Raw genomic sequence first — 72089 nt, 5'->3', positions numbered from 1 at the left:
GGGGCATTCGAGGCAAGTTTGGTGTCCAGGTGGACAGAGTTGACCAGGTGAGTGAGGCGTCATGGGAACCAGAGTGCAGGTGATGGAGCCCCTCCCTCTAGACCAGGGTATGCACTGGGCCTCTCGAGATAGCGCCTCGACTCAGGCCTGTGGGGTGGCCGTCCAGGTGCAGAGCTTCTAGAAGCCCCCCGCCCCAGTCCCTGAACCTGAGATGATTTTCCAGGTTAAGAAGTGAGAAGAGGAACACTGTTTCTTGTAGAAATCCCCCACATTGGTATCAACAGATCAGACAGACCAGGGACAGACAGCCTTCCACTGCCTAAGACTGTGCCCGTGGGGACCATTTCTAGCCAGCCTCCCTGCATGGGTATCACTGTGACCCGGTGGTGTTCAGGGCAGACATGGCAGAGTGCCGCACACGTGCCCGTTTCCAGGGCTAAGGCCCGGTGTCCTGGCGCCTCTGGGCCTCAGTCTCTCAGTCTCGGACTGAGGGTCGTGTATACCCTGTTTTACATCACAGCAGTTGGGTTTTGGAGTTAACCCTCTGTCTGCATTCAGGCTTTACTACATGTCAGCTGCGGTTCTGCGCTAACTGCCTGTAAAACGGGGCGTCGGGGATTCCTGTCTCCTAGGGCCGTGTGCGCAGATGCCCCCCCACCATGCCCGTTGTCGTTACTGATGATAGTATTGTTCTTGGAAGAGCTCTTGGAAAAGCAGGTGTGGGTGTGGCGGGAGGGGGTCGCCGAGGGTTGGCATTGTGGGGCTGAAGTCCACGAGCACAACTTGCCGTGCAGGGCCTGCGGGTGGCTACTGGTCCACCCGCACTGCCTACTGGGCGTTGCAGAATGTTTCATGGCCGAAAGTTTCCATCCCCAGAGCTTTGGGCATGACGTAGGCCTGCCCGTGGCTTAGGAAAGCAGAGGTCAAAAAATAACACGGTTTGCGGTTTCAAACCTTTCACATGCATTCTGGGATCAGATGACCTGTTTTGGAGACCTCTAAAAACGTGTTTCCCTTCTGGTGGTAATTGCACTCTGCTGTGGGCTTTGAATAGCAGGGGAAAACTGAGAAACACGTCTCTCAGAAAGGTAAGGCCTGAGGCCAGTCGAGCGGGGGGAGAGGCCAATGTCCCCGGAGGTGGTTTCCTGGCGAGTGCAGTGTCTCCTCTGGGGAAGACTGTGCTCTCCGGGTGTGTGGGTCCTGTGTCACTGCCACGGAAGCTGTCTTTCTGAGCAGTGTTCCCTGGACAGTCGGCTCTGGGGCCCGGTCAGTGAAGAGCTAACTTCCCCCCCGACAATGTAAACCCGAGCCTTTCAATTAATGATGGTTCACTTTGACTGGACACGGGTGCTCTCTAATAGGTCATTGGCTGACCTTTCAGTCGTGCCCATGTTTTAGAACCTTTTTTACCAATGAAAGAGTGTCACCTTCTCAGAGGACTTGATGTGTCTTGAGCAAGCCGGTTACTTCCGCCTCTTGCTTGTCATCAGATGAGCCAGGGCGCGGGTGCTGTGGCCAGGTGTGGGCATTTCCTGTCCCTTTGGAAAGGGATGGTAAGTGCGTAGCTTCCAAAGGGTTCCTTTCCCGAATGGGAACGCGGCTCGTTTCTGCCCCAGGAAGCAGGTGCCCATCACAGGCTTGGGGTCCTCGCTGCCCAGCGCACAAGTTGTAGGCCGAGGCCGGCTCACTGGTGTGTGACCGTGGGTGGTGTTTTCAAACGTGTGCGTCCTGTCCTGGCGACTCCTAATTCCGGAATGTTGCTGTCGTGAGTGATAGACGAGAGACCAGTCCATCGTCGGTCTCTGTCCCCGAGCCCTGTCCAGTCCCCTCAAATTACTCGAGCGACTTTGGCATCAAGTACAGCCTGAAGGCAAAGCACGTGGACAAGAGTGTCGTGGACTTCAATTTCCAGGGCATGACCGAGAAACACGAGTCACAGAAAGGTCAGCCTGTGGCAGCACGTCCTCACCGCTTGGGGCCCCCTCGTGTGGGACGCCTCCTGCGTCCCCAGAACAGGACCCGGGGAGACAGGCCCACATTACACTCACGCAGCCTTTTTACGTGAGCGTGTGAGAGCACTCCTGTCTCTTCCATGGGTTTAGGGGGATTGTCGTCCTTCGGATGGCAGCTCAGCCCCAGTCCTGTGAAGGGCCCAAGTCTCCCAAGCTACTTCCTTCTTCTCTGGACCATGGGATCCAGGCGCTATGCAGGTTTTGAAGTTAAAAATCTTGTTCTCTTGTGTCATAGACATAAGTGATTATTAAGAAGCGTAGATTTCTAGAAGAGGAATTGCCGGGTCGCAGAAGGTGGAATGTAAAATTTTGGTGGATGCTGCCAGATTGTCCCTGCAGGCCCTGCTGGTTTTCCTGTCCCTTGTTAAAATCCCTGCCAGGCATCAGTTATACACTGATGTGTGCATGCGGGGTGTGTTAGAGACGCAGTACCCTCCCGCAGAGGCTGCAGACTGTTGGCTCCTTTGCAATGTTTTATTTCGCGTGCATGTTAAAATGTTCATAAAGATTTTATCTTTTTTAAGTCATCCGTACACACGTGTGCTGCTCAAACATACAACCCCTATATCACAAGTCAATAGCTCGCACAACTGAGTCACCAGGAGTCCATGCACGTTTAAATTTTTGTGTGATTTTATTGGTTTGTTTGTTTATTTATTTATTCATTTATGTATGTATGTATGTGTGTATTCATGCATTTATTTATTTATTTATTTATTTCTAATAAGCTGGGAAACGGCAGAGAGAGGGAGAGAGAGATTTCCAAGGAGGCTCCACACTGTCAGTGCAGAGCCTGACGTGGTGCTTAAACTCGCGAGCCACGAGATCATGACTTGAGTGAAACCAGGAGTCTGATGCTTCACCAAATGAGCCACCCAGGTGCCCGTGCACATTTCAGATTTTGAAAATCATTGGCAACCGTTAACAATAGAGAGCTCACGTATTAATTAAAAACCCAGAGATCTTTAAAAGATGAATTAAACCCCACGACTGGAAACACCACCAGCTCGGCATTTCCCCAGGGAAGCTGCTGGTGCTCCCGCGGGACACTTCCTGTCACTGGCCTGCCCGTCTGTCGCGAGGCGGTGGACTTGGGCCTGGAGTGCGCATCCCCTGCCTGCTACCCGTGCCCCTCTGCCCGCCGTGCACCCTGCCGATCAGGGCCTTCTCTTGGATCTTCTTCAGTGCCGTTCAGACTCTCTCCCCGACGTGGCGTGGAGGAGTAGAAACCGCCTGTGTAAAATACACCACACTATTTCACTGCATTGTTTCTGACAATGAGTGGAAGCTGGGCTTGCTGCCTCGGTTGGCTCTACTGTTCTGTAGCAGACAGTCATCCGAAAGACACGGCAATAGCAGCATCAAAGGTCTGTAGGGCAGGAACCACACAAGCTGCCTGAACCTCTTGGGCACAGACGGCACACTGGGCTGGAGTCAAAATGAGGCTCATAAGAGAGCCCCAGTCCAGGCCACATGGAGTAAGTGGCACAAGTATGTTTTAAAGTGCCCGTGGGAAAAGGGCTGTGATGGACATGCAGCTGAACCGATTGTTGCAATTCTTCTCCTATTGGAAAGAGCAGGCCTTCGTGGACCTATTGCCCATGTTGCTTGACGACGGAAACAGCTGGAATGGACCAGCCTTATGGGGTTCCTTCATGTATTCTCTTTTGCATGGGGGCGAGGACTTTGTCAGAACTGGTCGGTGAGGTTTTTAGAGGCTCCACATCCTCCCACCCTTTGGAGGGAGGGAGAGTATCTGTTGTCTGCAAAGTCACCAAAGGCACAGGCTGACTGTCAAAAAGCTCAGGTCTTTCCTCTATTTGGGGTAATTTGACATCTGTATAGACATCCTCTGAACTCAAGGGGAGAGGGGCAGTGTCAACAGTGGACCTAGCGAGGATGACCTCAAGGGGAACGTGACCCCCTCAGAACGCTCAGCTTTAAATGTTTTCCCTGCTTGTTCCCGATTGTTAAGACCACAATTTCCTTGTGTGGGGAACCAAAGGCAGTAGTGCTGGGGAATCATTCATGATTTCAGGATTGCTTTCTGATTGGGGATAGCGTTGGCCACATTTTCCAATGTCTGTAAACTACGAATGAGTGGTTTCTGTCGTGGGGAGAGACAGTTTCCATAATGAATTTCTCAAAAGTCCGTGGCAGCGAATCCTAAGAGAGTTTCGCTTTATCCCTTACCTTTTCCCTGTGCTTCTTTGTTTCTTCAATTCCACATATGAGTGAAAGTATCGCATGGGATTTGTCTTTTTCTCACAGACTTATTTCGCTTAGCAGAATACTAACTACTTCAAACATGTCCCTGCAAATGGCAAGTATTCATTCCTTGTTTTTGCTGATATATATACACACATATATATATCACTGATATATATGTATACATATACATGGATATGGATATATGGACATATATATATGGATATATATGATTGATATATATATTCATATATATGTCTGTATATATCCATATACATGTACTTATGTATATATATCAAAATATATATCCATATGTGTATTCATTTATATCCAAACATATGTGTATACATATATTTATATATCCACATATACCCATATGTGTCTATACATATTTATATACATAAATACATACCTATACATATATATCCATGAATATATCCATGAATGTATCTACATCTCTATATGTTTATATGAATCTATAGATATATAGATATATGTAAACATATATATTTATTCATATATCAATATATATCTATTATATAGATATAAATATAGATATAGGTATAGATATAGATATAGATATAGATATAGATATAGGTATACATCCATCTATAGGACACAGATGGAGGTAGAGAATATGATGGTATGTGAAATAAGTCAATCAGAAAAAGGCAAGTACCATCCAGTAATTTTACTCATATGTTTAATTGAAGTAACAGACAAGCAAATGGAAACACTGAGAGACAGAGTGAGACAGAGAGAGAGAGAACAGACAATCAAGAAACAGACTCTTCAGATTAGAGAACAATCTGATAGTTCCATAGGGGTGGTGGGATGCACTGGGGGGTGGTGAAATCGGTGATGGTGTTTGAACGGTGTCCTTGTCATGATGAACACAGAGTGATCTATGGAATAGTAGACCCGAAAGTCATGTAACTCTTCACATTAACTACCTGGCATTAAAGGAACAAAAACAGAAAAGACACTGTGAAAAAGCAAGACAATTAAATGAGGACCTATCCACTCATTGACTCGGTGAATTACATGAGAACTCAGTTATGGCACTCTTGCCATGCCTGCCGTGGGCTAAGACTAACTTGGAGGAAGTGACAATATCTTCTAAGGCACATAGGGCTTTGACACTGCTATTGTGGTGTCTTTGGAATGACCGTCGGCTACAGGGCAGTATTCCCAACCAAGGCAGCAAGGCCAGCTTCCAGTCATTGTCAATAAATCCATGCACTGAAATTGGACGGGTGTATTTTCCACAGGCCATCCACAATATAGGCACTCTGACTCTCTCTCTCTCACTGTTTCTCCCTATACACTCTGCTTACTCTACCTGTATGTGTGGGCTTCTCTCTCATTCATTCCCTGGATTAAGAACTAGGATGATGAGAGCAAACGGTCTCTGGCTAGTCTACCTCCGGATGAAGATTTGAAGGAAACTTCCCGAGCAGCTGCCGAAACCCCTTTTGTTTCAGGGATCTTCCCTGTCTTCTCTTGCCTGACATGGACTGCCTGATTTCCCTTTTGGAAAACCAAACCAAGCCAAACAAAAAAACAAAACATGGTGTCTGCTCATCTAACTGAGCTGACACGCTTTAGAACCACGTGAAGCCTTTTCTCTGCCCTCTGTGCCTCTGTTGGCCTTCAGGCAGACACCTCACCTTTTCTGCCTTCTCTTTCCCCCTCCTCCTGTTTCTGCACCACCTGGGGTGCAGCCTGTCCTGCAAACCAGCCTGCAAACCAGCCCTGGCCACTGCCCAGTGTCCTTGGGAATGGTGACGGGGGTAGAACCGGCTCCAACACCTGGATAGGCCACAGGGTGCCCACAACTGTCCCAGGGGTTCTCCCAACATCCAGCATGTTTCAAAGCCACGGGAACAGAAACGACGATGAGAGCGATGGTGACTTCACCGGCTCGGGAGTCGGCTCCCAGGGCCTCGACATCCTCACGTGGCTTCTGTGGAAGGTGTGGGCTCAGCAAGTCACGGAGGAACCTACACTTGTGTCTAAAATACCCACACTACAGACTTCACCCTCTTTTGGGGATGATTTCCTGGCACTGCCTCAGCCGAGAACAGCTTCATTTCCCTGAAAGATATTGGGGCCGAGGAAGTCAAGCACCGCAGGTGACCCAAACAGGTCAGAGGGATAGTCCTTCACAGTAGGGACGGGAGGGTAAAAACGGGAGCTGGTGCGGCCTAAATAAAATTCTGAGCACACTTTCAGGGTTCCTTTTACCTACACTTCCTGACTAGGAAACACCACCGGGAGAGGTGGCAGCGTAAGGCCATGCCGAGTCAGGAGCAGGGCCCGCCCTCCCAGGGGACAATCCCTCGGCTCTCCTATTTGGGGCTTTTCATGAGAACACAGTACGTAGAACCCAGTTCTCCAGTATACCCCATGCTCAGTGACAAAGCAGGAAACTTAGAGTCGTGGAGGGGAGTTTAACTTTGAAGATATTCAGAGACATCGTGTGTGGCAGGAGCCCCCATTGCAGAGAGCGTAGGTGACCACGTCCCTCGGCGCAATCTCCACCATTAAAGGCAAGATGCTAGAATCATCAATACAGGAACTGTTTGTGATGGGAGATTCTAAGCCTGCACGTACCTATGCAAACACACGTATAGAAGCACGGAGTCGCGTGTTGTGGGAACATGAGCTCACAAGACAGACCAAGTCGTGCCTGTGTGGGTTCACAGGAAAGCTGTGTCCCCCCTGGTCTGTGTCTCCACCCTTCAAAAGACCAATTTCACACCAGCATTAAGATAGTCTCTTCCTTGATGTGCTCATGGTGCCCAGAAACTTTCACGGTCTTGGCCCCCATCTCTGCTCTTTTCCGCTGACATCATTCTGAAAAGTGTAGCCAATGAGGGATGAAGCCCACACAGGGGACTGTAAGAAACACAGACAACCCAAATGAAAACAAAAGGAAAATCATCTTTGGGAAAAGGGAGACAGAAGGACACTGCTGACTCATACCACAAAATCAGGTCGGTCTCCGAGAGGTCTCATCAGCATATCCATCATCCTGGGGTTTGGACACGGTTTGGCCTGCCAAAGCTTTCCACATCTAAAAGAGCAGGGCCCAGGGTCAGGGATGCCTGGGAGAACGGCTCTCAGAGGCCACCCAGCAAGCTCTCTGGCCACAGCTTGTCAGCTCTAAGCTCGGGGGGCTGGGCAGCCGGGCCAGCAAATGCCCACCCACAACCCCGTGCGGGAACGACTACATCAGACACAAAAGCAACATCATGTGGGATTTCTAATACTGCTCTCAAAGGGCATCTTAGACCATCAGAAACATTCCGGCTTCAATTCGAGTGGGAAAATGTTCTGGAAAACAAAGAGTCACCCATGCATTTAAGTCACCCATTAAGAATACGTCCCTCCGGAGGAACCTGTGAGGCTTCGTCTGTTAAGCGTCCAACTTGGGCTCAGGTCATTATCTCGCCATTCGTGAGTCCTAGGCCCCCATCGGGCTCTGTGCTATCAGTGCAGAACCCACTTCAGAGCCTCTGTCTCCCTCTCTCTCTGCCCCTCCACTGTGTGGTGCTCGCTCTCTCTCTCTCTTTCTCTGTCTCTCTTTCAAAAATAAATATTCAAAAAGAAAGGAAAGCAAGAAATCAGCAAGGAAGAAAGCAAGCAAGAAAGCAAGCAAGCAAGAAAGCAAGCTAGCAAGAAAGAATTCACGCCTTCGCTATGTCCTAACAACAGTGCTACCCAAACAGGAAGGAGCCCAACAACGTGAGGGAATGAATGTCAAATTACATGGCCTTTCTCACTTCAGAGAAACAACGGGACCCATTTTGATTTCAAGTACTTCCTGGAAGGGTAATAGTGACGTCCATAACTCGGGCTCTGACACCTCCATTGTTTCAAGTGATTTATTGGAGGGCTGCTTCAACAGCTCTCCGGGGAACTATCTGGCTCGCACAATGAATGCGGACTTTTCTCCTACTGGGTAGCTCAGAGGATGGTCTGTCCGCTCTTCCTCCAGCACATCAGAGCTGGAAGGGTCCATCTGGCACAGAGACGAGGGACAGCCGCCTCACACCCAAACAGGACAAGACTTTTCCCACGCGCAAATGCAATATCGAACTTCTAAGTGTTTCAAGAGAAGACTATGTATGAGAACCGACTCGTCTTCCACACCAGTGCTGGTAAAATTTCACCGGGGCCAGGAAGCAACTGAAAGTCTATGTGAAGTCGATCAAGCTGAAGCTCCACCCACGTGTCTGAACCGGGGACACCAGTAGGTGCTTTCTGGGGTGCCACACCTGTGCCCTTGTAGTTTGAATTCAGCCAGAACAATAGCCCGTCTGCACCCACCCCCTCCAGCTCCACTGGCTTTCAAGTCCAAATCTGGGATGGCAGCGAGGGGCAAATCAGGGCTCAGCTCTCAAGTGTCCAGGTGGGACCTCTGTCACTGTCCCCTGAACGGGCAACAGTTTGCCAGCAGGTAAGGCAGGATCCACACTGTCCCTTCTAAGCCACCACTTCAAAGCTCCACTCTGTCTAGGTGCCCCAAGACCAGCAAGAATTTCCCAGATGTAATCTGCTCTTGCCACCTTTTAGACAGCAAACAGACTCAACTCTCAGCCCTGGGAGGGGAACCCAGATAGTGTCGTCCCAGGGAGCCCGTTCACAAATGAAAGAACTTCTAACCGAAAGTTGTGTGATTTGCCCACAGTCTCTGCCTCTCCAGTCAAGTGGGTCCCACGGCCCTGAGCTGGACAGAGGCCACCCAACTGCAGGAATTCAGCCACCTGTAGTTCGGGCCAGAGGAAACGGTCACACGAATGGACAGGGGGAGCGCCTGTGCCTCCTTCCTCACATCCTGCCTGGCAGCCCTGCCCACCGTCCACAGGCTTCCTGCTCCTCAGCTCCAGAGTTCTCTTTGGAAACTACAGGCATCACTGGAAACCGGGCTGGATTTTTTCAATGTTATTTAATTAATCAATTACGTGTTTTATTTATTTATTTATTTATTTATTTATTTATTTATTTAATGTATACGTAATCTCTACACCTAACGTGGGGCGCAAACTCACGACCGTATGACCCCGAGGTCAAGAGTCAAGGCTATTCCAGCAGAGCCAGCCAGGCGCCCTCTTGATTATACCTTTCAAACAACAAAATATCCTCCCAGAGAATTTCTGTCCTGATCTGATCTTCGCACACCCAAAGGGAGAATCCCCTCCCTTTCCTTGCTCAGGGACTCACTCCTGTGTTCTCAGTGGAGGGAACACAATGGTGACAAGGGACATACCTTTCTTTTTTCTTTTTTGTTACAATTTTATTTTTTTTTATTTTTGAAAATTTACCTCCAAATTGGTTAGCATATACTGCAACAATGATTTCAGGAGTACATTCCTTAGTGCCCTTTACCCATTTAGCCCATCCCGCCCCCTCACAACCCCTCCAGTATCCCTCAGTTTGTTCTCCATATTTATGAGTCTCTTCTGTTTTGTCCCCCTCCCTGTTTTTATATGATTTTTGTTTCCCTTCCCTTATGTTCATCCCTTTTGTCTCTTGAAGTCCTCATATGAGTGAAATCATATGATTTTTGTCTTTCTCTGACTAATTTCACTTAGCATAATATCCTCCAGTTCCATGCACCTAGCTGCAAATGGCAAGATTTCATTCATTTTAATAAGGCACAGACCTTTCTTCCTGGCGGAAGGTGAGAGGCTGCTCACAGGTCTCTCTCTGAAACCCAGCGATCCGCTGAGGAAATCCCAGGCATCTGGAGGGATCCGTGGGTAACACGATGAAGAGTAAAAACGTCAGGAGGACGTCTGCCGCCAGGGCAAGTCGTCAGGCGTGCAGACCTTTTCAGGACTCCAGGACATCCTCCCACACGTCACACGGCTTTGTGAAGAAATCCGAAGGAGGGAAGGCGGAAGTGTATTTGACTAACCAAATAGCTCAGCCGGTTTTCAGACACATTGAGAAAATAACACGTTTCCAAAGATTTGTAGCTGCATAAAGTTTTCTCTTCCTGCAAACAGAAGTCATTGCTGCAACCTGCCAGCATACATCTCCTCATGGCCTCCAGTCTTTGTTCCTTGTAAATGAGGACTTTGCTACAAGTGATAAAATTATATTACTGTGAGTTAAACACATACTCACACACGCAAACACACACACACACACACACACACACACACGCACACACACACACAAAAGGGCCACCAGGGTGGCGCAGTAGGTTAAGCGTCTGACTTCGACTCAGGTCATGATCTCGAGGTGTGTGGATTCGAGCCCTTCGTCCAGCTCTGTGCTGTAAGCTAGGAGCCTGGAGCCTGCTTCTGATTCTGTGTCTCCCTGTCTCTCTGCTCCTCCCCTGCTCACCCTGTCTTCCTCTCTCAAAAAGGAACAAACATTAATCAATCAATCAATCAATCAATAATTACATAACCCAAGGAAACCTCTCTGAAGGGACCGTGTTGCAGCTGGGAGACAAACACAGCACAGGGAATGCTGTCTGCATGAAAAGCAGGGAGCTTCTGGGAGCAAAGGGAGAAGCCGGCTGCAATTCTAATGAACAGTAATGGTTACTGCCCAGAGATCAAGACACCAATCCGTCAAGCCACCGACTCCCCGCCAACTCCCAGAAATGATACAGCAGCCTCGACAGGCACCCCACGGTTAGACGTTACAGAGCAGAGAAACAAAGTGCCCTCTTTCCCTAGAAACAAGCCAGTCTCAAGCATAAGCCACTTATATCCATGAGCCACTCTGTCACACACAAGAACCACAGGGTCCCCGGCATCCCATCTACACATCCATTTCGACAAACACATCACTGACGCTGACCCAGGCTCAAGGGGAGGCCTTAGACTCCACCTCTCAAAGGGAGTAGTAGCGAAGCACCTACCTCCCATCGCGATGAGGATGTCATCCTAGGCCACCTTTCAGCAAGTCTACGATGTCACCGCTTGTAGGACGCATCCTGATGTCACAGGAATCAAAAGGTGAAAGCAGGGTCAAGATGCAATCGGCACTTGCACGCTGGTTTGTGATGGGAGAAGGGTCTCCGCTGCCGGTGCAGCTCAAAGTTTGAACCCGGGCTACTTTACGTTCCAAAGGGAGGGCCAGGGAGCAGTCGTTCCAGGCTGAGACCATCTATCGCACGGAGGGGATCCCTAAACAACCACTAACGTTTTCTATTCTAGAAACTTCTGCACAAATGCCAAAGGAAGATGTACAGTAAACCCTCATGAATGCATCACCCACCTTCCACCAGTATCAAACCCCATGGTCACTTAATCATTGATGCATGCCCTGACCTAACCCAGGGCGTCGAATTCCCAGAGGGTGGGTGAGTGCACGTGTAAATACCGGGACATACGGTAGCACCGTGAGCCCTTTGTGTTGTCCTCCTTGCAATCCACGTGGCTGAGCAATACATATCACTTTCTTACCTGGATGCCACTGGGTAAATCTGAAATGGATTTGCCAGGGCTCACACTGGCCACAAATGACTTTCTAGGGAAGCAAGGGGAGGAAATGGTTAGAATAGTATCACATGGGGTAGGGAGGGGAGTAAAAACCAAGGTGGGGGCAACCACAGTTTCTCTTGAAATAATGAGTGTGGTGGCACTTTGGGCAAAACGTTAAAAACAGGGGCCCCTGGGTGGCTCAGCTAGTTGAGTGTCCAACTTCCGTTCAGGTCATAATCTTACCATTGGTGACTTCAAGCCCTGCGTCAGGCTCTGTACTGAAAGCCAAGAGCATGGAGCCTTTTTTTGGATTCTGTATCTCCCTCTATCTCTGCCCCTCACCCAGTCACATTCTGTGTGTGTGTGTCTCTCTCTCCCTCTCAAAAATAAACAAACATTAAAACATTTGAAAAAGTAAAAAAAACAGGGTCACTCAGCTGCCACTCAGGGGAGTATAGAACTCTTGTAGGAGGGTCATGGATCTGTGCAGACGTTGCTTAAAATCTTAAAAAATAAATCGAAATTAGGGGCACCGGGGTGGCTCAGTCTGTGTAGCTTCTGACTCTTGATTTCAGCTCACATCATGACCTTTCTGTTGGTGAGAGTTGTGTCCCATGTCGGGTTTGTGCTGACAGTGAGGAACCTGCTTGGGATTCTCTCTCCCTCTGTCTCTGCCCCTCCTCCTCTCTCTCTCTCTGTCCCTGTCAAAATGAACACAACTGTTACAAAATTTAAAAGGTAACATAAAAAAGAAAATAAGGTGTTGGAGATGAGGACATCCTCAACCCTCTATTTGTGCAATGTGACAATCCCTTAGTCACTGCTTTAATTACAAGTTGAATTTTTTTATTTTTTATTTTCTTTTACGTTCATTTTGAGAGCAGGCACTTGCGTGAGCGGGGGAGGGAGAGAGAGAATGCCAAGCAGGGTCCGTGCTGTCAGCGCAGAGACCGATGCCATGCTCAAACCGCACAAACCGTGAGATTATGACCTGAGCCGAGGTCAAGAGGCAGACGCTCAACCAACTGAGCCACACCGGCACCCCTAGTTAATGATTTTTAAAGCAATTTCCATTATTTTGTTCTCATTATAAGTTTAAAAATAGCTTTCACTTAATTTTCCGAGAGCATCCTGGCCTGGAAACCAGAGCCATGGCGCTGAGGCCTGGAGGCTAGGCTGCGGGCCGCCCCTCAGCGCCAGGGGAGAAAGGTTCTGTTCGCCTCCTCTGAGGATGGCTGGCCGGACACACCAAAGACACTCCAAGCCAGTGGGACGGTGGCCACCGGTTGCACAGGAGAGGCCAACGTACCCTCTAACCGCTGGATGTGCCCCGGTGCGTGTCCCCGAAACCCTGTGTGCAGCCTCTCCGTGGCGGGGAGGGAAGGGACCGTCCCAGAGTCGCCTGAGCGACAGGGATCTTGTGCCAGAGCCTCACGAGTTGGCCTGGTGGTGGCTGCCAGCCCCCGGTGCGGGCAGACCCTCCCGCCTGCCACACTGGCTGGTGTAAGACTCAGCACTGGGTCTGAGCTTCGGGAGAAGCAGCCTAGTGGGTCCCAGGGGCTGAGACGATGGGGAAGGATGCAGCCCTGGGCACTTCTTGGGACCTTGAGAGGACAGCAGCAGGACAGGAAAGCCCACACAGAGGATGGAAGCGGAGCGGAGACTGGGTGGAAAGCACGCGCCTGCACACACATGCGCACACGCACACACTCCAGTCTCCTGGGGTCCTGGAGGAAGAGCAGCCCCAGCCGGCCCTGACCGTGGAAGAGTCGCCCTGCCCTGTTGGCCTATCGCCTGGGCCCCCGGCTGCACTGATTCCGGGGCCGCTACCCTAGGGTCTGGGCACTTGGCCCTCCTGTGGAGGACACCCCTGTCCTGAACTTCCACTTCCAGCTGTGGTATTCTATCAGCTGGTTTCCACACTACTACTTCCACGGGGCAGAAGTGCCTTCATGGCCCCGAGCACCAGAGAAAACCACGGCAGCCACTTCTCAAGTCAATGGCAGCTTATGCTCACGAGTCTTTATTGGCAGTGGGAAACGCTCCACTACTGCCTTGAAAGCCAGCAATAAATAATACCGTGATAAAAATAGTTCAAAGTAGACGGTGCCTACTCTGTCATACAATCAGGAAGTTCACAAAAGATTAATAGAAAAACACAGGGAAACTGTCAAACGTCCAATGAGAAGCAGAAACGACATGTAAAGAGACATGTCGTTTCTATCTCTGTCCCAGCTGCATAAGAAATAAGGCACCATGATCTGAGCACATTCCTTGGTGGCTTTTCTATATGCCACCTCAAAATGATAAGTTACGTTGGCTACTGGTATAACCTGAAATGGCTGTCTCCTCAAAATCTACACGTGGAGATGGGGCGCCTGGGTGGCTCAGTCACTGAAGCGTCCGACTTCAGCTCAGGTCATGATCTCACAGTTCGTGAGTTCGAGCCCCACGTCGGGCCCCGTGCTGACAGACAGCTCAGAGCCTGGAGCCTGCTTCGGATTCTGTGTCTTCTCCTGTCTCTGCAGCATCCATGCTCATGCTCTGTCTCTCTCTCTGTCTTTCAATAATAAAGAAACGTAAAAAAATTAAATAAAATCTACAAATGGAGAATGAGGTCCACTCCTTAAACTTGTTTACAAACAAATCTGAACAGCTGGTTTCCGTAAGAACAATAAGGCCTTTATTAGAGTTGCACTACATTGTTTCCAGGACCTTGCATCTTGCTCTGTGCCGAGCACCCAGCGCCCTGGCCCGAGGTGGGAGACCAGCGCACCCTGATCGGTCCTCTGAGAGTTCTGCTGCCAGGGGTCTGAGTTTCGGGTTGGGGGTGAGAAGGGGGCGGGCAGGGTTTCGGGGAAGAGGTGGCCAGGTTGCCCCACCCCGGCTCTCTGGGGCCTCAGCTCCCAGGTTGTGCGGGTCACTCCAGGCAAACTGCCCAGGCGCCCAGGGACCAGGCTCAGAAACAGCATACCGGCCCTGGGAGATTTTCACAGTGTTTCAATCAGCTTTCCACTCCAAGTTTCTTTAGCTGATGGCTAACACCAGATATTTTTAATGTGTCCACACTGCAAAGAAAGCATTTCTTGCTAGAAAAAGTGTAGTTAAGGTCAGTCATTAAAATACAACGACAATTGCTGCAAATTAAGTCTGATTATATCAAAACCATGGTTGTAGAGCTAAGGGACATTCGTAAAGGATAATGCAGGCTGTGTCGCGGTGATTTTACAAACGTGGTAAAATCCTTTTCTCTGTCAGGGTTTCTTAACAAACAATTACACAATGATAATTACAATACACGCACAGGTTATAAAAGCCCTGTATTTGTCGTAGGATTTATACCTACAACCGTGATAGTACATACACTTGAAAGACTAAACTGAGATATAAGAACATCAATTGATTCCAAAGGGTATTTATAGCCCGGATATACATGAAAGTAAGGAACTCTCTATAGGGAGTGACAAATTTACAGAAATGTACGAAACATTAAATGCTAAATGAGTTTCTCTATCTCATTCACGAATTTTGCAGTAATTAAATACTGTAATACAATATCTCAGGGTCCATATAACAAGGATTAACAGATGAAAGATCTGGTTGAATTTTCAAATGTAGTCACCGCTGGGCTCTGCGTGCTGCAAGACCATCGGTAGAAGCAGTGTGGGTAAACTGCAAGATAAAGGAAAGAATCAGTCTTAAGACATCAGCCCGAGAAGCACCTTCCAGGGCCCCAGGTGGGGCCTAGCGCGTGCCCCCCCTCCCCAAAGACCTTCCTGGCTGAAGAGATTTGAGAATCTAGAGAAAATATGAAGCATTCTGCATTACCAATGAGAATTATTCGACTGAGTTCATACTGGCTTAAGACTGAAAGTTACCAAATTAAAAAAAAAAACAAGATGAAGGAATCAATCAACTATTCTTTTTTTTTTTTCAGGATTTTAAGTAATCTCCACTCCAAAATGGGGCTCAAACTCACTACCCTAAGTTCAAGGGTCATAGGCTCCACCTGGCCTCCAGCCAGGAGCTCCCAACAATCAAACACTGTGGCTGAGACAGGAAAACAGGATGAGAGCAGAACAAAGCCCACCCCTCGAGGCCCTCAGAGCAGGGAGAAGAGGGCTGGGCTCCGGGGCCCACACCCGAAATCTCCATGTTCAAACTCAGCCCCTCAGAGGGCAATGTGCTTCCGCTTTTAAAAGCTAATCTCTCAACTGAGAGGCCACCAGCGTCACTCACGTGAGGACTAGAATCCTCTTGGGCCTGGTTCATTCAAGAAGGTGTGCGTAAAACAAGCCAGCCAGGGCCTGCTGACCTAGGAGCTCCACCAGACCAGGCAGAGGCCAGTGCCACTTGCTCCCGAACGACCGGGAAGGTCAGCTCAGACCTGGAAAATCTCCTACTGCTCCGACAGCAATCCTGCCTGCCTCCCACAAAAGACACTAGCAGACACTGAAGCCAAATTTCTTTTTTTACGAAAAGAGTGGAAATACAGTTTTCTCCGGAAAAACTGAGAACACACCAACACACAAACACCAGAATCGTCTTAGCAGGTGTAGAGAAGCTCGTGTGTGTGTGTGTGTGTGTGTGTGTGTGTATGTGTATGTGTGTGTGAGTCTGTCTATGTGCATCTGCGTGTCTGTGTATTTCTGAAAGTCCCTAAGTGAGCCTGGTGCGGCCGTCCTGGCTCACGTGGACATTGCGCAGACAGGACACAGGGTGTCCGACTGTGGCCTGCATGGACGGTGCCCTCTACTCACCAACAGGAGGCGTCGGCAGGATTAAGACATGACTGGCTGAATCCAGCCTCTGTGGTGCAGATACCATGCCTGCTCCAAGCAACACAAGGGGCAGCGTGCAAATGCAGCATGCGGTTAGTCTTCAAATAGCACATGAGGGCACAAATACAGCCACACACATTCTAAACCACAGCAGCAACCACTGAGGGCTCCCGGGGCACTTCTGAGTGGGGTTCTCTCCACCCGCAAGCAGCCGGGGGAGTCCCCGGGAGTTCACTCTCAAATAGCAACGGGGCAGTAGAGGCCATGAAAACACTTTCGCCGTGTCCATCTGCCATCTTGTGAAAGAGGGGCCAGGGCTGCCCATCACATACGTAGCTCTGCAAGTGTCTCTCTGAGGCTGGTCCAACGCTCTGAGGACACCCACGATGCCTAGTTGTAGTAGTTGAGAGAATACGCTCATATTCCATCAGATAGAAAAGTTAAAAAAAATCTCTTTCACTGTGACACTTTGATAAGCAGAAGTGAGGAGTAACCTTAGATCATTTGAGCCTGAGCATGCCACAGCACCTGAACGCCTAGTTACATATTCAGTCGGCCATTCTCCATCAGTGTTCACATTCCAACCCAAGAGCCTCCCATACCTCCGCCAAGAGGCTGGGGCAGAGCAGCACGTCACATACAGACCGGCAGCATCTTCTTTGGCTGCATAGAGGACAGAGAGGAAGTGACCCAGAAGTCTGCAGGGAGAGTCTCTGCTGACCCAGCCGGTAAGTCAAGAGCGTCTGGATCTACACTGCTATCTCCAAGAAGGTGCCCTCCTAAAGCTTCTATCATCATCCTGGGAAATTACAGGACACATTGTGAAATAAAAACCAAAAATATATACCAAGGTTACCAGCCCTTTAAAATGACCTCACTCTGCAAGTGTGTTTACAGCTGTTTACCCCCATTCCGGACAGCCATTGGGGGCCCCCTGCCCAGACGGCTGCCCCAGGCGGCAAAGGGCGGCAGGGCCATATTTGTGCCAGGACCCTGACCGGGCACAAGTCAGGACAGTCCTGGGCTGACTGGACCTGCCGCACTGTCTTTGTGCAATCACCTTCCTGCTATAGAAGATACTACCTTTGGGTTTTCCAAACAGTCTTTAAGCTGCGGACAGTGCTACACGCTAGGACAGTCCCACCGCACCCTTTCACGTGTCCTATTCTCGTCACACTCGAGTGTTCTTATGGCAATGAAGACAGTCTTAAGTAGTGGTGTGGGACTAAATCAGTCCTGGTGTTGTAGAAGGAGAAATCAACACTTTGTGTCTTTTTAAATAAACGACTGTAACCTTCCCCCAGAGCACAGGGCCCTGGACTGCAGAGAGACCTCCGGCCGCCCCCAGACACAACTTACAGGCTCTATTGCCAGGCTGCCGTCAACGTGTTATGATGTGAAAAATATTTCTCAAGACTATCAAAAGTCAAATACCAAAAGGAAAGAAACCAAACTCCTCACCTCTGTTAAAATATTGGTTTCTCAATAGCTCATTGGTTTGGTTTTTTTTTTTAAGTTTTTGCAGGTACATTTATTTATTTTTGAGAGAGACAGAAACAGTATGAGTTGTGGAAGGGCAGAGAGCTAGGGAGAGAGAGAATCCCAAGCAGAATCCCCATTGTCACCGCTGAGCCCAATGGGAGGCTCAAACTCACGAAGTGTGAGATCATGACCTGAGCTGAAAGCAAGACTCAGACACTGAAATGATTGAGCTACCAGGCGCCCCTGTTTGTTAGATTTTCAGAGAGAGAGGGAGAGAGAGAGAGAGAGAGAGAGAGAGAGAGAGAGAACGATTGTGTGTGAGTGAGAGAGGGGCAGATAGAAAGGGTGACAGAGGACCCAAAGCAGGCTCCACGCAGACAGCAGCCAGCCCAATGCTGGCCTCAGACTCACAAGCAGTGTGATCATGACCTGAGCCAAAGTCAGACACTTAACCAACTGAGCCACACAGGCGCCCCAAAGCTCATTTGTTAATAAATTAAGAGCTAAGCTTAACTTGTAAGGTAAAATTATCTCCACATTTGGGAGAGTAGTCTGGTACATGATTCCTACAAACATAATAATCTACGTTCCTTTTTCTTTTTTTTTTTTTTTAAGATTTTACTTTTAAGAAATCTCTACCCCCAACACAGGGCTCAAAGTCACAACCCAGAGATTATGAGTCACGCTGTCCTCCGACTCAGCCAGCTAGGCACCCCCAAATATAATACTTAACAGTTAACGCAAATTTAGATATCATTAGGCTGAAAACTTATTTCACCGACCCTTTGGTCAGTCCCCATGACCAAAAGGTGCTTCAACTACCATTGCAAGATAGCACGAGCGTGAAATCACGAGCCAACACCCCAAAAGTTATGTCAATCTAAAGGATGACAACATATTGCAATTGCGTCGAAACCAAGACTTCAAACTCAAAACAATACCCATTGAATCCTGTCTATTTTCTTTTTTTTTTAATTTTTTTAACATTTATTTATTTTTGAGACAGAGAGAGACCGAGCATGAATGGGGGAGGGTCAGAGAGAGAGGGAGACACAGAATCCGAAACAGGCTCCAGGCTCTGAGCTGTCAGCACAGAGCCCGATGTGGGGCTTGAACTCACGGACCACGAGATCATGACCTGAGCTGAAAGCAAGACTCAGACACTGAAATGATTGAGCTACCAGGCACCTCTGTTTGTTAGATTTTCAGAGAAAGAGGGAGAGAGAGAGAGAGAGAGAGAGAGAGAGAGAGAACGATTGTGTGTGAGTGAGAGAGGGGCAGATAGAAAGTGGAACGGAGGACCCAAAGCAGGCTCCACGCAGACAGCAGCCAGCCCAATGCTGGCCTCAGACTCACAAGCAGTGTGATCATGACATGAGCCGAAGTCAGACACTTAACCAACTGAAAAACACAGGCGCCCCAAAGCTCATTTGTTAATAAGTTAAGAGCAAAGCTTAACATGTAAGGTAAAATTATCTCCACATTTGGAAGAGTAGTCTGGTACATGATTCCTACAAACATAATAATCTACGTTCCTTTTTTTTTTTTTTTTTTTAAGATTTTACTTTTAAGAAATCTCTACCCCCAACACAGGGCTCAAAGTCACAACCCAGAGATTATGAGTCACGCTGTCCTCCGACTCAGCCAGCTAGGCACCCCCAAATATAATACTTAACAGTTAACGCAAATTTAGATATCATTAGGCTGAAAACTTATTTCACCGACCCTTTGGTCAGTCCCCATGACCAAAAGGTGCTTCAACTACCATTGCAAGATAGCACGAGCCTGAAATCACGAGCCAACACCCCAAAAGTTATGTCAATCTAAAGGATGACAACATATTGCAATTGCGTCGAAACCAAGACTTCAAACTCAAAACAATACCCATTGAATCTTAACAGTCTATTTTCTTTTTTTTTTAATTTTTTTTAACATTTATTTATTTTTGAGACAGAGAGAGACCGAGCATGAATGGGGGAGGGTCAGAGAGAGAGGGAGACACAGAATCCGAAACAGGCTCCAGGCTCTGAGCTGTCAGCACAGAGCCCGATGTGGGGCTTGAACTCACGGACCACGAGATCATGACCTGAGCTGAAGTCGGACTCTTAACCGACTGAACAACCCAGGCGCCCCCTAACAGTGTATTTTCAAGAAGAGATGTTAATGTGGAGTCCATTAATGGGCTTGATTTACTTATCTTTGAGAGGGAGAGAGACAGCATGAGCAGGGGAGGGGCAGAGAGAGATGGAGAGAGAGAATCCCAAGCAGACTCCACGTCGTCGGCACGGAGCCCGACTTGGGGCTCGACGCCACCAACTATGACATCATGACCTGAGCCCAAAGCAAGGGTCGAGCGCCGAATCATCTGAGCCCCCCAGGAAGCCCACAGGAACGGGCCTTTGGGGAGAGGGGTCCAGGCTCTCCGGGAAATTAGACAAGGGTGCCGTGGAGGGGGATTTGCAGTGGGGACACTGAGGGCATTCCCAAAGGCGTTCAGTGTTCTGTAGAAGGATCAAAAGATTCCTGATTCTCCACTGAGCCCATGAGTCAAACAGAATTCCACAGGGAAATCAGAAACAGAAGCCATGAAACTTCCACGTGGCACACGAAGGAAGAGTGTTTCTCTCTCCACATAAGAGCTAAATGCACGCCAGTCTCACGAGCCTGTGAGGGGAAGGGACAGGCAGAGCTCAGGCAGGAGGAGGCAGCACCAAGGACTCCGTGCCGCACAGCACAGACGGGGCTTGGGGACAGAGGACTAGCTGTGCGGTGAAGCTACGCGCTGCCTTGCTCCAATACGGGTTGCAGGGTCTCCAGCAGGAGAGCAGTGGGTTCTGGGTCGGGATCTGCACCAGAAGCGCCAGGGCGGTGACATCGAAGGTCCCATCTGAGGCCGTCAACGTGCCGTGAACTCCACTGTCTACGCGATTGTTGGCATCCTCTTTAAGGCCAATCGATAGGACCCAGCGAATCACTGGGTCCTTCCTCCAAACCAGCACCTCTGCCGACAGTAAACACCCATGGCCACGGTGGCTGCCGAAAGCTCTCTCCATCACATCCACACCCTGTAATGCTGGACAAGGATCTCCGCTGTGTGCCCCAAGCCTATGCTTCAGCTGCACACTCCGGGTGTTCTGGAAAACCTTCCTCCCGTCAGACAACACTGTTGGCCCCGTGCCTGCGCACCTTGTCACTTCAACACAAACGTCTCAGTTCTAATCGCAAAGCCCGCTTTGTGGACTCAGTTGAAAGTCAGAGAGACCTGAAAAGACTCCCCAGCATATTAAGAGACTGTGACGGGACACCTCACGTTCATGCAAAGTAACAAAGGATGCATTTGCTTTAGGAGACATCGAAAAATCACCAGATGATTCACTAGTTACTTCTGGTGAAAGACTGCTTCTGTCAACTGTGAAGAGATTGAAAAGGAAGTACACACTACAGGAAACACATTCACCCAGTTCATTTCCAAGGTCTTTCACTAGGTAAAATAACAGTTGTTCAAACACATGGACACGCTTCAAACACTTACAGATCGTTACCACGTTTCTCTGTTACATACCTTATAATTAAATTATGTATATACACAACGTGTATCACAAAGGTTGGCTTCTGGCTTTTCTTGTGATTCACAATAACTCAATCACAGCTAGGCTATCCTTCAACTGGGCCATCCCCGCTGCCCCTTTTTTTCAAGTTTTTTTTTATTTTTGAGAGAGACACAGACAGAGACAGAGACAGAGACAGAGACACAGCAAGAAAGTGGGGGAGTGGCAGACGAAGGGAGGGAGGGACAGAATCCCACCTAGGCTCCACACTGTCAGCGCAGAAGACGACAAAGGGCTCGAACCCACGGACCGTGACATCATGACCTGAGCTGAAGTCGGAGCCTTAACCGGACGAGCCCTCCAGACGCCCCTCGCTTCTGGATTTTCAATCGGCCCCCAGCACCGAACTCTGCGCTGAGGAACCAGAGTTACAAGCCCACATCCTGGAGGCATGGAAGACTCGTCTGCCTTTTGTGGTCAGTTACTTCCTTCCTCAGCTTTCAGACGCCCAATTCCTTGCTGTGGCTGCGCCCCTCCCGGTTCCAGAACTCTGCCTCCTCCGTGTGGAAAGATGGACGAGCACTGTGACCGCCAGGGACCAGGCCTACTGAGCAGGGTCCTGATTTCCCTCAAGGATTCAATTCTCGACACCACACAAGATTTTCCAATCACCTGCTCCAATGGAAACCTCAGGTGAGTGCTTCCCAGCCTTACAGTTAGAGCCCACTCAAAGGCATTGAGAAATCTGCTGAATTCTGCAGGGAGTAGGCACACGTATGAGGTCTCCTAACCTGTGCCTGACAACACGCATCTCACAGTTAGGACGTAAACAAAGCAGTAACAAGAATCGTGCCATCAAATACGACGTGACCACGGACGTGACTGAGACTCATTCTCCTGAGGCGGACATTGTCAACACTAGGCACCTTCCGTGGAGCCTTCTGGGGCTCTACCTCACCGCCACCTCCCTGAGAACTTCACTCCTCATAGCCCACTGTACCCAGAAGCCTTACCAGAAAGTGTCGGTTAACACATATTTTACAAGTGACGTGTATATGCTGTATTCCTTCATAAAACAAGGTAAATGTGATTAAGAAAACCATAAAGAAGAGAAAATACATTTACAATACTCTACTGGATGGCAACACATAACTTGCATATAAGTGGACCTGATCTTCAAACCCTGGCTGTTCAAGGGTCAACCGTATGTTTCTGGGACTGGCCATGCATGTCCACAGAGACCACAGTATGATCCGCTCTCAGACACTGCGTTATACTTACGGTAACACAGAACCCAAGTCAGCGATTTGAACATCTCAGCCCCGGAGAAAGGCACCTACACACACTCTGTGAAACTGCATCAAATGCTGGGGCAAACAACTCACTAAACGCTGTCCTCATATGACCAAGTACTTAAACCATACCTCCTGAAGATGACAAAATAAACGTAGGAAACACAGTGAAATGTTTTGGCCAATTTTGTGACCTCTGGACTTACAAGACATACACATGTCTGAGAGCAGTGGGTGTGAGAGTCAGAGGGCACTACCACGAATCTTAACGTTTTCATTACAGAAAGTATAAGGATGTGGAAGAAAACACACTGGCGACATCTAAGGGACCGAATTTTCCCAGCATGGTTCCAGGAGCAAAAGGCCCTGGAGGCCTTTTTATGTCCGTGGAGGCCATAATACTGCTCTGCCGCTATAGAGTCTATTGAACAAACGAACAGCTACTGCTTTCAAAACAGGTACAGCTGAAAAGTGCTCAGCAAGGTGACAAGAAACACAACGCTTATTTTTTAAAGTTTTTGGTGTTTTTCAGCTTGTCCGCCCAATTTGCTGAGTCCCAGGGCACGCTGGGAAGGGTTTTCAATTCAGTGGCTGCAATTCAGTGGCTGTGGGGAAGCAGAGTGATGAAATGGGAGGTGGGGGTGTCCACAGCCACGTGAGGTCTCCCGACACGGGGAGGGGTCTGCAGGCAGAGAGACCACGGATCTAGAGGAATGAGGCCAGTAAGACCACCCACACGCTGGAAACACGCAGGGGACACCAACCTGGTCATGCAGGCTCGTCGCTAGTGTGGCTGGGGTGGACCTTTTGTCTTCTGGCGAGCAACCAGCGGATGGATTTGGTGATGCCCTTCTTCTTGGGGGCGTTGTTCAGTGAGTCCTGGCAATTTTTAGTGTTGCTGTCGTTGCTCGAGGGGCCATCCTGAGAGCCCGAGGATCTGGGGGACGCACAGGAGAGCATCTTCCACGCGTGCTCGTCACACGACACACCGCCCCGCGTGATTAGAAGCACAATCCCCCAGCTTCTAGGGAGGGCTGCGCCCTGGGAGCTGACACTCTCTCCCTCCCAAGTATATCTGGAGTCCAAGCGCCCTGGGTTGAGAACGCTCAGCACCCCTCCCTGGCCGTGACCCGGGAGCACGGAGGACATGCACACCTGAGCCACCCCAGGACGTGGTGTGAGTAACAGAGAGGCTGCTGGAGCTGCCTGGTGGGGGTGGGGGGAAGAGAGCATGGCTCCTGACAGCCCCACAGGGCACAGTGCGGCCCAGGGGAGGAGCCCTAGGGAGCATGTCACCCAGGACCCACCGGGAGGAAAAGGGAGGTCTCAGGACGGCTGGTGCGTAGGATCTGAGCAAACGAGGCTGCCCTACAGCCACCAGCATCACAAGACTCTGGTCTTTCCCACCTGCCTTTTGCTCTGCCGGCCACACCCAGGGCACCCAGGCAGGTATCCCAAGAACGCCGTGCACGTAAACTCAGTTCATTGGCCTTTCCTTGGAATCGCTGTTCCGACCCTTTCTCCCCCATGTAGAGATCAAAGGTTTCTCAGAGCTGAAAACCAGCGCACAGGCATGTCTCCTACGATGCCTGTGCCCCTTACTTTGTGGCGTCCCTGATGTCCTCGTGGCTGGCCTTGTGCAGTGCCCCTTGCTGCAGCCTGTCCAAGCTCAGGGACCTCTGGGAAGAAGGAGCTGATGGTACACATCGTGTCCTTGCCACCCTGTCTTGTGACTCCTCCTCCAAAGGCAGCAACTGTGGGGTGCAGAGGAGAGTGACATGAGTTCACCGTGCACCCAGACAGAGGAGCACACAGCCCTGAAATCACAGCCAGCAACTCATTTGAAAAGCTATGAGCTGTGCTTTGTGCAGCGTCCAAAACGCCTTCCTAGGATCGGCCTAACGCCAGGCGAAAGGGTGGATTCGCGTCCGGGCAGTGGGCCCACTGAGACCCCCAGCCCATCTGCACCGAGGGGTGTACCCTCCCCAGGACCTCGCCCCACCAGGAGCCCGGCCACCGAAGGTAGAGGCGGAGACCCAAACCATGTCACCGTACACCACGGCCAGCTGAGAAGGAAGGTGTTTGTTTCCTGACGCCATTCAGGGCAAACCCTGGCGAGCACGGAGCCCTCCCACGCACGATGGTCCAAAGCTCTTTGTTTGGGGGAAGTGGAGGGAGCTTGTGGCCTAATCCACTGTCACTTCTGGTAGCGATGCAAGGCTGGAATCTACGGGGACGTGTGTAAAGTGACAAGGCACCCAACCCCCTGACCCCACACTCGGGTCTGACTTCTGCTTCTCGGGGACATTTCGGTTGATGTTACAAACTGACGGACTCATCTGCAGCTTACAGACAGTCTGCTCGACACGGTGGAGACACAGTGTCCCTTGGCTGCCGTCACGACAAATGAACCCCTTCAGACTCCATTTTTCCTTCTGTGACAGGCTGTGGGTCTGCGGCTATGTGGCTGTGGGCCCTGGAAAGGACCGTGGGGCCACGGACCCACCAGCGTTATGACCCTTGACAGGTCCTGGTGGTGAGGCAGGGCCGGATCTCATGAGACACACGTGTAGGACTGGCGAGACAGGCACAGCCAACTGGGTTCGTACCAGGACCTCCGAAGCTGCGTGGGGCTCGGGACACCCATGGCGGTCAGCACCAAGCGGAGCTGAGCTCAGGGAAGACACAAGCTTAACCAACAGCTCCAGAACACCTGCCTCCTCTCCTGATTTCCTGACAATCATCAGACAACAAAAGGCTACCTTAACAGGCTACAAATTATCCACATAAAACCAAACAGGGTCAGACTCAGTCAACACAAGTAGATTTCATACCCAGGTGGAAGCAAAGATATGGAGAAGACAAACACCAAAAGGGAACAGGACAGGGAGCCACACCAGCGACCAGGCTATGAGGTGAGCAGAGACGGAGGGTTCTGGGAGCACACCCTCCCCTGTGTCACAGCGCAGTCCACGCACAGGCCCCCGCCCAGCACTGGGTCCTGCCAGACTTGTGCCTATGGGCCATTTCAGTCTCAACCAAAACGGGAGGCTCCCGCGAGGCTGGGAAGTGCAACGCCCGTGCTGGCCCTGTCCGCATGGACCTGACACCCACTGCCCGTACACCTAGACTTCATCCCCCAAAACCTCCAAAGAGCCCTCCAAGTAGCCATCAGTGAGCTGCGGGAGCAGGCCGTCCTGCCTGGGTGTTCATCACACGACCCTCTGTTCCTTGAGAAAGTCTTGCTACAGAGGAAAAGGCAGCACGAGCCAGCAGAATGCAGGGCGTGCTCTGTGCCCCGGCGCCGGTGTGAGCTCCTGTTCTCTGAGGACCGTGCACCGATGGGCAGTGTGTGGACACCCCAAGGGCCATGAACCTTTCGCTGTCCTCACTTACCAGGAGAGCAAAGCAGGAAAAAAAGACGGTGATGAAGACACCCCGGTCACAAAACAACCAGTGACCGAACTGGCACTTGAACGCAAGAATTCAACTGAACGGACACACCGTCTGTGCAGCGGAGGGGCTCCCCCAGCTGTCGCCCAGCTCTGTATCAGAGGCACGGCCCTGTCGGCGCATGGCTGGGAAGGTCTGGGATGGGGGTACGGTCCAGGGAGCAAGGCATCCCAGTTAGGAGGCGGACTCTCTGGTCGAGGGTTCCGTCCCGAGGCACGGAGCTTCCCCTGAGAATGGGCACACCCACATCATTGTCCTCTGGACACAGGAGGTGTCCTGTCCCGGCGAGGGGCACTGTAAATGGGAGAAGGGCGCCCCAGCAAAGGTGGGGTATGTGGCAGAGTGGTGTCGCGGCCAGTGTTTGCCCTGCAAAGTGTCCTCATGCACAGGACCCGGGCTCTCAGGCTCTGCTTGCACATCTGGAAATGGGCTAACCACACAAGCTGTGGCTCGCGGGGATGTCTGTGAGGGCCAGGTCACAGGATCCTAAACCACTGCACACACCAGGTGGCGAACCCTAAGAGCTCTCTGAATGCTGCTGGCTACGGCTGTCAAAAGTGGTGATCCCGAAATCGAAACTCTACGGCACTGCTTCCGTAATTTCTCTTCCTAGAAACTTCTAGGTCTCACGGAACAACGTTCGCAGCGAGCAAGAGACAAACGAGAGACAACGGTGAGCTCTGGTGGCCGTCGCAGGTACCGTGGAAACCGGCCGCCACGCTCGAGCCCCCAGTGGCTCCTGGACTTCCCCGCACACGCCAGCCGCTCGTCCTTACCCAGCTGTGGTGCTCACTGTGAAGAGACGGGCACTCTCCCCCACACCACAGACAAACACAGCTAGGTTGCACTCCTAAGCACTTTCGCTTTCTCCGATGCTTCCTGACATCACTAGGCTGACAGAGGCATGCAAAGGAAGGAAGAGAAATCACATTTACTGCACACTTGGAAGTTACCATTTCCAAGACCAAACGAGCAAACATATTTTAAAGAGAACAGCAGGATGGATATCATTGAGAGAAGATTTAGAAACAACCACGACTGGAAGCAGAACTTTGTTCCACCACACATCTGAACGTAATAGGTTATTCGACATTTACCAGAGACACTACCAATGATCACTCAGGGACGTAAAACTCCATTACAACATACACAACTTATTAAAACACGGCATCTTGTAGAACAAAGACATCTAACAGGTGCCTATTCTAAACTTTCCTGTAACTGTTCTCCTTGTTGACAACCAAGTTACACTTTTACAGTATCACCCTAGGGGATGCCGAAGTTCCCGCAACACCTTGTGTAACACCAAACAAACCCACTCTGTTAACGCCCTGCTGGACGTGAATGTGAAATCCTGACCTAGAATTTGATTGACAACCTCTCACGAATCGCCGTGCTGGTTACAGGAGGGTGCCCTGGGCAGGTACGTGATAAAAACGGGCTGAGGGGCAGGTGACAGCTTCACGTTGCAGGAGTCCTGAGTTTCAGTGTAGAAGGCAGTACTTGTGCTCAGTAAGCCCATGAGATCTGGAGTCCTGAACACGAGTGTCGGCACCACAGAGCGTGCTGTCTGTATCGAGCTTCCGTTCATCTACGGTCAGTGCCTTATCTCTTTTGAAGAAACGCTTCGTTTACAAATTATTATCTAGATCATACCCGTATCCACCTGTACTATACAGTGATACGCTAACGACAATTGATCACTATTGGGGCAAAACCCCACTGTCTACTGACAAATGAAGGTACAGGAGAAACAACACGAGCCAGCCACAACTGACCACAGACCCTCCAGGGCAAAACAACAAAATAACAGAACACAAACCGCAGAACTTTTACCCTGTGTCTCCTTCCAGCTAGCACTGCGTCTCTGCTCCCAACCAGAGTTCGAGTCCTCCAGAAAGCTGCCCCTACTGTGTCTACACAGACTCTGGAACTCGGGCGAGTGGGCTTTAGCGCAAGGGCTCCTGGACCAGACCACCGTGGTCCTCGGCCTCCACCTTGCCTGGCCCCACCCAGCATGACCAGGCCCCCGGTCTCCCTTTCCCCGAGCACCGGGCTCACTGAGCTCCTTCCCCCTTGTGACCGCTTGGTCTCTGCCAGTTCTGTCTCTCTCTCTCCACCACCACACTGGGCAGTGCCCAGAGAGCCCCCCTTGGACTCTGGGGCTATCCACAGGTGCCCATCTAGGGACTTGTCAATCATCTGTCAAACAGAAATAGAGAACTAACACACATATCACCTTTTACTTCCCGTTCGCTGCTGGTCTCCCCTCACTACACTGTGCACACAGAGGGGTGCAGGCCTCTCCTCTGACTTTTTAGCTATTTATTGTTTTCTTTGTTTTATTTCAAGTGGGGGAGGAGCAGAGAGAGGGAGAGAGAGAGAATCCCAAGCAGGCTCTAGGCGCGGTCAGCGCAGAGCCCCATGCGGGGCTGCTGGGCTCCGGGGCTCGATCTCACAAACCCAGAGATCGTGACATGAGCAGAAATCAGCAGTCGGGCGCTTGACCGACTGAGCCACCCGGCGCCCCTCATCTGGGTTTTTCAGTCATGCTGCACCCTAGCTCTGGGACGATGTCTGCACCAAACTTGTTCCATGACTACAGGTGCTCAAAACTTACCCAAATATATAAAAATATACGCGGCTGAAGAGCCAAAGGACGAAAGTCCTTAAACTCCAAAGGTGACTTCTTTGTTGTTTAAGGATGAATACACATGTTCCCTTCACCTTCATTAGCGTTTCAAACCCTTACTAATTTGCATTGTGCTGTGCTTAACACTAGGTCCTATCTTAATCCACATTGCTACTTTATACAAAGAGAGAACAAAAGCTCTCAAAAGTAAATTCTAAGGCAGCCAAAGAAGAATGGGGGAAGCTGAAAAGAGAAAGCAGCCTATCGGTTCTTTAGTTCCAGAAGAGCCTCACAGACAGAGGAAAAGGCAGGTGACATTGGAGCAGGCAGGTGGGTCCCATGAGAGCCCCCAGAGGATGGAGGTCCTTGCCTTGGAAGGCTCATGTCGCAGACGGGCCACACGGCCTTTCTGGCGGCGCCGCAACACCGCGCTGCTGCTGCTGCTGCTGGCATCCGTGGGGCTGTCCGCCAGACGGAACCTGGAAGCTGGGACGCTGCTGACGTGCGTCCGCCTGAAATACGGACGGAAACAATCAAACAAACACGCACACACACACCAAGGTTGTTATCTAAAGAAAAGTGGACTTTGTCAGCCAGGCCAGAACCCGTCAATTGGGAAAATGAGGTCACAGAAAAAGGTCTCCATGGAAGGCATCCTTGCCCCTGGCTCCAGTGCAAGCCCGCTAGCCGGGCCCTGTGGAGACAGGGTCTCCCGGGCCCAGCAGGTGCAACGCATCCCCGCGGCCCAGACGTCCCCGAGGTGGAGCAGCGCCTGCCCCCAGTCAAGCTGTCGTCCTGCGTGTCTGCACCACCTCCTGCCCAACTGACCGGAAAGCACTCCTGTACGTCCCTCTGGCCTTCACCTGCCATCGGACCACGTGTGCCAAGGCCTTCGCTGTGATGCCAGGTGACCCCAGGTTTCCCTCCTCCAACCAGTATCGGGCGCCCCAGGGGCATCCGCGGCAGGATCCTCGGGAACCACACCTCGCACCTCCCGTAGACAGGAGGTGGCAGTGTGCCCGGTGTTTCCGAGGCAAAAGCGTCTCTGGCCTCTGTGCAGGTAGACTAACAGACAAATGTCCCCCTTGGCCATAGAAGTCTCCAGAAAAGTTCCATGGAGCCCCGAGCCCCTAGGGGGGAGTCACTTAATTGGGCTGTCAGCTGCTCCCCTCAGCAAAGGCTCTGGGCACGAAGCGGTCAGCAGCTGTGAAGGAGCACCCGCCAGCCCACGTGCCCGGCCTCAGCCACGGGCTCACCCTCCACACTTGAACCCTGCACCGGAGTCCAGTGGCTCCTTGCTCTCTGGAAAAGAAGAGAGGCTGCCTTCCATTTCACAAATCCTTATGGTCTCGGGAGACAGAACACGCCCATCTGCTTCACATCAACTACAGAGGGGGCCCCCGGCGTCACCCCTTGTGGCCTGGAGACAGAGCCACCACGACAGGGCGTCTCCTCTGTGGTGCTTCAAGCTCTTCTCTGCGGCCTTTCAAGAAACGTCATTGACACGTGCTGCCTCAGGGTACTGATTGTTTCTAAGACAGCCAAGTCAGAACTGCCCACTGGCCACAACCATCTTCCCCTCCTCTGGTCCCCCCATTGCCAGAACAACTGCTCACCTGAGCTCAGGTGGTCTAGCTTCACCGCTGTGGGGCCCCGACACATCGCCAATCGGGGAGAGCCACACACGCCACCCCGCATGTGACCTGGCATGGTTCGTGGCTCCTCCGAGGTTCGCGTGTGTCCCCTGACTCTGACACCCTATCTCAGGCTCCCTGGCTCCCGACCCCACCACCCTGCATCCAGTCCTATCCCAGAGCTCTCTCCCATCTGCCCCGCCTGCGTGTGGAAGTTGGTCCGTCACCTTTCTTTTCCTCTGCAACCCAGACCGTGTCATCTTGCTAGAGGAGGACCCAAACAGAAGACGTGGCTGTGAGGTCGTGCCAGGAGGGCTCAGCTGTCCAGCCTGCCTGCCGCCTTCTCAGTCTCGTCCCCACGGCCCCCGGCCGCTCACGGTGACACAGCTCCCACCAGCCTCTCTTCTGCCACCACACGAGAGACCACATTGTGAGACGGCTTCAAACACACCCTGTTCCTCAGCCAGTCTCCTGCCCGGGGTCTTCTGACCACAAGGCCACCTGTGACCGCGGCCAATGCCTCCGCAACCACGGGAGCACTGCGATCCTCTCTATCCTTCTCCTTGGCCAGCTCACCTCAGGCGGGTGCCGGGCGTGGACGTCCCTCTTATGGCAACTGCCCCAGGGTGCCACCCTCCAGGGGCCTGCACAGCCCCTTCCCTTGAGAACTCCAACATGCACTCGAGGGGCCTGCACCGCATCCACTGTTTGCTCCCTTGGCCTCCTCACACATACCCGTCTTCAAGCCCTGGAACGGTGACACTCAGCACACGGGTGTCTTGCTGGCCAGGATCTCCGTCAGCCACCCAAGAGGCTGCTCTGTGCCCGGATCTTCCCGTGTGCTTCTCTCTCCGGACACACATTCGCTGTGCCACCAGTAGTTCCATGGACAGGGAGCGCCGCTTGTGACTCTACCTGCACTGACTTCTCTCTCCTACAAGCAGGCTCAACAAGGACAGCCGCAGCACACCCTCGACTCTCCCGACAGCCCCCGTCGACAGCCGCACAGACCCCAGTGAGGCCTGAGGGGGCCTGCCTTTGGAGCCGGAGCCTGCCCCCTGCACCTAAGGGGGCCCAGTCAGCTACTCGAGGCACCGTCACACCAGAATGACTCTCACATGGTACCCATTTCCTACAAAGAAGCAAGCAAACCTTTTAATACCTTGCTGACAATTACTGTCTGCGGGACGCAGCTCACAAGCCGGCTGACCCGCGCCCTCACAGGCGACTCACCAACGTCCCGACAGAGTTACGGCGATTACATGTCATTCTCCAGTCTTTTCAAAAATATAAGAAACTGCGAGCACTGCGCTAACCCCACCAATGTCAAGGTGACCTTCACAACCATGGCCACGTGTGCACTCCCATGGTGACCCCACTGGCCTTGCGGAAGGGACCATAGCTTCCAGGGATGCTGGGCCGAACCTGGCACGCTGGACCCCTCCTAGCCCCACACCATCACCGCCACACTCGGTGGAGGGAGGCCGCAAATAAACCCACCCAAACACGAACAGAACTTCCCCTAACTTCCACTCCTCCTCCCATGGCTGTGAGCTCTGTCATGCCTCCCGGTCTCCTGAGATTCCAAACCTAACGTCTGGAATGAGGTTTTACTTCTCCCTCTTGCCAACTACTAAGCTACCGGCTCCCTGAGCTACATCCAGTCACTCTGCCCATTCGGCCAAGGGATTCCTCTGGAAGATACACAGCAGGTGCTAACGTATGTGTTTGTGAGGTGGTTCATGTTAGGCATGGTGAAGGGCAGTGTCCCCCCCAGCCCCGCCCCATCATCAGTTAGCTGGTACCTGGAAAATGGATCGCGTCAGACTACAACACACTCAGGGTTATTGTGTGTAACTCTGATCCGGTTCGGGTCATACCATAGCACACCCACGGTTCTACTTTGGAACCATGAGCTGGTTCGGGTCATACTGGTGACAGAGGGAAGCCGCCCCCAGCCGCATCTCAAACAGATCTGTGAACCGGGAAATGTCATACCCGTGGTGAAGTGAAGAGCCTCTTGGTCTTGCCCGCTTTAATATACCACTCACTGCTTCCATCTTCCGTAGAAGGCGATCCTGCAAAGCAGCAAACGACAACGACACTCGTTGCAAGCAAGGTTAACGATTCTTTGCATCAAGAGTCCGTTCAACACAGAGCACAAACTGGTAGTGGCCAGAGGAGAGGAGAGTAGGGGCGATGGGCAAAAGAGATGATGGTGATTAGGAGGCATCAGCATCCAGATATCAAATAAGGCCGTCTCGGGGATGAAAAGCACAGTCCAGGGAATACGGTCCGTGATACCCTAAGGACCCTGTATGGTGACACACGGTGACCACAGCGATGGTGACGAGCACAGAGTTACGTGTGCAATTGTTGAAACGGTATGCTGTCTACTTGAAACTGATACAACAGTGTAGGTTCATTAGAATTCAAGAAAAAATGGAAAGCACTAGTTGCATCAAGTGTGCTGAAATGCTGACCATCATAACCACGATGGGTAAATTCAGCAGTTACAAACCCCAAGACCGTTCTCTCCGAGAGTCCTCCAGTAAACACCCGGATCACCAAGTGGACGTCCTAAACCCTACTGAACAGTTAGGTCTCAGGCATAGCAAGGTTACAGAGGAGAAACACCGAGCCACTAGGACTTCTTCCTAATTATGTAGAGAGGAGCAGGACTTTCTGGGCGGTGGGGGAATAGCCCTTCTGTGCAATAGGCACGTGCTCCGTCGTGGACCCTCTGCAGCCCAGCCTCACGTCTGCACACGCAGCCCCAGGGAGCAAAACCGACGAGGAGCTTCGGTCACACAACTACCCCAGGGGCAGTGCCGTCCCAGGCCGGAGACACCGCCGCACGTGGCTAACTGAGCGCCCAAAATGGGGCTGGTCCCGACCACAGGGGATGGAACTGTGAGACGCCCCGTGGGTTGCAAGGGCTGAATGTGGAAAAACATTGTAGAGTAGCTCCTTCACGTCTACACTATTTACATGACACAATAACATGTTGCCTGCATCGGGCTACATGAAAACTAACATCACCCGTCTGTTTGACCATTTCAAATGCAGCCGCGAGAACCCTTGGGATGACGCCCGTGTCACCTGTTACCTTCCTGCTGGGCAACGCTGCACTCAACGAACGGTTTACGCGAACATTTTAGCTTTCGAGCGAACCCCCGAAGGGACTCAGAAATCTGAACCCCATAGGCTGCTCGGCTCCAAGTCCGCCACATGCGTGCTATTCAGACTTGCGAGCGTGGGGCCGCTCGAAAGCACATTGGTGGCTCGCCTTGGAGGAAGTGTGAGCCCCACAGGACACCTGCTCCTTTCCAGTCTCAACCGATCACTGAATGAGTGAGAGATGGAAATACCTTCTCACGTTGCGTTTCTTCTAACTGGTTTCAGATTGCCAACTTCTCCTAACAGAGACTTCTGAGAAAGGTACTGACAGTCCTTTAGTGTTGATTCTTTCAAACGTTCCACATGCTAGAGCATGCCTACGTTTCTCTTTACGATAACGCAGCGCCACAGACAAGGCATGGAGCGGATGGCCATACCAACGAACAGGGTCACATGACCACAGAGTGAAATGCTGTCTGTGAAACTGCAGTAACAGCCTTTACTCATACTTTGTCCATGTGCAATTTCTTCACGGATCACCGTCTGACTGTAAGTGTGACAGGTTCCTAAGTTTACTTGCAGCAGGTACACTGGTTTGTACTAGCTTTTAGGGTCTGTGATGCCTCAGTCACTTGGGAAACCTGACCTAAGTTTCGTACATATACTTCCAATCTCACATACAACTATTCTACCGAAAGGCTGGCCCCAGTGATCAAGGTAGAACCTCACGTGGGGTATAATAACGCACCTCATGATGGGTTTTACCCAAAACAAGTGTGCCGTGTAATTAGCATTGCTCACTGGTGTCTGCAAGTGCCAATCTGAGGGAAGATTCTGGGCTCATCTACAGGGACACAGGTGTAACCAGAACCGGTAGTATCAGGTCCGCGTCCAACTGTCACCACCAGAGCTTCTCTCACAGAGATCCTATGATACTGCTTCCCTCCCGTTACACCTCAAGTGTATCCGTTATGATGGTGTAAGAGTCCAGCCTTAGACTCTTTCCAACCCAGATGAAAAGAGGGAAGGCAGGAGATGGAACAGGAGAAACTCTGTTTTCAGCTGGTTAAGTGCTTGACACAACTGCGCACTCCTAGCGGTCCGTCTGGACAAAAGAGGTAGAAATTAGCTCCCCAGACAAGAACCAGGCCGAAGGTTCCAGCACAGGGGTGGCAAACGAGGGCCTGCCGACCACATCCAGCCACCGCCGGGTCCTAGCAACAAAGGGTTATCGGCACACGGCCCCTCCCCTTAGTTATATACTGCCTATGGCTGGTTCTGTGCCCATCTTTGATTAGCATGAAGCTAGCTTACTCCTTACGTCTCAGTTAGTAAAAGCCTAAAATACTTACTCTCGGGCTCTCCCCAGACCATACTCCTCTTCTAGACAGTGAGACGCACCTTCCCGCACACATACGTCGGGCAGGGACAGGACACTGGGAACTTAACGCAGACAGTGGCTAACAGCCTGCAGTTTTTCCGCGTGAAAGAATCATTTCTACTTTCTACAGTGGCTGTTAGCCTCTGCTCCACGCTGCTCCTCAGGATCACAACGTGAGCGTCTCCTCTGTGAGGACGGGGGCACTCAGCCGCTGTCTCTCATGTCCTACCTTATCTTCCACGGCAGCCATTCTCTCTTTCAGATGACGCTTCAGACGCTGGTCCGAGTCGTCAAGGAGTTGGTCGATAGTGTCTGAGAGACATTGATTAGTCTCGTCTTTCAGTTTTTCTCTCTGCCTTACCTGAAAGAGAAGACGCAGGCTTCAAGCCAAAGTGCGAACACCGGCTCAGGCGTGCGAATGACCAGCGGTGTGACCCACACGCACGCCGTCCTCGGCTGCCCCTTCCCACGGCACTCTTTGGCGTGCTTGTGCGTCACTGCCAGCACCGACCTAGCGGGGCACAGAAACGCAGGAACCTGCTTCCCAGGGGTCATCACTTAGCAGGTCCCTTTGTTTCTGGGAAACAAAACACGCATGGGCCCTCACGAATGTCCTCATTATTAGCTCTCAGATGGGCTCAGGAGGCAGATGCACATGCAGGAAAGAGCATATTCTTAAGGGGATCAGCTCATCTACACACGGGAGGAGGAATATTCCGGGGCGGAAACAGAAGCTCGGATCTGGCCTCAGGGGGAAAGAAATGAATCCATTGACAAAACCGAAAGATTAAAAAAAAAATCCACTTTGGGAAAGATTCAGTGGTGAGAAAGACTTTCACCTGTTTTTCGTGAAATTCACACATCTCCTGAACGTTTTGTAATGGAAACTTGTATTTACCTCAAGTAATTTCCGAACGTAACCGCAAGGTTCACGGGTCTGTGTTTTATAGAACTCTCATCGATCGTATGGTTTAAAAACTTGTTTCTACCGCATATCCTGAATTAACCCAAAACAGAAGCGGCGAGGACAGGCCGGCAGGATTCAGGGGCTCCTGCCGGGCGGAGGGCCGTGGGGTACGGAGTACACATGTGCCCTGCAGTCGGGGGGCCCAGGGAAGAGGAAGAGCCCACAGGACACACCCGCAGGCTAGGCAATGGACAGTCCCTCCAGGCTCGGGCTTCCTCATCTCTAAGCCACACCTGCTGGCACCTCTTTCCTTGGGAGCAGGCAACAGAAAAGCACGACCACCACACCTCACACGCAGCAACGGCCATCACTTGGAAAAGACCCTGGCCACCCCACAAGAAGGGATCAGCACCCAAGTATTTTTCCAGCAAAGCAGCTTAAAAGTGTCCTTGGAATTGTCTCAGTTATAATAGAATCCTTATCTCAACACCTGTCCCTCCAAACTACCATACAGTCCTAAAGGCAATGAAGTGCTTCTCTAAGTAGGTGAGGTCGAATTCTCGGCCCAAGAGGCTAGCGTCTGGTTGTGCTCGCTTGTGTGCATGTGTCATGGCAGGCTGGGGTCGGCCGACACGAGCCGTCACGCTGGCATCAGAAGCCTCACTCCGCGGAAACTCATGTTTGATTCTCTGACCCCGAGGGCCAAGCACACGAGTTTCTGGTGTAAGTTAAGGGTGAGTGTTTTGAGTTTTCTGGTGAAAACAAAACCTGATGGCCTTGGATGGACGTCCCAAGTTGGGGAGGCTGCTGCCTGGTCTGTCTCCTGGGTGTTTCATGTTGACGTCCGACCAGCTCCCGCAGGGAAAATTCTCAGGGGATTCAAGGGACACGGGCCTCCCTTTCGTCAAGGCTCGATCACGCTATTCCTCTTCTTAGGAACATCTACCCCGACCTGTGCCTTTACACCTCAAGTAGAAATTCAGGATGTGGGGACCAAGGTCAGGCCCGTGACCTGATTTCAGGACCTCAGTGTCATGTCCTAAGGAAGGAGACCCCTCCTCTAGGCTGCCCTACCCCAGGCCGGTACCTCCGCTTTGGCCAAGGGACACCCACGAGGTCCCGCGTCAACCGTGAGTAGCTGCTAATGAGCTGGTGGGCACGGTGGGCTGTGCGGGTGCCTCCACCCCTAGGCGGCACTGCCTACGGGGCCCCAGCGTCCAGAGAACATTGTCCACAGGCTAGGAGTGTTCACTAGCATCCAACTCGCACAAGAGTCCACGGTACCCCTGACGGGATCGAGAAGGGGCCTGGCGTCCACATGGGGAGAAGTGGGCAACAAGGGACCACTCCCTACCCCCACACCCCCAGCCTGCGCCTCATCCTCAACCACTGCCAGGTGCGCGGCTGCTCCGCTCGGACACGTACCCGCTGCAGTTCTTGGTTCTTTTCCTCCAGCTGGGCCTCCATCTGGCGCAGCCTTTCCTCGATGTTGCCACGCCTCTGCTCGGCCTGTGGGCGACAGCGGGGTCAGAAGAGCTGGCTGCCCCACACCACACGCTGTGCCTACGCACGACATGCTGTGAGCGGCCTTCTGCCTGCTCACAGTCCCTACAGGCCTCATGCCTGCCAGTGGGAAGCAGTGGGCTTCCATGCTGGTGACCGGGGGTAGGCAATGGTCTCGTCCCCACCCCGGGTCCCGGATCCTTGGACGGTGCCTCGTCCCCCGGGAGACACCCCTGTCCACTCAGCACGGACAGGAGGAAGCAGCAAGCGGAAAGAGCAAACAGGCGTGCTGCCTTCCTAAGCTGGGAAGTTACTTCCAACAATTTAGCTTCCTCAGCAGCAGAGTGTCCAAAGACAAAGGGTCGGGCTACACGGCTGACCAGGAACAGGAGACAGGACAGGCGAGAAAAGAAACGGAGACTTGACATGCAGATCACCAAGGAGGAGAGGCTCTGTTGGAGCCTGGGCCTGTGGGCGCCCAATGCCGCCTGCCCGACTTGATGGCAGCCTTGAGGGTCATTATCCCGTGACGACCCCACCCCCTTCCCACTGGGACCCTCACTGCACTCGAACCGGTGACACAGAAGCACCGACAGGCTCCCTGCTACAGGTTCCCTCAGCCCAGGTTCTGGAAGGATGGACTGGCTGCCCAGTCACGGGCTCCCTAGTCCTGTGTGCATCACTCGATCCCAGCACCGACCACATCATATCTGGAAACTCCCTCTTCAACTGCTGCCTTCCTCTGTGGGTGGTGAGGGCTGTGAGAACTGGGAGGGCAGGGACTGTGTCGGGCACGTTCCTCGACTCTATTTGTGGAACCTCCGAGGGAATTCCTTAAAGATTTATTTCTTACAGGGGTGTCTGGGTGGCGCAGTCAGTCGGGTTCTGACTCTTGGCTTCAGCTCAGGTCATGACCTCAAGGTTTGGGCGTTCGAGCCCTGTGTCAGGCTCGGTGCTGATAGCATGGAGCCTACATGGCATTCTATCTCCTTCTTTCTGCCCCTCCCCTGCTCATGTATGTGCCCATGCTCGCTCTCTCTGTCTGTCTCAAAATAAATGAACATTTAAGAATGTTTCACATAAAAACGATTCTGTTTAAAAGAGGATAGGATTTTCTCATTTCTCGGAAAAATTCTATGCTTTTTTTGTTTTTTTTTTCCTTCGGTAAGCTCTACACCCAACGGGGAGCTCAGACTCATGACCCTGAGATCAAGAGTCCCAAGCTCCACTGACTGAGCCAGCCAGGCACCCCTGTCCTTCTCTTACCCAAGGCTACTATCTTGAGCTTTGAGTCGCTGACTTAACTCTGAAAAGCAGTGAGTCTTGGATGCAACCAACGGCAAACAGCACACGTCGGACAAAACCGGAGGGAACAAAACTGGGGATGATGCCTGCCGTTTGAAAAGCATTCCAATCTCAGACAAAGTAGCACCGAAACCAGATCTCAGCCGGTTCGTGGAATTTGGCACGCCGACGTTACCGGTGAGAGATGAGATACAAGAACGGACCGCCATGAAAATGACATTCCCACCATGGGACCCAGAAGGAAACGGGGGCCCCACCTTGCAGAGGGTGGCCACCCTCTGGGCCGGCTCGGCTTCCACCTCGGGCAGCGACTTGGCCTTCCTCGGGGTCTGCTGCAGCTTCCGCTCCGCCACCTCCAGGCGCTCTTGCAACTGGCGGTTTTGAGCCTCAGTCTAGGAAATGAAGGCAAAGCATCAAAGCGTAGCAAGTCTTCTCTCCGTTTCCATTTTCAATAAAGTGAAACAAAATCTAAATGCAGAGATCTACTGTTAGTTCTGACTGAAGCCAACAGTTTGGTAGGTGCTTCAGAGTAACCCTTTCCTTTCTGCAAGGAGTCACCCACTGCCTTGGTCCTCGTTTCACTACGCAAAACATGTCTTGCCCAACTCTTTGCTCTTCTTCAGTATCTTCAACAAAGTTCCCACACATTAAAGAAAACCCATCTTCTGGAGGAGCTTGCTCGTGCTTCCTGACCAGTTAAGGAGAGAAGGGTTCGGTCCTAACCCTTCGTAAACATATTTATACTGTGGTCCGAGGGCTCGCTACATAGGACATTCTGAGGTGGGCACATCAGCCAGCACAGAGCTTCTGAGAGCATGCCTGATGCCAGTTGAGTTCTTTTTGGAAGTGTACCATTATTCAACAAAAACACTCTCCCTCTTGACCAAAAACGCGGAAAACTTCAACGTGGAAAACATAGACACGAGATTTTTTGTTAAAGGACTTTTAGGGAAGCCGAGGTGGCTCAGTCGGTTAAGCGTCCACCTTCGGCTCAGGTCATGATCTCATAGCTCATGGGGTCAACCCCGCCTCGTGCTCTGTGCTGACAGCTCAGAGCCTGGAGCCTGCTTTGGATTCTGTGTCTCCCTCTCTCCCTCTCTTGCCCTCCACTGCTCATGCTCGCTCGCTCTCTCTCTCTCACTCTGGCTCCCTCTCTCAAAAATAATTAATAAAAGTGGAATGAAGTTCAACGAAACCAACGACCTGTCGATGCAGAGAGTCCTTCTTTGCGATCTCGTTTTCAAGTTTATCCTTGAGGTCGTGCAGAGAGGTGGCTTCCTGCTGTGCCCTGAGGCAGCGCTTCTCAAGGGTAGTGATCCTCTCTTGCATGTCTTCCTTCTGGGCCGTGGCCTACAGCAGGTATTTCAGAGGGAAAACAGGGAAAGAATCAGCGTACGCCACATTAACACACTCCAGACACAAAAACCGGGCGAAGTCCTCATTTTCCAAACAAACAGAAAAGTAGCATCCTCGGGGCACCTGGGTGGCTCAGCCGGTGTCGCTTTGTGAGTTGGCGCCCCGCGTCAGGCTCTGTGCCGACAGTGCGGAGGCTGCTCGGGATTCTGACCAGTTACCCAGGCTTATTCTTTCCCATGTGTTCAACGACAAACGGATAATAGAGTCTCCCGGAAGTCACAACCTCGGTTGCCTCCGGACACCGTTGAGCTTTGCACACAACAGCGACTTGCCTCTGGAGGCACACACCATGAGACAACCATCCTTTTTCCGGGGAAAAGGTGGATGAAATCTCATCCAATGACCACAAAGTTGAGGCAGCAGTGTTAACAAATGGAAGCCAAACTCCACCTTTCATATAAGTGGAAGTCATCTTCTATAGCTTAACCCTGTAACAACATTGTATCCCATGCTATCTGACACTGCAAATGGAACCAGGACGTCCTGCCCTGCGTTTCTTGTCCACCACCCGAAGGATTCCTCCTCCAGCCCTCCGTGTTTACTAAGCAATTTATGTCAGCAGGCTCAAGAGTGAAAGTGATGAGTCCTAAGAAATGATTTTCTGAATTCTCTGCATATTGAACTCTGCTGAGGGGTCTCTCCCCACCTTTGCCAAACAACAACTTCACTGAACGGGTTATATAATTTCTGCAAATACTTTTGTTTTAAATTCTGACACGACCTCACCCACACTAAGGTACTAAACAGACTGCTCGTGCACGTACACCCTCGAGGGTCTGACAGGGTCTTCCCGAGGTGGCACTGCCGGGCTGGGGGTGGGGTGTGCGGGGACTGTCTGCAAAGGGCAGCTCACAGTGACAGGAGGAGGCACAGAGAAACCATCCTACCCTTACTAGTTTCTGTGACAATGATCAGATTCCCATCGACGACCACACGTGCAGAAGCGGCCGCACTCCTCCATGACCTTACACCAGGACCAGCGGGCTGCCCCTCGCTCACTCTGACCGCCACGACCAGGAGCACGGAACCCCCGGGAGGAGGGCAGGGCGGCAGAGGCGGCCGTGACGGCCCCTCGGCAGAGCCGCCCTCGCACGGTCGTGCCCCCGGAAGCGACCTGGCAGCACCACGCTGGTTCCTACGTGCCGAGTGTGTTCCCAAAACGGACCGAGAGCACGGCATGGGCCGAGCTCAGGTGGCCCACACTCCACACCCGAGGCCACTCCGCCGCCTGCCCGCCAGGCCTCTGCAGGGGAGAGCCCAGGGAGGACAGATGCCACCACGCAGACGGGGAGGCAGCCCGCCCAGGCCCCGGAGTCACGTCCCGTTCTGCTGCTACTTCTACCAAACTCCAAACGTTCAAAACCCGTGGGAGACGAAGGACACGCTGGGCAAGGCCGAACCAAACACCCCACGTTTGGCTCGACGACGGCGTGGCCACTTCAACTGACACTCACTTCACGGACATCTCTTTGTAATATGGTGTTCATTGCTTCCGAAAGGATGAGGTCTTTCCTGGAGACGTCCAGGTCCTCTTCCAGCTTGGCCACGAGAGTGCACAGGGTAGCCAGGAGCTCTTTCATCTGGCTCTGCACCTTTGAAACTCAGAAAGGGAAGCAACGTGTGAGGGCCCCCACTGCTAGTCTTCATATGTTGTTTTAAAAACAATGGATAAAAAGGAAACCCCCTCCAACCAAATCCTGGGATGAGGTCTGGAGCTGAACTCTGCGTGTGGCCCCTAATTCTTCTTCTACGAAACTACACCCCTCCAGTGCCACACGTAACTGCTCTCTTACCTGGAAAAACAAAGGGATTGAGTTTGTACACAGAGGTGTTTCGTTAGTCCTTACTATACAGTTACCCTAAGATCCCCTTCGCCTCAAATAACATGACAGAATGCTGGGAAGGGTTTTCACGGATGCTCCTGTTCACAAACTTGCCTGTTAACCGCTTTCAATTTTACATGGGAGACAAATCTTCCCCGAAAGAAATTACATTATGCAATTTGTACTAGCCAATCGATACACACAACATTGCCACCAACTACTGCTTTTTGACCATACAGACCTGTCTTCTTACAAGAATTCGAGAAGATGAAAAGGAAACTCCAGTCACACAAACACACAAAGTGTGCCCACAACACACAGCATGTGCACAAATTGAGGACCGCCGTGGCTAGGCACACCGTTTCAGCCTCGGTCTTGTCCTTCTCCAATATGGAGTTGAGCACCTTGAGCACCTCCGCCTCACTGGACACGCCGGCCGGAGGCTTCGCCTGTCGCCGTATGACTGTTTTTTGAAGAGCTCTCTCGTGCCTGGAGACGAGCAACTCCAAATGTTCCAGCAGCAGCTGGCGGGAGAGGCAAAAGGAAAACCGTGTTTCAAGAACACCTTCAATTCCGGGCCTCAAGGTCACCAAATGCAAAACCAAGTCTGAATCCCTTCAATTCAGTTCCCAGGTAGGGAGCCACCCCCTCGAATGTGTTAAAATAGCCTTACTCCTCCTCACGGATCAAACAAGGTTTGAGAACAATAGGTCCCGGCCAACTCCACGGGGACACGTGGACAAGGGGAGCGAATGGTGTCCTGTGTTTAAAGACACTGGCAGTGCGCCTACTGACCCTGGTGTTGTTTCTCTCCGCCTTCAGGTTGGCGATCTCCTCCTCTCTCTGCACGAGCTGCTCCCTGCAGGTGTGGAGCTCTGCAGCGAGAGCTGCACACTCCTGGGGTCGGCGAGGGGACAAAAGTGGAGAGACACAGGGGGTCTTTACCAGAGCACACCAGGCCTCCGTGGCCCTCCAGAGTCCCAGCACCCACCACCCTCAAGTAGCATCACACACACCAGTCCCCTCCTCACCACCCACAGGAGTCCCGGGGATTTTCGGAGGGACCGACACTCAAGGGGACAGACATTTTCAGGTGCCTGGCAGGTCTAGGACTCAGGAACTCTGCTGACTCGGGAGCAACAGGCCGAGAAGCCTCCTGCCCGTCCCCGGCCTCTGGCCTCGTCTGGCAAGCAGGCTTGTGGAGCGGCAGTGGGGAAAGGCTGACGGTACTCAAAAGCTGCTGTCTTAGCCTGAACACCTGGCTCAATCAGACTCAACCATACCCAATGGACTTTTCACAAAGGATGGTAGGACTCTTGGCGAAAGGGCGAGTTTACGACTTCTTTCCTTAGTCAAGCAGGAAATCTTAGGGAGGAAGGGTTTCTGAGGAGAGTGATGCCAGGGCCCACCACCCCGCGTGGGGCTTCTCTCTCGCCAATACTGGGCGCCCGACCAGGACATGGCGTACAGGTGGGCTCCAAGGAGGTGGACGCACACTCTGCAGTCAGTCGAGCGCAGAGCCCGGTACAGGGCTCAATCCGTGAACCATGACATCATGACCTGAGCTGAAACCAAGAGTCAGACGCTTAACGCCCTGAGACACCCAGGCGCCCCAGAGCTTTTGTCTCTGTAGGACAAATGAGGGGATAAGGTTTACTTATCAACTGACATTCCAAAGAGAGAGTGGTTGATTTCAGCAATTCTAGAAAATCCAAGTACAAACTGGTGACATACTTCAAGTTCCTTCATAAATCAGCCCTTTCCAAATCAACGGGAATGTTACCACAGAACTGACCACGTTCCTTGCAATCTGACTTGACAAGGTGAACCCACAGAAGCCTATCTGATCCTTGATGTAGGACTGTGCAGGCCCATTTCTATGTGGGGATTTTTGTTCCAATAAATACATTGGAAACTTTTCTGGAGATGTGTGACGTTTGGCAAGACTGGCAGATGAGCTGAGCAGCTACGAAGTATCAAAACTAGTAAGTAAAAGGGAGGCCAGGAGTGCATGAAATATACGCAGATAGTAGGCTATGAGAGCATTTCCTATGGGGAAAACATACACAAACCTACTCTCACAAGATAAAACGTATCATCTTGCACACAGAAACTGACCGTACCTACATGGTGCCATTTGCAGTCAAGAGAAAGGCAAACAAACGTGGAGACGCAGGATTAAGTCCTAACCGCATCACACGAGCTGTAGCAGACGCTGTCCTCTGGGGGAAGTGTGCACCACCTCCTGTTGCTATTGAGGTCCCCTCAAGTGTTGCACGAATCCACAAATCTGCTACTCGGCTCTTGGTAAGCACTTCCTTTCTCCAGTAAATCAAGCACCACAGGAAAAGTGATTTCTCAGGGTTCCTGCGTCATTTTCGCCGTGTTAAGGGCAATACCATGAACCTGAATTACAGCCTGGGACCCGTTTGAAGTGTCCCCAGGGATGCTGGACGTGCTCCCGCGATGCAGAGAAGACTCGTGGTATGACAAGAAAAGGCTGAATGGCCTGACATGTACCGAGGTCCACAGCTGCAGCTGCCAGCCGGCCAGCGTGAGGACCACGGAGGCACAAAGAAAGGGAAATTCTCGAAGCTCTCGTTGCAGGCAGCTACCCCAGCCCATGCAAAAACCTGGTGCTATTTGTGAGACAGCTTTGTGTCTCGCGTGGAAGATGTGGCATCTCTGTGGATGTAGGACTGCTGTGAGACGGGCACACCTGCAGACTCAACTCAAACTGCAAGACAAGTGAAGACCTGACATCACGACGTAAGGCAGAAGGAAGGGAAGGATCGAAAACTGGCACATTTCACTGCAGGCACAGGATAGCTTGGTGCTTTTAGAAAGGGGTTTGGCTTTTAAAATGGTCCAGACGATAGGAGAAGCAGCTTCTACCACGAAGAGGAAGCACACGGTTTCCCAGACGCCCCAGAGAAGATTGCAGAGAAGAAGGAACTACCATCCACCGCATGTCGACCTCTCCAACACAAAAAGTGAAAGCCCAAGAAAATCAGTTGAGGAGACCATGGCTGCCTGCACAGGTTTTTCGTGCAGAAGGAGGTGCCCCGTCGGGGGGAAAATGCCACAAACGACATTTATTCACGAGAAAGACAAGTGAGCACCAAGATGTTGGGTGGGAAGGGGTGAAGCAGCTACCGACTGAGCGGATACAGGCGGGGGTGTGATCAGGGCGGCTGGCCCTGTGCAGGAAGCTCACCCCAGGGTCCTGAAGGCAACAAGTCCCAGTGGCCAGTGGTCTGGCTGCACAGCCAGAGCCCTTGCCCCGGACCAGTTCCATCCCGGCTCTGTCCCTCAACTCAGGAAGCACGCTGAAAGCAAGGGACTGTCCTCCAAAGTTCTTCTGACATCGGACAAAGTCCTGGCCACCCAGAACCCCACGGGTCACCACCAATCGTGTCTTGGCGGCTCACTCGCTCCGGAGCGCAGCGGGTCTCAGTCAGCCTGCGGACCAGGGGCCACGAGGATCTGTGAGGCTCATGACACAGGCACTTTACAAGAAGGACAGTCAATGCTACCAAAGAGAACCGCCACAGAGGGAACATTATGAAAGTCAGGAAGATGCCAAGGGACGTTACAAAACACTCTGGGAAAACCATCAAGCCCAACACAATCAAGAAATCCCTGCTAGAGATGACTGTCCATACGACGTGCGTGATTTCCAGGACCTATGACACAGCCAATCAGGAAACTCATGAATGAGACTGTGCATATGGCAAAAAGAAAAAGAAAAAGAGTTGGGGGATGCAGGGATTCAAAAGGCGTATCCTACAGAAGGTCACGCGCACAGAGAAAAGCCCAGAGGAGGTCACAGAAGAAGACAGCACAGAGAGGAGATCTGGCGAAGCAGACGGAGGGCGAGGAAGGCGGCATGGAAGTGTCATCGCTGGAAAGCACGCTGCCACCAGGAGTGATCCGGCAGAGTCTCGGCTCCTTTCCCACATGGACCCTTCCACGACAAGGGCGCTGGGACTAAAGCCAGCCAGCCGTCTACGGAAACATTGGCCAGGAACAGAAAGGCCCTTCTGGAAAGCTGCACAGACAGTGCCCGCCTCCACCCCCATACCGCCGGGCCCCAAGGCCCAAGCCTGCCCCAGCTAGCGGGTCCCCCCCACCCCATGCAGGTCTGCATATCAGCACATTTGTGAGGACCCACCCCCACTTTCCAGACAGCAAATCCTCACCAAGGTGCTCAGTGAACCACTTCGCCTGCCATGCACACGTCTGTGCGTGAAAATCGAGGGAGCATGCAGCCAGGCCGCCCGGGGCGCATGTGTGTCACCACCACCTAAGCGTTCATCAGGAGGAACATCGTGTGCGAGAACTGTGTGCACTCGGACAGCCTATCCTCACACGGGCATAAGGGCAGTAAGATCTGACAGAAAACGAATAACGTGTTGTTCCATAACCTGGCTTTCCAAACATGACATTTCCTTCTGGCAGGCCTCTCTCTGTCCCCGCCCAGAGAAGATGCCTCTCAGCCTACTATCACAGGCTGTCTTTGTAATGTAACAATGTGTCCAGGCTGTATTAGGAATAGGGCTGTAAAACTGCAGGCTAGCAAAGCTTTGTAACCATTCATTCCCCCGTGTATCTCCTAGGCCATGACGAAGCAATCGTACTGATTACACCAGGCCATCATGAAGCATTCACCCTTCACTGGTAACGCATGAATTGTGACATCCGTGAATACACAGGAATCTTTCCAATTCCTCCCATTCCGGACGCATAGTGCTAATGATACACGTAACAACAGCGTAGTGTGTCACCTGAGCCAGCACTGATGTGGGTTCTGATAGACAATTCATTCTAGAAACAAACGGAGAATACACTTAGGGATCAATACAGCGCAGAGCTGTGCACCTATTTCCCTGTGACGTAAAACTGTTTCTCTCGATTACTTGACTCGAAGAATAGAGTATAGAACACATACAAGACACAGGTGCTAATGCACTGTTTTTGTTTCTACTCAGGTTACTGGACAACAGGAGAGTTTGAACAGTTAAGTGTTCTGGGGACCAAACGTTATACACGGATTTTCAATCGTGGGCAGGGTGGAACCCCGAACACCAAGTTGTTCCACGGTCAGCTCTACTCATCCTTGGGGAAGAACGAAGCAAGCACGACCTTTGTGAACAACAGAAAAGAGTAAACTAGAAATAGATTTTCTGTTTTAATTTTTTAATGTCATTCTTTATTTCTTAGAGACGGAGAGCAGCAGGGGACGGGCAGAGTGAGAGGGAGACAAGGAATTGAAAGCAGACTCCAGGCTCTGGGCTGTCAGCTCAGAGCCCGTCTCGGGGGTTACCTCGCCAAGAAAAAGTTCATGACGGGGCCAAAGTCAGCCGCTTAACTGACTGAGCAACCTAGGAGCAGAAAAGGAGAAGTTTAGACGGTCCTCGTACACAAGGCATACGTGTTTCCCCAAAGGAGTCAGTGACCAAGTTGCTCGGCAACACCCGGCACTAAGGGCCAGCAGGCAGGACACAGATTCAGAAAGAAAGGCCGTCTTCTCAGAGAGCGAGGCGTATTGTACACGGATGGGGCAGGACGCCAGCATCTCTGCACAGCAGGAAGCGCCCCCCGCCCCACAGCCAAGCTGCTGCGAGGTGAGTGGGGCCGGCGCAGGGAAGACCGCAGGACTCGGGCCCTCCCCGAGTCCACCCAAGTGATGACAGGGTACAGATCTCCAGAGACCTCACAGATGGCTTCTGAGACAGGCAAGCTCCACGCCACAGGACCCACGGACCAGCAGGGAGAGGGAAGAGCAGGAAAGAGGCAAAGCCATCTCCCTGGCTTCTGACCACCGGACCAGGGAGCAAGCTGCTCTGTTCCCAGGAGGAGGCACAGGTGTGGGGAGGAGGGTGGTGGCCCGTGTGGAGCTCAAGAGCCCACAGTCCGCCCAGATGGAGCTTCACTACGAGGTGCTTGGAAAGGCGTCCGGGAGACAGAGTGGGGTGCATGAACACAGGGCAGCCGAACCTCCCAAGGAAAACCGCCTCCCCGAGTCTGACCCACGCCGACCCATGGGACAAAACGGCCATCCTGCGGCCGCACTGTGCACACGTTCCTCCTATTCCACCGAACCACACACTCCCATGCCCTTCTATTGCTCTCCGTAAAACCACATACGTCTCTGGGCGAGGTAACTGCAGCACATAGCGTTCAGCACCTAGTACAGTGCCTGCCACGCTCTCCAGAACAGGTGAATGCTTTAGTGTACGCCTTGTACCCACACGCGTAAATATTACACACGCTGCTTTTACACATTACGTAGTTCTGTAAAGGATATAAAGACGCACACTGTCCTGTGCTTTATGTGATGGGTGATGTGAGGGGCTTGTACCTGTTGCCTAAAGCACGAATCTTAGAGCTCAACCCACACGATAGAAGGAGCCACTCTACCCAATGACGTCCACACTGCATCCATTCTTGTCTCCTCCCCCAACCCACTATCCACACAGAACCAGCACCAGCTTTCAAAAAATTCAACAACATCATGCCGGTCCTGCCCCCTGAGGACACAACGACCCCAGGCCCTTATCTGAAAACCCAACTCCTTACGGGGTAGGTTCTGTCCCAACACCAGCTGCCCGGTGCCTCACCTGGCTCCGCTTCCGCTTCCATCGCTCACAACAAAGCCAAGCTCCTCCTTGACCCCGGCCTTTGGCCTCGGAGTCAGACTGCTGGGAGAGTGCTCGGTCAGCCTCAGCTCCCGAGCGACCTCTCCGGAAAAGGCCTTTCCGGAAGCACAGTGCGCAAGTAAGCGACATTTCCTCCTAACCCCTTCACTCGTCCAGATACACTCTTCTCAGATGTGCCTCCACCACCGTCTCCGAGGAGCACAGCAGCCAGAGCCTGGCGACCACAATGGTGCAGAGTCACAAAAGGGCTCAACAAGGGTGGGTGGTTGTGTCTCTGCAGATGATTCGGGTGCACCAACACAGAAGCCCTTTTTGGGGGGGCTACACTGTACACATACAGACATCATAAGGACTCTAAACCCATATCTTTCTATAATAACACTGAATGTAAATGGACCAAATGCGCCAACCAAAAGACACAGGGTATCAGAATGGATAAAAAACCAAGACCCATCTATGTGCTGTCTACAAGAGACTCATTTTAGCCCTGAGGACACCTTTAGATTGAGAGTGAGGGGATGGAGAACTATTTATCATGCTACTGGAAGCCAAAAGAAAGCTGGAGTAGCCATACTTATATCAGACAAACTAGACTTTCAATCAAAGGCTGTAACAAGAGATGAAGAAGGGCATTTTATAATAATTACAGGGCCTATCCATCAGGAAGAGCTAACAATTATAAATGTCTATGCGCCGAATACAGGAGCCCCCAAATATAGAAAACAATTCCTCATAAACATGAGCAACCTTATTGATAAGAATGTGGTCATTGCAGGGGACTTTAACACTCCACTTACAGAAATGGATAGATCATCTAGACACACGGTCAATAAAGAAACAAGGGCCCTGAACGATACATTGGATCAGATGGACTTGACACATCTATTTAGAACTCTGCATCCCAAAGCAACAGAATATACTTTCTTCTCGAGTGCACATGGAACTTTCTCCAAGATACGTCATATACTGGGTCACAAAACAGCCCTTCATAAGTATACAAGAATTGAAATTGTACCATGCATGCTGTCAGACCACAAGGCTATGAAGCTTGAAATGAACCACAGGAAAAAGTCTGGAAAACCTCCCAAAGCATGGAGGTTAAAGAACACCCTACTAAAGAATGAGTGGGTCGACCAGGCAATTAGAGAAGAAATTGACAAATATACGGAAACAAACGAAAAAGAAAATACAACAATCCAAACGCTTTGGGATGCAGCGAAGGCAGTCCTGAGAGGAAAATACGTTGCGATCCAGGCCTATCTCCAGAAACAAGAGAAATCCCAAATACAAAATCTAACAGCACACCTAAAGGAAATAGAAGCAGAACAGCAAAGGCAGCCTAAACCCAGCAGAAGAGGAGAAATAAGAAAGATCAGAGCAGAAATAAACAATATAGAATCTAAAAAAAACTGTAGAGCAGATCAACGAAACCAAGAGTTGGTTTTTTGAAAAGATAAACAAGGGGCGCCTGGGTGGTGCAGTCGGTTAAGCGTCCGACTTCAGCCAGGTCACGATCTCGCGGTCTGTGAGTTCGAGCCCCGCGTCAGGCTCTGGGCTGATGGCTCGGAGCCTGGAGCCTGTTTCCGATTCTGTGTCTCCCTCTCTCTCTGCCCCTCCCCCGTTCATGCTCTGTCTCTCTCTGTCCCAAAAATAAATAAACGTTGAAAAAAAAAATTGAAAAGATAAACAAAATTGACAAACCTCTAGCCAGGCTTCTCAAAAAGAAAAGGGAGATGACCCAAATAGATAAAATCATGAATGAAAAGGGAATTATTACAACCAATCCCTCAGAGATACAAACAATTCTCAGGGAATACTATGAAAACTTATATGCCAACACATTGGACAACCTAGAAGAAATGGACAAATTCCTAAACACGCACACTCTTCCAAAACTCAATCAGGAGGAAAGAGAAAGCTTGAGCAGACCCATCACCAGCGAAGAAATTGAATCGGTTATCAAAAATCTCCCAACAAATAAGAGTCCAGGACCAGATGGCTTCCCAGGGGAGTTCTACCAGACGTTTAAAGCAGAGATAATACCTATCCTTCTCAAGCTATGCCAAGAAATAGAAAGGGAAGGAAAACTTCCAGACTCATTCTATGAAGCCAGTATTACTTTGATTCCTAAACCAGACAGAGACCCAGTAAAAAAAGAGAACTACAGGCCAATATCCCTGATGAATATGGATGCAAGAATTCTCAATAAGATACTAGCAAATCGAATTCAACAGCATATAAAAAGAATTACCCACCATGATTAAGTGGGATTCATTCCTGGGATGCAGGGCTGGTTCAACATTCGCAAATCAAACAACGTGATACATCACAGTAAGGAAAGAAAAGATAAGAACCATATGAGCCTGTCAATCGATGCAGAAAAGGCCTTTGACAAAATTCAGCACCCTTTCCTAATAAAAACCCTGGAGAAAGTCGGGATAGAAGGAACATACTTAAAGATCATAAAAGCCATTTATGAAAAGCCCACAGCTAACATCATCCTCAATGGGGAAAAAATGAGAGCTTTTTCCCTGAGATCGGGAACGCGACGGGGATGCCCACTCTCAACGCTGTTGTTTAACATAGTGTTGGAAGTTCTAGCATCAGCAATCAGACAACAAAAGGAAATCAAAGGCATCCAAATTGGCAAAGATGAAGTCAAGCTTTCCCTTTGTGCAGATGACATGATACTATACATGGAAAATCTGATAGACTCCCCCAAAAGTCTGCTAGGACTGATACCTGAATTCGGCAAAGTTGCAGGATGCAAAATCAATGTACAGAAATCAGTTGCATTCTTATACACTAACAATGAAGCAACGGAAAGACAAATAAAGAAGCTGATCCCATTCACAATTGCACCAAGAAGCATAAAATACCTAGGAATAACTCTAACCAAAGATGTAAAAGATCTGTATGCTGAAAACTATAGAAAGCTTATGAAGGTAATTGAAGAAGATATGAAGAAATGGAAAGTCATTCCGTGCTCATGGATTGGAAGAATAAATATTGTCAAAGTGTCAATACTACCCAAAGCTATCTACACATTCAATGCAATCCCAATGAAAATTGCAGCAGCATTCTTCTCGAAACTAGAACAAGCAATCCTAAAATTCATATGGAACCACAAAAGGCCCCGAATGGCCAAAGTAATTTTGAAGAAGAAGACCAGAGCAGGAGGCATCACAATCCCAGACTTTAGCCTCAACTACAAAGCTGTCATCATGAAGACAGCATGGTATTGGCACAAAAACAGACACATAGACCAATGGGATAGAATAGAAACCCCAGAACTAGACCCACAGATGTATGGCCAACTCATCTTTGACAAAGCAGGGAAGAACATCCAATGGAAAAAAGACAGTCTCTTTAACAAATGGTGCTGGGAGAACTGGACAGCAACATGCAGAAGGTTGAAACTAGACCACTTTCTCACACCATTCACAAAAATAAACTCAAAATGGATAAAGGACCTGAATGTGAGACAGGAAACCATCAAAACCCTAGAGGAGAAAGCAGGAAAAGACCTCTCTGACCTCAGCCGTAGCTATCTCTTACTCGACACATCCCCAAAGGCGAGGGAATGAAAAGCAAAAATGAATTACTGGGACCTTATGAAGATAAAAAGCTTCTGCACAGCAAAGGAAACAACCAGCAAAACTAAAAGGCAAACAACGGAATGGGAAAAGATATTTGCAAATGACATATCGGACAAAGGGCTAGTATCCAAAATCTATAAAGCGCTCACCAAACTCCACACCCAAAAAACAAATAACCCAGTGAACAAATGGGCAGAAAACATGAACAGACACTTCTCTAAAGAAGACATCCGGATGGCCAACAGGCACATGTAAAGATGCTCAACGTCGCTCCTCATCAGGGAAATACAAATCAAAACCACACTCAGATATCACCTCACGCCAGTCAGAGTGGCCAAAATGAACAAATCAAGAGACTATAGATGCTGGAGAGGATGTGGAGAAACGGGAACTCTCTTGCACTGTTGGTGGGAATGCAAATTGGTGCAGCCACTCTGGAAAACAGTGTGGAGGTTCCTCAAAAAATTAAAAATACACCTACCCTAGGACCCAGCAATAGCACTGCTAGGAATTTACCCAAGGGATACAGGAGTACTGATGCATAGGGGCACTTGTACCCCAATGTTTATAGCAGCACTCTCAACAATAGCCAAATGATGGAAAGAGCCTAAATGTCCATCAACTGATGAATGGATAAAGAAATTGTGGTTTATATACACAATGGAGTACTACGTGGCAATGAGAAAGAATGAAATATGGCCCTTTGTAGCAACATGGATGGAACTGGAGAGTGTGATGCTAAGTGAAATAAGCCATACAGAGAAAGACAGATACCATATGGTTTCACTCTTAGGTGGATCCTGAGAAACTTAAGAGAAACCCATGGGGGACAGGAAGAAAAAAAAAAAAAAAAAAAAAAAGGAGGTTAGAGTGGGAGAGAGCCAAAGCATAAGAGCCTCTTAAAAACTGAGAACAAACGGGGTTGATGGGGGGTGGGAGGGAGGGGAGGGTGGGTGATGGGTAATGAGGAGGGCACCTTTTGGGATGAGCACTGGGTGTTGTATGGAAAGCAATTTGACAATAAATTTCATATGTTGAAAAAAATAAATAAACATAAAAAAATTCAACAACATCATGCCGGTCCTTCCCCCTGAGGACACAACGACCCCAGGCCCTTATCTGAAAACCCAACTCCTTACGGGGTAGGTTCTGTCCCAACACCAGCTGCCCGGTGCCTCACCTGGCTCCGCTTCCGCTTCCATCGCTCACAACAAAGCCAAGCTCCTCCTTGACCCCGGCCTTTGGCCTCGGAGTCAGACTGCTGGGAGAGTGCTCGGTCAGCCTCAGCTCCCGAGCGACCTCTCCGGAAAAGGCCATTCCGGAACCACAGTGCGCAAGTAAGCGACATTTCCTCCTAACCCCTTCACTCGTCCAGATACACTCTTCTCAGATGTGCCTCCACCACCGTCTCCGAGGAGCACAGCAGCCAGAGCCTGGCGACCACAATGGGGCAGAGTCACAAAAGGGCTCAACAAGGGTGGGTGGTTGTGTCTCTGCAGATGATTCGGGTGCACCAACACAGAAGCCCTTTTTGGGGGGGCTACCCTGTACGCTTGAGGGGCATCCCGCCCCCAGCCTGCTTCAGATTCTGGCTCTCCCTCTGTCTGCCCCTCCCCTGGCCACACTCTCTGTCTCTCTAAATAGTAAATAAACATTACGAAAATTAGAAAACAAACCACACCGATCAAACACTCCCAGAATAACTGTCACTTAAGCGATCCACTTCATCTCGTTGCCCTGCCATAGCCAGCCCGTCATCACAAAGCCTGCCCTGGGCAGGCACCTGACAGGGGAGGAGGGCGGCCATGGCAGTGGGGGATAGGGAGCTGGGAGGCTGACACCATCACCACCCCATGGACGCTGGCTGAGCGTGGGCAAACTGGATGGTCATTTTAGAAGAACGACGGGTACTAGGCAAGGACTACTGGGTTTCGTTTTCTCCTGTAACAAATGCTGATGACCAAAATGTTTACTACGACTTCTCAGTCTTCCCTGGCTTGCTCTTATACATGTGAGTAGCCTGTTAATCAACACATCATGAACTAGGAAAGATGAGTTCAATTTGAAGCATGTTTGAAGGCATCAAGGAGACCCCGAGGCAGTCACCACTGGAAGGACTGAGACCCCAACAAAAGGGAAGCCCGCTGAGCCAACTCTAATGTTCAGAGTCCTCTCTCTCCCTCAAGACATGTGAGGATTCTGAATTTCCTCAGGGATTGGAGGCAATATACCAACGAGCTGCAAAGGAAACCTAACAGAAAGGCCAGCAGAAAGTCGCAGCTAACCGAGCTCTGGACAGCACAGGGAGGCACAGAAAATGAGCCCGGCACTCGGCAAGCACTGCCTGAGAAGCTGACCCTTCCATCATGTCATTGTGCTGTGGAGAAAATAACTGGGCTTTGGGACCTAGCATCAAGGACGGGTCCTCGGAAATACTCCAGGCCTCCAAATGGAGAGCCTGGAGGTCTACACGGGGGTGGGGGACAGCGTGAGCCCAGCTCACACTGCACCTTACAAAGACTGAGCCCCAGTCTCAACTCACTCACGCCTGAGTGGGCCCAATAACCGCCGCACTCGGGGTGTGTGGGATGAAATGCTGAAGGAATACAACCACACGAAGAGCCTCTATGCTTCTCCATACAGTCCAGAACAAAAATAAAAACAAAGAAGAAATGAAAAGACAAGATAAGACAAAAAAAAAGACAGAAAAGAGAAGAAAAAAGAAGAAAAAAGGAAAGAAAAGAAAAGAAAAGAAAAAAATGAAAAGGAAACGAAATGAAGGGAAAGGAAAGGCAAGGAAACGAAAGGAAAGGAAAGGAAAGGAAAGGAAAGGAAAGGAAGGAAATGCAAGGCAAGGCAAGGCAAGGCAAGACAAGGCAAGGCAAAGCAAGGCCAGGAAATGAAAGGAATGCCTGGGTGGCTCAGTCGGGGAAGCATCCCACTTTGGTTCATGTCATGATCTGACGCTTTATGGTTTGAGTCCCGCATCGGGCTCTGTGGTGACAGTGAAGAGCCTGGAGCCTGCTTTGGATTCTGTGTCTCCCACTTTGTCTCCCCCTCCCCTGCTCAAGTTTTGTCTCTCTCTCTCTCTCTCTCTCTCTCTCTCTCAAAAGTAAATAATATTAACAAAAAAATTCTTTTAATAAGAAAAGGAAAGAAACAAACAAGCAAACAAAAAAAGAGAGGCACCTGGATAGCTCAGTCTACTCGTTTAAGTGACCAACACTTGGTTTCGGCTCACGTTTGTGAGTTTGAGCCCTGTGTTGGGCTCTCTACTGACAGAAAAGAGCCTCTCCTCAACAGTGTCTCTCTCTCCCCCGTCCTCTACCCCCACCCCTGCTCTCACTTTCTTTCTCCCTCAAAATAAATAGATAAACATAAAAAAAAAACAAAACAGGTTTTACATCATAACGACCCAAAGAAGAAAGAAGAGAAACAGACCAAGAGGAGACACATAGACTGGAGTTATTGGATGCAAAAGTCAACTGTCCAAAAACCATTCTTGACAAATGGGAAATTTTCAGAGACTCAAAACAGATTCTCAAACTGCAAATTATCAGAGCTAAACTTAAGATCTCCAGGTGCCTGGGTGGCTCAGTTGGTTAAGCATCTGACTTCAGCTCAGGTCATGATCTCGTGATTCGGGAGTTTGAGCCCCGCGTTGGGCTCTGTGCTGACAGTGCAGAGCCTAGAGCCTGCTTCGGCATCTGTGTCTCCCTCTCTCTCTGTTCTTCCCTTGCTCCCAGTCTGTCTAGCTCTCTAACATAATTAAAAGACTAAAAAATCTTGTCAATGGCATTAAGAACTCAGTCTGTGGGTTTCACATCAGACTAGACACAGGTGAATAGACTCAGTGAACTGAAAGATAGGTAGGTAAAAATATACCTAGACCATACACAGAGAAAACGTCCAGAAAATACAGAAGCCCAAAAGACACAGAAGATATGGTACAAAGGTCCAATAGGAACCCACAAAGTAGAGGAAACACAGAATGGGTAGTACCACTTCGCTACAAAGATAAGAATCAAAACTGATAAAAGAACCATGAGAGTGACTCCACAAAGAACACCCGAGGCAAAAAGATGTTAACAGTCACGAGAGGACAAAGATACCGCCTTCCATGGGACAACAACAACAACACTACCAGCTGACTCTTCAAGAAAAGCAAATGAAGCCAGATGATGGATTGGCATGTATGAAAGGTGAACTAAAATAGCCACCAACCTGGAAGTCTTTACCTAACAGAAACATTCTTCACAGTGAAGGCAAAGTAAAGATGTTTTTCAGGCAAAACAGAAGCAAAAACAAAAATAAAAACAGAAACAACAAACAAAAACAACACACACACACACACACACACACACACACACACACAAACCATGACGACACATCAACTACAGACACAAACTAAAATCAATATTAAAGCAGCTTGTTGCAGAAAAGAAATGTAGTCTCTGAAAGAAATATGAAAAAACAAGGCTTGCAGAACAACGTCACAACAGAAAGGGTAACTATGAGAACAAACCTTCACAAGCATTAAGTGCACGAAACAATGACAACAACGCCAAAATCCATCTAAGACTTAAAAATATGAGCCAACAAAAGGTGAAGAGGAGTTCAGTGTGGTTCAAGTGTCAAAGAAAAGAGCAGGGGCGCCTGGGTAGCTCAGTCAGTTGAGTGTCCGACTTTGGCTCAGGTCACGATCTCACGGTTTGTGAGTTGGAGACCCGCGTCAGACTCTGTGCTGATGACTCAGAGCCTGGAGCCTGCTTCAGCTTCTGTGTCTCCCTTTCTGCTCTGCCCCTCACCCGATTGTACTACGTCTCTCTCAAAAAACAAATAAATCTTAAAGCAAAGAAAAGACAAAAGGAGAGAGCAGTGTCTGGGAAGCAGTACAAGTCCTGAATCAGGCAGGGGTCAGTTTAAAATGCACCTGCCTCTAGAAATAGATATATTCCAATTACCTAACAGATCAGTGTACAATTAAAAACTCCCTCCTACTTCTTAAGGAAGGCTAGAGACCAAAAGAACACAGAACAGCTGGGACAAAGAAGAAACTAATAACACGGTACGTGTAAACGAACCTATCAGTCATCACATGTGCACAAATGCTGCAAGGAAAAGGTTGACTCTCAAATTCATTAGAAGGAAACTAAGCATACGCTGGTCACAAAGGTACACCTTAAAACGTAAGATCACAGACAGGTGGAAGTAAAAGATCCCCAGGCAAACCCTACCCAACAGAAAACTGATGTGGCCACTGGGACCCTCCAAGAAAGTAACCTCTATAGCAAAAAGCTCTACTAGAGACAAAGAGGCACATTTCGCGATGGAAGTTCCATCTACCAAGAGAACAAGACTTCCAACCTTGCATATACCTAATTAAGCAATCTCAAAACACAGAAAAAGTGACAAACATAGAAAAGGAAAAAGAGCCACATCCATAAGCACGATGGGAGACTTGACGATACATCTCTCAGTATCTGACAGAACTGACGACAACAGAAACCTCAAGGCAGTGGGACGGGGCTGTCCAATATGCGGTCACGTGCTCTATTGCAAGTACTTGAAACGCGGCTCCTCAGTGTGCGACGTGTGGAAAGTATAAAATGCACACCACATTTTAAAGACAACGTGATCAAAGAGAATTCAAAATCATTCATAATTTTTTCTCACGCCGGCTATACGCTGAAATGATATTTTGGATATGCCTGTTAGTTATATTATTAAACTCATTCTCGCCTATTCCTTACTTGGTTTCAAGTGGTTACTAAAATCTGAATTCTGTCATTAACAAACTTCATCTAACCTATAAATAGAGACTACTGCATTCCCCCAACACACATTATTTTCACGTGCCCGAGGAACAGTTCATGAAAACGAATATATGCCAGGCCATTAGGAAAGTCAGCTCATCTCAAAGGACTGAAATACTGCAGGGCATATTTAGGGATTGCATTAGATTCACAGTTCAATTCCCCCAACAATTCATCAAGCCCACAGTGATGGGATGAAGACAGGGAGACTTCCGGTGATGACCAGTCCTGGGCGGCTGAGAGAGCACCGTCACCCCTGCCACCACAGGAGGACAGGGAGAAGCAGGCTGTTGATGAACCAGGAAGCTGACTCTCACCTGACCCTGAATCTGCAGATGCCTTCATCTTGAGAACTTCCCAGTCTCCTCAACTGTAGGAAAGAAGTTTCTGTTTCTTATTAGGCAGCCAGTCTATGGTATTTTGTTACAACCACCCCAAAACACGGAGACAGATACCTTCATGGAATTAAGCTAGAAATCCGCACAAAGAGAACGAGAAAATCCCCCGAAACATCAAGATGTGTTATGCTCCTAAACATTGTGATGAATTAAGAAAAAGATGCCACAATGAAAGTTAGGAAATAGTTTCACATAAAAGATAATAAACATTTGGCTTATCAAAACTTGTGAGATCAGTAAAGGTGTGCTTAAAGGGAGGCTCATAGCTTTAGAATACATATATCATAGGATAGCTCAGTTGCTTGGTGACCAACTCTTGATTTTGGCTCAGGGTATGATCCCACGGCCACAAGATCAATCCCCAGCCTGGCTCCACACTGAGTGAGGAGCCTGCTTGAGATTCATTCTCTCTCTCTCTCTCTCTCTCTCTCTCTCTCTCTCTCTCCCTCTCCGTCTGACCCACTGCCCTGCTCATGCTCTCATTCTAAAATGAATCAACACACTAATAAGCAAATAAATACAATACACATACTGGAAAGGAACAAAGGCTAAAAATCAAATGAAGGATTTAGTTCAAGAACTACAAGATGGGACAGCAAACAATCACCAAGTAGACGGAAAACAAAAGGGCAGAAATCAGTGCTGCAGGAAACAAATAGTAAATGACAGAAATCAAAAAAGCCCAAGTTGGTTCTATGAAAAAGAAACAAAGCACAAAGTACCAATATCAAGAAGTTCTAAAGCAAATATCACACCAGATGCTGCAGATAGGAGGGATATTAGAAACCAGTTGACACTTACTCCTTGGAAAGTTTGGGAGGTCAGAGCAAATTCCTAGAAAACAAAATGCCTCATCTAAATAGACACAAGAAGATATGGGAAATCAGAAACATCCTATTTCCACTTAAGAAAGGAATCGGCGATGAGAACCCTTCTCACAAGGAAAACCCTACACCAGCTGTTGGCCTAGCACTTCTTCCCAAAAGAAAAGAACACACACACAAACTCTCCTGGGAAAGCACAAGGAGTGCTTCTCCCTACGTTGTTTTAGGAGGCCAGCACGACCTGGAACCCAAACCCAGCAAGGACAGCACAAGAGGGTGCAAGGGAACACCCACCTCTCTCTTGAATACACACGCAAGGATCCAAAGCACACGATTTACAAATGGAATCCAGTGAAGAGAGAATGCATAGACCTCAGGTTTGATTTATTCTAGAAGGGCAAAAGTTGTTTCAAGTTAAACCACAACATTGAAACAAATCACTTGTCCCCAAAGATGCACAAAACACATTTCAGAAAACTTAGTATTATGATTTCTTTGACGATTGTTAAAAAATCAGAGCAAACTAGAAATAGAGGAGAATTTTCATGTTTTGATCCAACTATCTACCAGTAATGCCACGGAAAGTGTCATATGTAGTGTTAAAATACTGAAGTCTTTGGGGCACCTGAGTGGCTTCTAGTCGGCGAAGCGTCTGACTCTTGATTTCAGCTCAGGCCGTGATCTCACGGTTCCTGAGTTCAAGCCTCGCATCAGACTCTGTGCTGACAGTGCGGAGTCTGCTTGGGATCCACTCGCTTTCCCCCCTCTCACTCCCCTTCCCATGCATGCTCTCTAAATCAATAAAGAAAGAAAGAAACTTTAAAAAATATTAAGTATACAAAACATTAGGAAAACCTTCTCTCTCGTATCTGGAAGGAGACAAGGACACCTACTCTCACCACTTCCATTCAACACAGTACTGGAGGCCCTAGCCAATCCAAGGCAAGAAACATACCAATGGTTATACGATTGGATAGAAACAAAAGACACTTACCACAAGGCAACACAGGGAATGTAAGGCAGACATACACAAGAATGTGAAAACCTCTGCCATTCACAGATGTATTCCACACACACAGAAAGAACTCATGCGAATCAACAAAAACCAAAACACACAACCTAATCACAAAGTGGCTTCCAAAAGGCAATTCTTTCACAAAAGAAACACGTGAGTGGCCAAGACACACACAGGGGCGGGTCCCACGAATACACCATACCTCCCAGCGCCTGAGCCCCAGCAACCAGCTAACACACGAGAAGAAGCAATACCAGGCATCAGCCAGCCCTGAGCTCCCGCACGCCGTTGCTCGTGGGGAACAGACACGTGCCACCACTCACGCCCTGCTCCTCCAAGGCAACCCAATACGATGCATGTGGATCTGCAGGCAGCCTCTGCACAAACCGGAGCACCCACAGGAGAAAGAATAAAGCGTGCTGTGCTCACACACTGGGCCTTCGGCAGCAGGGGAGGACCAGCACAGCCACGCAAGGAAAGCAGGTGCATTGCGCACACACAGCGCTCAAGGGTTGGCTCAACATGAAGCGAAGAACAAGCCAAAGCAATCGCTGGTGAAAGTCAAGACCGTGGTTACCTTTGGGGGACGTTCGGTGGGAGTCAGTAGGAGGTAGGAAGCACGGGAACGTTCCATTTCTTCATCCAGGTGGTGGTTCCAAGAACGTGTTCGCTGAGGGAAAGATATGGAAGATCAGCTGAAAGTAGTGGCCTAGGATGTTCCAAACGTCCACCGCGTGCCACACAAAAATGCAGCTCTGTGCGGGCAGCTAACCCCCAAGAGAAGCAAGGAAGCCCCACCCATCTGAGTGCGGAATCAGGAAAGGGCATCCGGACACCCGAGGAGCTACCGCCACACCCTACTCGCCTCCAGCTGTTCATCTGGGGGAGTCCACGTCGCCTTCCTCAACATAATTGGCCACAAGACACTGAATGCAGAAGCGGCTGGAAGAATAAAGATCTTGCCCTAAGCCAATGCCAATGCCAACGCCAATGCCACGCTTCTACACGGTGTTGTTCTGAAAATGTACGTATTTTTTGCATGAAAGGTATGAGTACGTTAATCTGTACTACTTTATTGTCTTTAAGTGAATTCATCACATCTGAGATGCTCGGATTTGGCTTGGTTTCCTTAATGTTTGTTTTTGAGAGAGAGACACAGGGCACGTGAGGGGAGGGGAAGAGGGAGATGGACACAGAGAATCTGACACAAGTCCAGGCTGGCAGCTGGCAGCACAGAGCCCCACATGGGGCTCTAAACCATCAACTGTGAGATCGCCACCTGAGCCAGAGTCGGACCCTTAACACAGAGAGCCACCCAGGCGCCCGCTTCAATTCTCGGTTCAACCTCACCACAGTAGAGATCAAGAGACACAACCCCCACACTCGAAGGCTCTCTGGGGCCCTCAATAATCCCCTGATGTCCAAGTGTCCCGACACCACCGAGTCTGAGAAACACTGACCCAGGGAACAAAGGACACTCTCCCCTTCTTCTCATCAACTTCCCAATTTCTATAGGGTTTCCCCAGCTCACCAAACTCTCTAGGGCCTGGCCCACAGGACGCAAGGGCCTAAGGCGGCCTTTGTTCGTGGCGGCCGCCTCGGGGGACAGAACGTGTGCAGCCTGTGCGGGGTCAGGGGACGGACAAGGCGGGAAGGTCTCCGACAGCCTCTGCGAGGGCGGGCGGCACACTCCTCCTTACACGACAGCCGCGGCTGAGGCGGGCACCCGGAGAACCTCCCAGAAGCCACTACCGGCAGGGAGAAGGGCCCTTACCGCCTGCCGAGCGGTTAAGCCAGCACTGCCACGGGAGGCGCCCCCCCACACACCCCACCGCCACAGAGCGGCCACCACGACTCCCGGGAGCCTGCGGGCGTCCACACGGACAGGCCGGCCTTCCTCCCGAGGGGGGCCAAACGCTGTCCCCCAAGTGAGCAGAACCAGGGCGCCCCGAACCACCCGGCCTCTCACGGCTGGCACTGCGGCCTCTGCGGGAGTCCGAGCGGCGCCGGGTCCACCAGAACTCACCTGCCTCGAACGGGACGGTCTTGGGAGAAACAGGGGCCCCACGGCGACATCCTCGTAGGTGGAAGACTTCTAGCAAGGGAGAAGCCGGAGGCTCAGAAGAGCACCGCCCTCGCCCTCCACAGCGCATGCGGGCTCCTACCGCCTTCAAGAACCTGCCGGCCTCCCGCCCACCTCTCCGCCTGGCAAATGCGCTGTGGCGCCAGCACCAACGGAACCCACTGCGTCAGGGAGGAAAGACTACCGGGTGGGACGCTGCACCGGCAGAGAATCCTCAACACGCACCCGCCCAGACGCACTGGGTTACAACGTCAGAGGCGAACCCGATCTCAGCTGCGGACCTTGGGCGATGGACACACATCAGCACAGGTTTGGGGCTGTGACAAAGGCCTCGCCCTGGTGGGGGTTTCGGATACCTGCTCAGGGGAGAGGCTGGGCCTCAGTAAGGGCAGGTATGTGTGTGAAATCTCTGGAGCTTCCTGTCACATTTGCTGAAACTGCTCTAGAAAAGTAGCCAAGAAGCCAAAACCACCCCCAAAAATATGCATGGGCGGGCCTCCGTGCAATCATAACCCAAGTCTGTGCTCTTGCCAAGCCCCTCCCCCACCCCCCTCCTCGGCCACCGACGGGGGCTCGGGAGCCTGTAAGAGCCCCGATGCCGTTGATGGGCCACGTTTGGGCCAGCTTCGGGACACCCTGGGCTACGTTGCAGCCTCGCTGCTCCTGACTGTCCATGTTTCCCAAAGCGCGAGAGCCCCCCACCCCTTGTCGCTTTTGGAGGACACACTGTGTCCCAGCAAAGCAGCAGTGCTGACTGCCCACCCACAGGCACACTCTGATCCGTGTGAGGTGGCATCTCAGTGTGGTTTTGATTCGTAGTCCCCTGATGAGGAGTGACTTTGAGCATCTTTTCTTTTTTCTTGTATTCCATATAATTTATCGTCAAATTGGTTTCCATTCAACACCCAGTGCTCATCCCCACAGGTGCCCTCCTCAATGGCCATCACCCACTTTCCCCTCTCCCCCACCCCCCATCAACCCTCAGTTCGTTCTCAGTATTTAAGAGTCCCTTATGGTATGCCTCCTTCCCTCTCCGCAACTCGTTTCCCCCTTTCCCCTCCCCTCTGGTCTCCTGTGAAGTTTCTCAGGATCCACGTATGCATGAAAACATATGGTATCTGTCTTTCTCTGCCTGACTCATTTCACTTGGCAGAACACCCTGCACTTCCTTCCACGTTGCTACAAATGGCCAGATCTCATCTTTTCTCATTGCCAAGTAGTATTCCATTGTATATAGAAACCTCATCTTCCGTATCCATTTGTCCATCGACGGGCATTTAGGCTCTTTCCAGCATGTGGCTATTGTTGAAAACGCTGCTATAAACATTGGGGTACGAGTCCCCTGTGCATCAGCACTCCTGAATCCCCTGAATTCTAGCAGTGCTATTGCTGCGTCATAGGGTAGATCTATTTTTAACGTAGTGAGGAACCTCCACACTGTTTCCAGAGCGGCTGCACCAGTTTTTCTTCCCACCAACAATGCAAGAGGCTTCCTGTTTCTCCTATCCTCTTCAGCATCTGTTTTGTCCTGATTTGTTCATTTCTGCCACTCTGACCGATGTGAAGTGGAATCTCAGTGTGGTTTAGGTTTGTATTTCTCTGATGAGGAGTGACGCTGAGTATCTTGTCATATGTCTCTTGGTCATCTGGATGTCTTCTTTCGAAAAGTACCTATTCATGTCTTGTGCCCATTTCATCACCCGATTATTTGTTTTCAGGTGTGGCGTTTGGTGAGTTCTTTATAGGTGTTTGGATACTAGCCCTGTGTCTGATACGTCAATTGCAAATACCTTTTCCCATTTCATCTGTTGTCTTTTTGTTTTGTTGCTTGTTTCCTTTGCAGTGCAGAGGGTGTTTATCTTGATAGGGTCCCAATAGTTCATTTTCGCTTTTAATTCCCTCGCCTTTGGAGACGTGTCACGTAAGAAATTGCCACAGCTGAGGTCGGAGAGGTTCCGTCCTGCTTTCTCCTCTCGGGTTTTAAAGGTTTCGTGTCTCACATTCAGGTCCTTTCTCCACTTTGAGTCCATTTTTGTGTATGCTGTAAGAAAGTGATCTAGTTTCATTCTTCTGCATGTTGCTGTCCAGTTCTCCCAGCACCAGTGGTTAAAGAGTCTGGTTTTTCTCCATTGGATACTCTTTCGTGCTTTGTGGAAGATTAGTGGGCCGGGCCATACATTTGTGGGTCTGAATCTGGGTTCTCTGTTCTGTTCCATTATCCTATGTGTCTGTTTGTGTGCCCATACACACTGTCTTGATGATAACAGGTTTGTAGCAGAGGCTACATTCTGGGACTGTGATGCCTCCTGCTTTGGTTTTCTTGTTGAATATTACTTTGTATATTCGGGGTCTTTTGTGCTTCCATACACATGTTAACATTATTTGTTCTAGCTTTGAAAAGAATGGTGGCACAATTATGATGGGGATTGCATTGAAGGTGTTTGCCTTTCTCTTGACTGCAAATGGCACCATGTACCTACGGTCAGTTTCTGTGTGCAAAATGATACGTTTTATCTTGTTAGAGTAGGTTTTCCGGAGAGGAAATGCTCTAATAGCCTACTATCTGCGTATATTTCATGCACTCCTGGCCTGGGGGCTCCGGGGTGGGTTTGCACCAGGTGAGGCAGACCAGAGGGAAGGGCCTGGTGGCTGGCTGCGCTGGCCCTAGGGCTGGGGAGGAGGCCCTGAGAACCTGGTGGGGCGGGCCCGGAAGGCAGGAGCAGCCTGAAGCCCCAAGCTGGCTCCACCAACTTCCCAGTGAGCGGCCCAGCGTGGTGTGGTGCCGGGCTGCGAGGTGCCTTGTGGTGCGTTTCGGGATGGAAGAGGAGGCGGGCGTGGGGCCAAGCCAGGAGCAGCCTGCAAGAGTCCCGGGTTTGGAGAACGCCCGGGCTTGCGCCACAGCGCGTTGCCAGGGTCCTCTTGTGCGGCCTCTGCCATCCGCCCAGGGCCCGGGGCCCGCTCGGAGGGCGGCAGCAGGGTGGCAGGCTGGCAGGCAGGCAGGCAGGCAGGCGCCTCCGCTTCCAACCCGCACCGCACGGCACCACGCCGGCGGCTTACTGGGAAGAGGGTGGAAGCGAGCATGGGGCATCCGGCCGGCCGTGCCTTCCGCCCCCCCCCCCCCCGCCGGGTTCTCAGCGCCTCCTCCCCAGCCTCAGGGCGAGCGCAACCAGCACCCCACGCTCCCCCCCCCCCCCCCGCCTTTCCCTCCCGCTCGCCCCACCTGGTGCAAAGCCACCCCGGAGGCCCCAGCGCCCCCAGAGAACATCACCAGCCCCAGCCCGCTGCCCTAGCTGGGCCTCGCGAAACGCCCGGGGCCCTGGGGAAGAGGTCTCCAGGGAGGGAAGAGGTCCGGGACCCAGGGAGCCCAGGGCCGCGGCGGAGTCGGAGACTGGGGACTCGCTGCCCCGCCCTCCCGCCGGCTCCAGGGTTCTTGTATCCACCCACCCAGCCCCCACCCTCCAGTCCCCAGGCGCCAGCCCCCGGTCGCGCCCTCACCGCACCCCCCCCCACCCCTCCGTGCGGGTGGGGTGCCGGTGTGGGTGGTGTGTCAGGAAAGGTGCACAGCTGGGGCGTGGCTTCCAGCCGGTGCGGTGGGATTTGGCCTGGTGCGGGGAGCGGGGAGCGGGGAGCGTGCTCCTTGTCAAGTGCCCTGGGGTTGCGGGCTGGGGGGGCGGGGCGGCGCGGGGCGGGGCGGGGCCAGGCCAGGCCAGGTCAGGCCTAGTGTTGCACTTAGCACCTGTCTGGCGGTTTAGAAGCTGAATCAGCTGGAGAAGAGGTGGTGAGGTGAGGTGGTCTGTTGACTCCAAGCATAGCCCGAGCAGGGGCTCCGCACTGGTCAGTTCTGGTCTCTGCGCTGGTCAGTGCGGGCCCCTTCCGGACCTGGCCCCCCGTGTTATTGACCGAATGAGGGAATGAAGGGCGGAAGGGAGTGTTCACTGTGTAGGGAGGGTTGTAGAATGGAGGCCATCGTGGCGAAGCATTGGATGATGGGTTCTATACATCGTACTTCATTCTTTAGTTTTAGTATCAAGTTTTAGTATCGCTTTTTACATGCTGTCGTCACATCCGCGTATGCCTGGCAGTTAGCAGTGACTGATGCTGAGGAGTGCCCGTGTAGGTCTAGGTGGAGAGTTTTAGTTTTAAAAGCCTTTGGGATTCTTTTGGTAAAAGAATGTAAGGGGCCAGAAAGCTAGAGTCCCTTTTGTTTTTCCCTTTCAAAACCTCAGAGGGGCGCCTGGGTGGCTCAGGCGGTTGAGCATCCGACTTCTGCTCAGGTCCTGATCTCCCGGTTTGTGGGTTCGAGCCCCGCGTCGGGCTCTGTGCTGACGGCTCAGAGCCTGGAGCCTGTTTCAGATTCTGGGTCTCCTTCTCTCTCTGCCCCTCCCCTGCTCACATTATGTCTGTCTGTCTGTCTCTCTCTCTCTCTCTCAAGAATAAATGCACATCCACTCTTATGTGGATCCTGAGAAACTTACTAGAAGACCATGGGGGAGGGGAAGGAAAAAAAAAAGGTTAGAGAGGGAGGGAGCCAAAACATAAGAGAGTCTTAAAAACAGAACAAACTGAGGGTTGATGGGGGTGGGAGGGAGGGGGGGTTGTGTGATGGGTATGGAGGAGGCCACCTGTTGGGATGAGCACTGGGTGTTGTATGGAAACCAATTTGACAATAAATTTCATATTAAAAAAAATTACACATTAAAAAAAATTAAACAGGCAAACCCTCAGAGGCCAAATTAAAAGGAAAAAAACCCCGTGAGGATAATGCTGTTCCCAGGGATGGAACTATTTAAAGTAATATTGACAGTTTATAATAATCACAATACACTTGTGAAAAAGACAAGGGGAGAAATACATAATTGTACGAATTTTGCCTTATTAACAGTATGCCTGGCTTCATCTTGGGATGTGCATACCAAGCTTAAAAGTGGAAACATTATTGGAAAAAAGGACTTTTTTTTCCCTTATGCAGAAAAGTATGATCTCCAGTTCCCTGGAGTTTTTATGGCATAGAAAGGAGATGTTAACACAGCCTGCTGTGAATAGAAGATGTGAAAGATAGTCAGGACCTCAGTGATTTCTGCATGAAAGCAGTCAGCAGAGTAGCTCGTTTATGTGCTGTCAGCACCCTAGCAGTGAGCGCCGAGACCTGGAGGAACTAGAGGTTTTCACTGAGGAGCCTCATAAGGAAGCTTGGAGGGTCTGTGCCCAGCCCCTGTGGCAGGCACGCTGACTCAGGAGGGACTCATCACAGGGTCAGTGCAGGGGGCACGCCAGGAAACTTAAATCCACAGGATACTGTAAATTAGCCTTTCACCCAAATTGTAAGGCAGATATTGAGAGAGCTTTATTTTCTTCGGTTGGAGTCCTGATGTTATTGTTAATTAATAATTTCCTGAGTACCTTATTATCTTGAATGCATTTCAGTTTAAAGTACAGGTAAATTGGTTCTTCTCACTCCCGTCTTTTATGTGTCCCTTTATAGAATTCTGCTTCAGATGAAATGTTTCCAGGTAGTGTTAGGCTTGGTTTTATCAGAATCATTTAAATAAACTGTAGTTTCTAATGTGATTGATAGGGTGTGATCACTGTGAGCTGTGGTCTCAACCTGCTGTTGACATTTAAACAGATAAAGCTGACTAGATATAGCCATTCAGGTGCTAAATATATTTTACATCTACTTCTAACAGCACAAGTGGAAGTATTAAGAGATCTGGCTTCATTGTCATTGAGCTGTGAAGTATTCAACCTTGTCTGCCCGCGCTTAGTACTGTTGACTTTTTTATTTCTGTTGGAAGATTAAAATTAAATGCTTCACTTTTTTTGTCAGCTTTTGGGAGTTAAATTGACATTTAAGACTGTAAAATTTTTTACTGAGTGCTTCAATGTCAACAAAGTATTCTTGGAGGATTATATTTTTCAAGGGCACTGCACAAAGGTTCATTGATCAGATGTGATTTATTGCAATTTTTTTATTTGAGCTCTTTTTGTATATTTATTGAAGTTCCCATATTTCGTATTCTAACTATATTAGAAGAGATACTTCACCAAATAGGTACTAAACATGCTACGAAAGATCTGGAAGCACATTGTTCTGATTCTAGGCTGTGATTTTTATGATTTTGATTTCTTTGTTTGAGGACTTAGCGGTTAGAAAATTGAAAACAATGGTGTATACCTGTTACACTGAAAGGAGTGTTGCTGTTGCTCACGTGGGTACCGATTATCTGTTGGTTAACTATGTTCCAGTTACAGTCTGTCTGATACCAACACCGGGTTTGTTGCCTCTGAAATTAGTTTGCTTTCTCATTTTTGAGTATAGGCTAACCTTATTTCTTTATGCAATTAAAAAAAATTGTTGGTACTATGCTTTTTAATGATGAAATATTTGTTCTTGAGATCAATAATAAAATGTCAGTACTTCCTGGTTTGCAGAATCATCACAGATTTTTGACTCTAAAATGATCATAAAAGCAGATAACTTATCCATTGTGTATTCTTACATTGTGTGCTACCAAAATAGTAATATAGTGAATCACTTGGGATAAATGTCCGAAAAAAATCTGAAATGCCATTCTTAATGTGAATAAATTGAAAGCTGCAGAAGTAGGAGGGAGATGGCCACTGAGAAATGTATTTGATGATAAACATACTTAAAAAAATATCAGCTACCGTGTATGCATTTGTGTTTTATAATGTTCCATTTTAAATGTTGAGCGACTCCAAAAGATATTTTTGCGAATCGGTAGAAAAATATTTAAAATTACTTAGCCCATCTGATACACTTAGCACTGCTCAGCGGCATCACGTTGGACTTTAAATCTTAAGAGTGTTATTATTGAAAGTTAGGAACACTCACTGAAACATTAAAGTCTTCTTGGTGGAATAATTATGGAATGCGGGTCTATTCCAGTTAGAAAGGAAAGCAAGTACTCCATTTTGGGGCCAGAAATTTCTAATCGGATGAAAAGTGTGATTTAAGATCTAGGCCTCTCCTTAAACTATCAGTACTGTGTTCTTCAAATTCAAATCATATTTTATGTTAAATTTACTTAGGATCAAAACCATTCAAGTGCAAGATATGCCACTTCGCAACGGCTCAGCTTGGCGATGCCAGAAACCATGTCAAAAGGCACCTTGGGATGAGGGAATACAAGTGTCATGTCTGTGGGTGAGTAACCTGAAACCATCTCTGCCTTGGTGAGCCAGGCAGCATGTGCGGGATAGCCATTGTTTCAGAATTCAGAAGTGATATGAGTAAGAGTGGCTAAAATTATGCTTGCGTACCCTCCTTTCCATTGTTATGGTAAATTCCTTAAATACAGTTATGACATTCTTCTCCCACTTCTAATCCTCTACTGCAGATGAGCAATTTTATGGGCTACAAGGTCAATTTGAACCCGTAATCTGTAAATTGACTAAATTATAGGATGTTCATTCACATTGCCAGAGAGAACCGTAAATTCCATTTAAAGACATAAAAAATATACATAATACAGCTTTAGGAACGTATATGTATTTTTTTTTTCTTTTGCCATACTGCTTTAATTTTTAATCACATTAATGGCTAGATATCCCGGACATATCCCATAAAGAGAAAGGCAGAAAAAGATTTAATTTCAGACAACTGGTCACTGATTGTGGCAGAGATGAAGCTTAAATAAACAGTGTATAATGTATGTTTTTGTGTAACTTTATTCCAAAACTTGTTTGCCATTTTTAGTTAATGACTCTTCCTCTAAAGAATCGTTGCCGGTGTTAAGCTGTCACTCAGATGTGTTGCGTTTAATAGGAAGCACTGAGATGCCTTAATGCACAACTGATTAATTTAGCAGAAATGTTTCAAAGGTTTTAAAATGCCATGACATCTATGGTATATCATAGGACATTCAGAGCTGGATTTTAATACCCTCTCTCTGATTAAAAATATATTTTAATGCTATTATGCTAGAGAAATTAACTAATATGTGTATCCTGTGAAAACACTTTCTGTGAAACCTGAGAAACGTGCAATTCTTACGGCCGATTCCCTAAATACTACAGGCTCAATTAAATTATGCACTGTGCACATGTTATATTAGGTTTCCCTTTTTAGTGGAAGATTTAGTGGGCAAATATCTTTTAAGTCAAAAACAGCCTCTGTCTTTTGTTGGGCAGTCATGTCATGCCAGGATGCCGTTGCATTTTTTGACCCTTAAGATAGTTTTACAAATAACTTTGCAAGCAGTTTTATTAACCACGGTCTGTGATTTATTCATTGGCCGAATTGATGGCTCAGTAACTTGCAGCTAAAGTAAATGAAGATGAACCTTTGCCCTCAAGCCCCCTGAAGATCAGTGGGGAATGAGTTTTGTTGCCACTGGCTTTAGCTGCAAGGGTTGAGTGCCAAATGGTTCATTTTAATTGCTCTAGGTCTTGGAATTTTAAGAGATACCTCATTTATTGTTTTTACCGTATGAGTTGTAGGAAAGAGGAAGGCCCTGACTCCAATGAGAATTTGCTATTAGATGGCACTAAGCAGTTTCTTCCTCAGATCTTCAAAATAATCGGGCAGTTTTTGCGTGCTCTGTTATTAGAAATCTAATTCCTCCATTTTTTTTTTTTAATTTTTATTAGGGTTACTAAGTCTTGGGAAAGAGAAGAAACTTTTTTGGAGACTAGTTTCTGACCTAAGTAGCATCCAAAGCAGTACAGGATTGGTTGGCTTTGATTGTCCTTTTTAAACCCACTTGGCTCATTGCTTGTTACCGCACACCACTGACATGTGACACTCGTCTATTTGCTCGATTCCCAGGATGAAGAGTTATAAATACATAGAGATACATTGAGTTGTGTGCTGATGCCACAGAGGTCTGAACGTATGCACGGGAGCGGCAATCTAGATTCCAAAACTGTGTCTTTGAGAATGATGGTAGTCATTGAACTTTATTTCGCTTTGAAATAATAGTTGTCTTAATTTTTTGTAAGTGAAATTTGATTTAAAAGTTATAGAACAATAACTTTTCTAGGGTACATCTTGTCACGGTGACGCTGAAAGTTCTGAAGAATTGTAGTAAACCCAAGAAGTGTTTGTCTGTGGAGTTGAAACGAGCAGTTTCGATGAGTTAGGTCTAACGAGTTAGAACCCTCTCAGGGGAAAGAAAAAGTATTGTAGGGCGTTCTGTATTTCCTGTATTTCAAATGGATAGGGCAGTAGGTAGGTTAAAAACTAAAGTGAGAATCATGATAAAAAGCAAGAATTAGCCGTCAGCTTAGTGGCAGTAGCATTGGTACATTAACACTGGTGACAATGTCAATTCATTATCATTGATGGCTAAATGATCCTAGAAATGCTCAGTGGACCTATTAGTTCCTGAACATAAGCAGCCCATGCTGCATGTCTTCATTAGCAATTTTAATTGCTATAAATTTTACCTTTTAAAAAAATCATGCTTTAAAAGGTGAAGCGATCTTTCAGGAACATTAACTCTATAATTTTGTCACAAACAGAAGGCCCTGCACTGTGTTTTCTTTTCTGCAGTACTTAGGATCTTCATCTCTGGCTTTTAGAGTTTTATGAATAACCTTTTCGTTACCTGAATTGCAAGAAAATAAACTGCTTTTCAAATAGTTCTGACTGACTAATGTATAAAAACAATGGAGCAGACATTTTAAAAATGAAATTAATACTCACAATGTTGTATTCTTTTGTCCTAGTAACTCTTGCTTTTCTTGAAAAAAAAACAACCCTCACATTTTATAGCGAAA

General features: G+C 49.9%; 1 protein-coding gene and 2 long non-coding RNA genes across 3 annotated transcripts in view; 1 reads left to right on the top strand and 2 right to left on the bottom strand.

Moving 5' to 3' along the window:
* Positions 1-14972: 14972 nt before the first annotated feature.
* LOC123576525 lies at positions 14973-24528 on the bottom strand. The gene is made up of 3 exons (XR_006701465.1): positions 24377-24528; positions 23539-23711; positions 14973-15343 (listed from the first exon to the last, which is right to left on the bottom strand). It is a non-coding gene; the product is annotated as an uncharacterized LOC123576525 (long non-coding RNA).
* Positions 24529-35316: 10788 nt separating this feature from the next.
* LOC123577287 (liprin-alpha-1-like) lies at positions 35317-62737 on the bottom strand (the record flags this gene model as incomplete). The annotated part of the gene is made up of 10 exons (XM_045439383.1): positions 62702-62737; positions 62289-62357; positions 60840-60932; positions 42744-42845; positions 42308-42472; positions 41580-41717; positions 39913-40059; positions 38967-39101; positions 37327-37410; positions 35317-35355 (listed from the first exon to the last, which is right to left on the bottom strand). Coding segments are annotated over exons 3-10 (867 nt in total), but the record flags the coding sequence as incomplete, so codon positions are not given.
* A 6660-nt stretch (positions 62738-69397) lies between these two features.
* LOC123576521 overlaps positions 69398-72089 on the top strand; it is an 11476-nt gene continuing 8784 nt past the window's right edge. The window contains exons 1-2 of the long non-coding RNA XR_006701461.1: positions 69398-69513; positions 70719-70724. This is a non-coding gene — a long non-coding RNA (uncharacterized LOC123576521). The remainder of the gene's footprint in view (positions 69514-70718; positions 70725-72089) is intronic.

This window comes from Leopardus geoffroyi, chromosome D2 (genome assembly GCF_018350155.1).
Source record: "Leopardus geoffroyi isolate Oge1 chromosome D2, O.geoffroyi_Oge1_pat1.0, whole genome shotgun sequence".
In the NCBI taxonomy this organism is placed as follows: Eukaryota; Metazoa; Chordata; class Mammalia; order Carnivora; family Felidae; genus Leopardus; species Leopardus geoffroyi.
This window is presented reverse-complemented; position numbering and strand designations above follow the sequence as displayed.